The sequence below is a fragment of the Pempheris klunzingeri genome, chromosome 2 (assembly GCF_042242105.1).
Source record: "Pempheris klunzingeri isolate RE-2024b chromosome 2, fPemKlu1.hap1, whole genome shotgun sequence".
In the NCBI taxonomy this organism is placed as follows: Eukaryota; Metazoa; Chordata; class Actinopteri; order Acropomatiformes; family Pempheridae; genus Pempheris; species Pempheris klunzingeri.
The window spans coordinates 29142568-29214656 of NC_092013.1; the positions used below are offsets into that span (position 1 = coordinate 29142568).

General features: G+C 42.0%; 1 protein-coding gene across 1 annotated transcript; it reads right to left on the minus strand.

Moving 5' to 3' along the window:
• Window positions 1–1627: 1627 nt before the first annotated feature.
• On the minus strand, window positions 1628–37710 carry cdk18 (cyclin dependent kinase 18). The gene is made up of 16 exons (XM_070842168.1): window positions 37478–37710; window positions 20536–20671; window positions 13572–13708; window positions 11352–11483; window positions 10525–10581; window positions 9431–9545; window positions 8652–8746; window positions 7904–7966; window positions 7046–7169; window positions 6457–6577; window positions 5239–5336; window positions 5031–5136; window positions 3633–3675; window positions 3429–3519; window positions 2538–2615; window positions 1628–1817 (listed from the first exon to the last, which is right to left on the minus strand). Exons 2-16 carry the CDS (start codon window positions 20651–20653, stop codon window positions 1783–1785), a joined length of 1413 nt encoding a protein of 470 aa, XP_070698269.1. The 5' UTR covers window positions 20654–20671; window positions 37478–37710; the 3' UTR covers window positions 1628–1782.
• Between the last annotated feature and the right edge of the window lie 34379 nt (window positions 37711–72089).

The window sequence follows — 72089 nt, forward strand, 5'->3', positions numbered from 1 at the left end:
CCCCCACACTGAGTCCAAACACGGGGGCGCTTCAGCAAGGCAAGTCTGTCAACATGAATCCGTTTCACAATGGTGCTTCACTGTATATTCATGATGCAGTCAGATTTTATGGAGAGTTCAGTGTTTGTTTCCTGTGAGTGGAGGCACCATACACGAACAGCATGTTGCTACTTTTTAAACGTCCGGACTGCTTCTGTATGTACAACTTCCATAGCTGCCACATTGGTCTTCTGACGAGGATCGAATCATTTCATCAGGGGACGAATCTGATTTTGTTTTGTAATGACACCAGCTCGCTGACATATCCAGGTGGCTGACCAACATAACATTATGCATCAGCTAAAGTACATTAGGAGCTTACAGCTTCACTGTTTGTTTTAGAGGCCCCCAGTCTCATCGTGAGAATCTGCTGCTTAAAAAAAACTCATTTGTAACAGAGACAAAAATAGTTTAAATGCTCTAAGTCTTTGTAAAGATACACACCCTGACTTTGTTTTTCAGCTGGTAGTGGTGGCACTTCCCTCTGTTTTTAGTGACCTAGATCATTTGGCTCTTCCAGCACTCAAATGGCTCTTTATTTAGTACCACTCCTAGCTTTTAGAATTCAGCTACATTAGGCAATATAGTGACCCATGATTGGTGCCTGTGCCTATACACTTCAATGAGTAATCAGTGTAACTATACTGAACCTCATAATTTCCAGAACACCATAATCTACATTATGCTTGGCATGAAAACCTTACATAATGTGAAAACATCAGAACATATCACACATGGGCATTTTATTTGCATTGAACTGTTTTATATGTTGGTGACCAGCACAACAAAAGTCTCAAATTGCTTGGGTCTTAATGTTATTAGAAAGGTGAGACTCTTCTGGATCGTATTTAACTGGACCGATATAGGATCACTTAGAGGAGCTGGCTCGTACCGACACATCACTATTGGCAGAATTTTACTCTTTGCATTAAGGCTTTCATTCCAGGAAATAAAATCTACATAATGTTGACAAAATAAATTAGAAACCTCTTTGGTTTCTGGTAATAATCTTTTGAAGGTGGTGAAGGGTGTGTTCATGGACCTCAGTATTTCTAAAATTCTAGCCATGGCCCTGAAAGCACCAAATTACTGGATTGTCACGGTTGAGCTGGGGGAAATTTTACGAACTAACAAAATCAGAGTGTATCTCTAAACAACTTGGTGTAGTGACAAGCCTAAACATTTAACCAAATTTGGCAACAAATTGAACTAATTAGACTTTACTTAAAGCCGAACCGACCCCCACTCGCACCACAACCCTTAGTTCTTTACACCTGCAAACAGTTTGTCTGTTCCAGATGTGGTAGCTGTACGTGTATATAGTATACATATATACTGTATGTGTACAGGATATCAGAGCAGAGCGGTTTGAGTTAGGGCCGTATTTTTTTCTTGGGTTGAAATGCATGTATGTCAGCAGGATACTTATAAATCTCTGGTGTGTGCAATTAAGTAATGGCAGCATGTTCAGCGTCGCCGATTGTGCAAATGTGTGCAAATATGTAACGTATGTGTGAGTGGAGGGAGAGTGTACCTCAGCTCAGCTCATTTCAAGTGCAGCACAAGTTTATTTTCCAGAAACGCTTTGTGTCTCCATGTTCAGCTGCCGTGGAAATAAGTGAGTGCACGTGAGTTTGTGTCTACATGCAGGTGTGTGCATGTAGGTGAAGCTGTGCTCAGCTGTGTTGGCCTTTGTGCTGCGGTCTGAAAAGACAGCTCCCCCTCTGTGTCTCTGTTCCTCCTCTAGAAGATGCTTTGTCTACGGTTCTTTCCTCGACCTGAAGAGAGGCAAATTTAGATTGAACACTTATTTCAAAACGATGGTTATTCAGTGTTAGAAAAGCACCAATTGAAACAAACAGTATATTTTGTGAGAAGCAATGCCTCATGCTTTTACATTACAAGACCTTTTGCCATGTAACCTCGTTAAGATAAATGTTATGAAGCCAGGTCTTAAGACTTTCCATGAGCCTAAGCAGGGGCAGCTAGAGGCATAGTGAGACTTATTAAGTATGCAAAGAGCTTATTAGAGTACATAAATAGCATATTATGAATTACTTTTTTGACAGTACTTTGTGCAGAAGTTGTAGACACCTCCTTGTTTACTTTCATTTTCTTTTCACTTCCCCTGAGTCTCTGTGGTATTTTTATTCGTGTCAGAATAAACAAAACAAAATTAGTAGTCTGGCATCTTGCAGAGCTTCACTAATTAGCAAAGTACATTTGAAGACACTTCAGCATTTCAGATGTTGTGGTCAGGAACATAAATATTCAGTTTCATTTGCTTTGGAACTTTTCATTTGTCAGTCTTATAACTATTGACTATAAGAATATAAGGAAAAACACTGTGCACTGTGCATCCATAACTTACAGAACAGTACTGCTGTATTACAGCCGTTCACTATGTGAGCACATGAGTGGCTCCTAACAACTGTGACCTGACCAAAGCTTGTGGTAAAGTCACAGCATATTGTGAGGCTGTGTGGCAGGAACCTTACCTAAAGGCTGAAACACTGAGCTGCGGTGGCCTGGGTCCTTCTGGAGCTGCACCTCTCTGAGGGAAAACACTGAAGCAGCTAAAACAACGAGGGGAGAGAGATTTAGGAGCACAGAAAGAAGAGTGCACTTCTGCACTGACTCAAGGCTTTGACAGAGGAATGAAAAACTGTCACATGTGCTGAAGCTCGAGGTCCTTGCTTCACATCAAAATAAGACAAACGTACAAATGTGATAACCAGTTTGTACAGTTTAAAACTAAACTCTGGCACCGTGCACCGTTCACAACCAGCAAACCAGGTTTTATTGTTGCACTGTAAGTATACATCTGTAAAGTGCACATTTGGAAATCCTGCTATTATATGTAGGCCTTCTTTCTTTTGGAACATTACATAGGGTTAAATATTTCTATGGCCTTGGCCTGGAGCACAGACTGCAGTCACTTTTAGGCTTGAGATCATTACATGTAAATTATGCAAGAAATGTAACTGAAGGTGTGTGAGACCATAGTGCTGCACATTCAGAGCTGGTTGCTCCTCGAATCACTGACTTCTGACTTGTAGTCGCTCTGTAATACAGATCTGCTGAACAAAATATATTTTGGCTTTATGGTTCATCTTAAGAGAGAATATTTGAAATTTTATGATAGGTTGTGTTGCAAAGTTACATATTAGGCACTTTCAGATTGAGCTCTGTCTTTTTTCAGTGCAAATCTTTTTTGCGGATTGACTAAAAAAAACACAGTTCAACTATGTTTTGACACTGAGATGGCAAAGGTGCACATTTACAGTAAGAGCTGAAAAGAGCTATGGACCTGAAATACCACCAGGACGCTGTAAATGTGTGTTCACAGTGTAGTTCTGTGTGTGTGTGTGTGTGTGAGCATGTCTTACTGTCTGCCAAATTGTGTATGTTGTCACCCAGACTCAGGAAGTAGGGGTGTCGTAGAGCAGCTTCAGAGGAGATTCTGCTCCTGGTGTCGTACTGTAACAGAACAGAGAAGCAGCTGATTAAACGGCTTCTGAAATCATTGAATCACCGCTCACTTCTGTCTCATATCCATGCGAGTGAAGGCCATTGTGTTTTTGTCTCATTACCAGCAGCAGCGCAGACAGCAGGTCCATACCCTCTGTGTCCAACCTGATGCAGACAAAGGAGGAAGCTCAGCGTGTACTATGACTGTTCAGGGAAGAATCACATGCTGATACTGACAAGGAAAGTAAATTCAAGGGGTTGAAGTTTCTTTTTCCAAATAATCCCAACATGCTCTGGATTTCTAGCTCAAAATATTTGATTTGAAAATATTGATTACACTTAAAAAACTAGTTTAAGTACAGCAACCTAAAGTACTTCTGGTTGCTGAAGGAACTTATAGAGCCTAAAGATCTCAGTCAGGGTGATCATTTATTCCACCTCTTGTTCTGACAGTGTACAAGTCATCTGAAGCTTCCAATAATTCCATAATTCCAGTAACCATGCTATCTGTTCTAGCCAGCTTCCTCCCGAGGGTCATCATCTCAAGTGTAATATTTGAAAAAACTCTGTCACAGATTTGTAAACTATTTTATATTTTATAGTATTCTAAGAAGATAAAACTGTTGTGTGCAGCTGGTATTTTTAAAGAAGCTTAGCTGGCACCCCAGGAGTGTACCAAGACATTTAAAACTTTCAGCAGTTGCAACAAGTTGTTATGAAATCCTGCTTGGTGCAAATGAGAATTCCTTTAGTCTTATCAATAATAAGCTCCAAACAACCACTTTTGCGCCCATTTTCTGAGCTTGTGTTCAGGCCAAATACTCGGCTTCTCTGCAGGTCTGTTTTATAAAGAAGGCTTTAGAGGAAATAAGTATGGCCATGCCATCAGTGCACCCTGAATTCATTTGTGTAGAAGGACAATAGTTCAGGGGAAAGAACACATCTGGGTTCTTTTAATTATCTGTAGGTTCAAAGAGAGCAACCGAGGAATCATTTTTGGCCATTTTATGATGTGAGTCTAGCATTTCTGACTGAAATACTAAATACAGCTATTGGACTCATTGCCATTCAATTTGCTACACACATTTGTGGTCTCCAGAGGATCAATCCTAATGACTTTGGTGATAGCTGACTTTTTCTCTATCGCTCCATGAGGTTCACATTTTTGATTTTGAGTGAGATATTGGAAGGACTACCATGAAACTTGGTTCACACATTCACGCCCCTCTCAGGGTGAATTGTATCAACGTATGAGATGCCACCATCAGGTCAGAATTGTTACCTGTCCAAAGGTTAATGACCTAACTGACATCCCCATCAATGTTAGCTGTACATTCCTGTTAACAAGCTCAACTAGGATGGTGAACAAAATAATATTACACCTGCCAAACATCAGTATGTTAGCATTGACATTGTTGGCATTGTTAACATGGTGACAGCCTCACAGAGCTGCTAGCATGGCGTGGGCTCTTTTTGCTGCTTCAGACTGCTGCACAGACAGAGCGGTTTGTTCGTGATACCTGGGCACGTGGTTGATGAGAGCTTGAGGTTTGTATTGAGGAAAGAGGTAGGACCTAAACTCCTCATTGCTGCTGATACCAGGCCAAGTCTCTTCTGTTGGAGTGCCTGGAAGACAAAGAAACAAGTACGTGTATGTTCACTGGACACAGAAGTGACGTGACTTTAGCCTGGCCTGTAAGATATTATCATAGTGTGCTGCTATCTTACCAATGAGCCTAAAAACTAAGTGTAGCTCCTCCTTCACTGTGGCACCAGGAAACATGGGACGACCTGTTGCCATCTCGTACAGGATGCAGCCCACACCCCTAGAGGAGGACGAAGGAGATGAAGATGTAGGGAAGAGGAACAAACAACAAAGAGTCCTCTAACGTTATAGAACTCTCGTTGAGGCCGTGTTCGACAAACACTTCAAAGAGCGCTGATCATAAGTGCAAACACGAATGCTGTGAGTGGGCACAGTGCAGCCTTTTGTTCCATCCGGGATGCAGTGTTGGAGAGGCGCCCTGTGGTCTGACGACAGGATATGTAGCTAGGTGAGCTCATAAAAGGCCGTCGTGTTGCTAGAGAGCCACAGTTACTCCTCAGTGATTTACCAGAGCTGTGCGGGCTTTCTCACGACGCCAAACTGCTAATGAGCAGCAACACATAAGGAACGTGAATGTGGATGAATTGCACACCATTGTGTGGCTAATGACTCATCTCTGCAAATAACCTGAGAGATTTTAATAGATACGCATGATTCATGGAAATCCTGGACGATCCTCAAGCCGTTGACATTCATCTAATTTACCAAGGAAGCAGCAGTGCTCGTTACCAGGCTGACATAGTGTTTTGGGGCCATACTGTATGTGCTTTGAGGTTCAGCTTGTCAGCTCTGTTCAGATCCAGACTGAGACTACAGTCGTTTTAGACCGTTTTCCTGACCTTCATATGGACTTTTACATCTTGGTTATCAACTTGCCAACACGATTGTTCATAAACATCAATATGACGCAGTATGTCTAACAATACAATTTGTTACTGTAAGAGTGATGAAAATAGAAACTAACAGGATAGTAGGCAATCCTCTGGCACCAGAGTATCAAGTGAATATAATATTAAGACTTATAAAAATGATACTCTGCCCAACCAAGAACACAATCTTCCATTTTAGTCACTTTGAACCTTGATAAATCAAAGATGGTGTATTTAGTGCATGTTAAACACACAATTCTTTTTTTGAAATACCTCACATTCAGCTCCCATAGAAAGGTTTACAAAGCAGAAAAATACTAAAAATGCTAAAATATGCACAACAGTACGTTATGTTTTGAGTCTGCACAAATAAACTAGCTACTATTTTCATTAAGATGTTGGCGACTATAGAACATAACAGCGTAAAGAAGAGTGTTTGCTCTAACACAGTTTGTGATATCAAGCACTCACCACATGTCGATGGGTGTGGAGTATTCTGTGGAGCCCAGCAGCACATCAGGGGGCCGATACCATAAAGTTACCACCTCATTGGAGTAGGTCTTAGTGGGGACGGACTTGGCCCTTGCCAGACCTGGTCGACACAACACATGACAGCATGTAACAGCAGAGTGGCTTTGGTGAGGCTATTTCAGGATGTCTGCTGTTTGTGCAAAGGCGCTCTGCATCACTTTGGCACTACCTTTGTTCCACAGGTGTTTTTATGAAACAGTGGAATAGTCCATCTATCAGCTCACATGTTGTGTTTAGTCAAAACTGGTGGAAAATAGTCAGGAAAAAACTGGTGGGCTCATCTACCCACTTCCAGAACAAAAACGAGAAAACGTAGAGAGAGGGGCACAGTTGCTAGGATACCGGAAGCAAGGGTGCTAAAGTAATCAGGGCAGAAGATCTCCAAGTGGCAGTAAAATATAATTGGAAGGCGATTGTGGCAAGAAGCATGCTATCCTATTCCCAAGTGTCAGTGCCTTTACAAACACATTTGCATTTGTTGTTGTCAGTGTATGCTGCGTGTGCGATGTGAGTGCTCCATTTTGCCTACCGAAGTCAGCCAGTTTGAGCTCGCCCCTGTCGTTGATGAGCAGGTTCTGAGGCTTTAGGTCTCTGTGGAGGATTTTCCTCTTGTGACAGTAGGACAGACCGCGCAGCAGCTGGAACATGAAGATCTGTGGGAGGAAAATGAAAGTGATGAAGCTCAAACATTAGACCTCTGTCTGTGTGATTATAATGGAATATGGATATTAAAACTACTGTTGTTGGGAAAGAACCTCTCACCTATGACCTTTATCAGCCAAATCAATGGTAACTTCCCCCTCCTAATCTCATCTCCCCTAACCCCTCTAACTCCTCCTGTCCCCTGAGGGCCTGGAACTGACCCAATGAATTATATCACAGATGAGTTACTTAGGGAACGGGACAGGTAATATATCACTTCATTTAGCTAAGAAATGTTGATGCTTTGAATAGAATTTGAAAACACTTACTTACTGAAAGTACTTCCACAATCTTATCTACAGTATTTAGTCAGAATAGAAATATTCTGCTACACAATAAAAAGTTACTTCATATCCTAATTTAAACAAAAGCAGTACCTGGAAACGAAAAAGTAAGTGCATTAGTATATACTGATTCTATTTCCAGTATTTTACATTTTATTCCAATGTAAATGTTTTACAAAAACAGGAAACATCTAACCTGGGACCAAGAGATAAATTACTGTTTCACTCTGATTCTGTTGGATTTGTGCTGATTCTCCATCCTGACAATGTGAATTTGCAGTGAATTTCCATGAATCAAAATATGGATTTTGTGGATTAATTCTATATATTTGTACAGATGTAAACCCATATAGTCCCTCTCTCTGGTCAATGCTTTTTGACATCTGATGCGTGTGGCTCACCTTGACGTTATGCATGCTCATGAGATTCCCACAGTTGTCCAAATACTGTTTGAGGTCACTGTCCTGGAAGACACAACAGCCACTGTGTTTACTCTAATTAATACCCATAATCCTCTCATGTAATTGAGGTCAACACCTTTTGAACACCTATATGCTGAATTGCTGATGCACTCAACTCAACTTTATTTATGCAGCAAACCTGCAGCTCTGTTATGCTTCACATAACAAAACTATAACCATAAAACAATAATAAAGTAGAATCAAATAAATACCAGGGATAAAAATACTGTATGCATAGAGGTCTCTCTGTCGTGTGAATGATGAATGACATTTTGGGTGTATACGTGCAGCAACATGTATTCCTCAACTGAAGAATAAAGTGAAGCTGCTTTGCGTCTGTGTTCAACTTCTCATCTCGGCTCCACTAAAAACTTTACTTAATAGTTTTCCTTTTGCTTTTTAGAATACCATCAGAGTTTGCTGTTCTCGTAGTGAGTGAGGTCCACAGTTTAGACGCTCTCACTGGTATTTAAGGAACAACACATAAGGAACATTTCAAAGAAAAACGGTGGAGGACCTTGATGATCTGTCTGGAACATAAAGTGAAAGAAAATCTCTGATGAAGGGAGGAACAAGGTCATTTAAAGCTTAACAAACAAGTAAAAGAACCTTAAAATCAATCCTAACAGACGCAGGTAGTCATTGCAGAGACTTAAGTAGTGGGGGAACGATCCATTTTCTTACTCACAAGATACTCGAACACCAGAGTGAGGCAGCGGTCAGTGTGGATGATGTCATGCAGCGTGACGATGTTGGCGTGTTTCAGGTTCTTCAGTAAAGACACTGGGTGGACAGAGGGGGGGAGGAGAGGTGAGCTGGCTGATTTAAGACTGGTTTGAATTTGTGTTGTCTGTCAGTAGGATTTAGGACACAGCTTAGGTCTGCCCAAGGTTTATGATAATAAAGGTCAGAATAAATTAGAGTAGGTAGATTTCTACAACTCAAATGACTTCATTTGTGAAACCTTTTCCTAGTCTGTACAGTGTGATCTTATATAGGCAATACTATCATACAGCAAGTGTCATAATGATAGTCTGACAAACATTAACACTGTTAATGCAGCAGCACATGCCCAGTACATGAGCTCTGTGTGCAGCTAATGTCAGTCTTAATGGAAGCTAATATGACAGATTTGTGATTGTGCGGGGTAAAGAGGCAGAGCAGCTTGTTATCTGTAGAACACATACTTTGTATTGTTCTGGTGGTTTTCCTGGATGATTTTCTCAGCAGTTAGTAAAATCATAAACTAAGGACTTCTAGGGCATTATAATGCTGTGTTCCTATGAATTAACCACACGCCAAGCTCAGATGCAAAGTGACAAAGCGACAGGACCCATGCCTAAACGTGCTTTAAGGTATGTTTAAGTGAAAGTGGCAGATCAAAAAGTCACTTCCTTCTTCCCTAAAGTAGAGTTATTATCCCCCTGAAGGCAGCAGGTATGTGTGTGTTTGTTGATGTGTGTGTACCCTCTCTGATAGCCGTGCACGGTGCTCCCTCCTCATGCTCCAGCCGAATCTCCTTCAACGCCACCAAGTTCTCTGTTAGTTTGCTTCTCCCTTTGAACACTGTGGCATATGTCCCCTGTGAACACACACACACACACACACACACACACACACACACCTAACTGTAGGTGACACTCTGATACTACTATATACTAGATGGGGCTTTCTTTAATAGCAATAGGATAATTCAGTTAATTTGACTGGCATCTGTTTACTGTTCTCATAATCTTCGATAAGCAACATCAAAATATTACATCAACATAACGGAAGTGTCTGAGACAGATGTTGATTTAATTCATTAATAAAATGTGTATTTATTTCTTTGGTATCTGACTGATGGGGTTTCTGATTCCAGCTCATCTGCCTCATCTTTATTATCCTTCACATATTGTGGCTTTGCAATCCTTCTACAGTTCTTCTACTGTTATGTAGTTCAGTTTGATGTTCCCATAAATGTAGATCATCTGCTGCAAATCTTCACAGATGTTAAGAAATGGAACAGAAATAATTTCATCATGTGTTGCACTGCATATAAACCAAACCGACCCTTGATGAACCACAGATTACGATAATTAACAACAAAAGCAGCTCTGCTCGTTCCCACATGCCATGTAATGTGCCGCTGAGCCTTGTGACTGAGATTAAAGCAGATATCTTCTATCTTCAATCATTCCTTTCTCCTTGCAGCAGTAACTGCTGTCAGATACATGGTGAGGCGTTAAAGTGCAGTGGCAGCATTGAGCACTCTGAAAGCATCTGCAGCATGACCACACATTGTGATCCTACAGGGTGCAACAAGTCTGCGCCAGAAAAGCACAACTACTACAAGAACATGAACACATGGGTTTAGTGTAGTTCATCTTCCTTAAGCAGGAGAACAAAGCTGTGTGTGTTGTTCCTCCTTTGACTCTTGTCACAAGAGATACGTCAAGAGATAACTTATCTGTAAGATCCCTTTAGCTTCAAGCGCTCATCTCTCACTGTGCTGCACATCAGCCATTTCCAGCCCACCCGACCACTGCTGGTGAGTGTGTGTGTGATTGGTAGAGACGTACCTCTCCCAGTTTGCCCAGCTTCACGTATGTCTCCAGTTTCCCAAAGCCTATGTCAGACTACAGGCAAAAAGAAAAACATTGTTTTTGTGTTCGCTGTCATGATTCTCCCCTCTGATTAGACCTTAGAACAGTCAAAGGATCACATTTGCATACATTATAATTGCTTACGTTAATTAAGCACCATCCTTGTTTACTCTGTCAACCTGACAGGAAACAAATGCACTAATGGATAACTGGGGGGGGTCTCACAGAAAATCACGGACTCATTACAAAATTAACATAACAGAAACAACATGGTAATATTAACAGGCCGGCAAGATAAGACGATTAGTAATTTACAGAGAGGAAACATGCTCTGTAATTTGAAGCAGGATATTCACTGATTCATCACATAGACTGGAAATAAACAAGAGGCCAACGGTTAAAACATATGTAAGTTACTACTACATGATAGATAGATAGATAGATAGACAGATAGATAGACAGACAGATAGACAGATAGATAGATAGATAGATAGATAGATAGACAGACAGACAGACAGACAGACAGACAGACAGACAGACAGACAGACAGACAGACAGATAGATAGATAGATAGATAGATAGATAGACAGACAGACAGACAGACAGACAGACAGACAGACAGACAGACAGACAGACAGACAGACAGATAGATAGATAGATAGATAGATAGATAGACAGATAGACAGATAGATAGATAGATAGATAGATAGATAGATAGATAGATAGATAGATAGATAGATAGATAGACAGATAGACAGACAGACAGATAGACAGACAGACAGATAGACAGATAGAACACTAACCAGTGAAGCACGTCGAGACATGCGGCTCAGAGGTTTACACAGCGGTGAGTTTTCACTCTCCAGCTGCAGTTTCTTCAGAAACTCTGGAGGCAGGCGGATGTCCATGGGCAGAGACATGCGTTTACTGACATCCTGCACAAAATCCACAGACACCAGCATTTACATCATATCTGTTTGTCTGTCTGGATGTAGAGTTTGGTCACAATTTTAGACTATAAATCTTTAGTACAAACATTAACTTCATTCATAATTGAACCTTTAATTGAATCATTTAAACTGACAACTGAACCTCATACCATATGGCCACCGTAGAACGACGCTCCAACAGCTTCCAGTCTGCTCATTTAAACTGCTAAATAATATTATGCTGCTTAGTTTATGTCAGTTACCAATACCTACCATTATTATCATTACTGCAAATATACTGTGGTATTCATGTATGTACATGTACCACACTGTAATCAGGCATACTTTTAAACATTTATTTTATGAATACAGCTGGATACAGAGACCTGAAGTGCATTTTTGTACTTTATAAGTCTATTTGCTTTTGGTTTACATGTGCAGCTACAGTGACTTTGTATTTAGTTTTGAATATTTGTCAGTACACAGATTTAAATTGAAATTGAACAAAGCATTAATGAATAATTCATTAATCAAAACTTCCATTTGGCTGGTGCGGATCCCCTTGCATACACTTGTTTTTGTCTTTTTAGTTAGCAGCTGCAGGAGCCTGACCAAAAACACTTTATTCACACATTTTAGAAAGTAAGCTTGCTGTCTTACCAGGAGCTGACATAGTGAAATGTGAAATTGAGGCAGCTTGGCATAAAGACTGGAGGAAGGAGGAAACAGCTATCCAGAGAAAAATAGGATTTCCAGTAAATCTTTGCTTGTTTGTAATTATTTGTCATTTTTACATGTTGTAACTTCTTAGCTTAGTAGTAAACTACATCCAGCAACTGAATAGATCTTAGGTAGCTACAGGTACATTGAAGACAGTGAGGACAGTGAGGACAGTGAGGACAGTGAGGACAGTGAGGACAGGGCTGTGGGCTGTCACTGGGCTCAGACATTGATGATCATTCATTTGGTCCAATGTGCAACATTAAGCTCACTGTTTGTCAAAACACATTGTCTCATTTTCTATTTCTGGACCGTTAGGTATGAAAAACGACTACTCCCAGTGATGATTGATATGTTTTTTTACTCTTTAAAAATGATTGATTCCATTCTCTGAGTAATTTGCTTACTATAAGTGTAAAACTGATGGCTTGTTAGAGAGTGAGAAGATCCATAAAGTGTCATGCCATGGCACTTAATAAGCCTTTGACGAGACCTTTGCTGAGGTTGAAGGTGGGGGAGCTATGCTGACACCTCACGATCTGTTTACACCAGCGCAGTCCTCAGATGAGGCTGCGTTAAATGTTAAGAAGTCAGTAATCAATGAAGCTCGGCTACAATAATAAGTCAGGTCAGGGCTTATGTAAATGTGAATGAGTTAATAAATAGATGTGGGTGTGGATGCACTGTAACTCTTTTCCAGAAGATAAGTGGTTGAACTGATCAACTAGCCAAAAAGGAAGCTGAGCAGACGGTGTCACACACCACCCATTACTGAACCACACAGTCATTAGATACAGCTTGTAAGCCCCTTTAATAGAAAGAGGGACGTGCATTTCTAATGGTTGTTCAATGAAGCTATCCACATTGTCTAAGCTCCCAGCCTTCTCACTGTACTACCATTATTTCTGTTTGGACAGCACCAAGTCCTTGCTGAGCACTAACCCACTTCCCCCTGGCACTGCTGCTCCAGACTGTCTGGTACAAATCGTGCGGAGTATGAGAAAGACTCCGAGTGAATCACACTTGCCCCATGGGATGCTTTTCTGAAAAGGTGGAACTGTGAACTCTCTCACATCTCCAATAAAAAGTCTGGTGCTCTTGGGAGGGATCGTAGCTTCTGAGGTGACTCATCTCATTGAGCTGGCAGAAATAGAAATGGTGAACTGACTCCTGGGAAAAGTTTAAACAGGCGATCTGACTACTTGTGCCACTTGATGCTTTTTTTCCCCTCTCAGTGCTTAATCAGCAACACGGAAACTGTTATAGAGAAAAAGCTAAGCAGCAACAGCAAACAGTATGCCTATTAATTAACCCTTCATCTGTCATATTAACTTATATCCTCCCACAGCTGCTCTTTGGCACTCCTCTACTCACCTCCATGGAGAAGCGTCTGTGCTGGGCCTTGCTGTGATAGTGGAGGTGGGACGGAGACTGAGCTCCTGGTGTTGTTGGCTCAGGGCTCACCGGGCTCACATCTTGAGATGGAGGACCCAGCCTGTCTGGAGTAAGGCCTGACAGTGGAGAAACACAGTTACTCAACATGTGAAGATGCACAGACGTGTAAATGACCAATAATGGTGTGCTGGGCCAGCGCACACTTTCAGAACAGCTTCAGGCATCATTAATAGCTGTGGTTACATGTTTACCACTGAAGAGTCTTGTCTGCAGCAAACATAACAGCGAGGACACATTTTATTCCCATTTGGCTTCATGTCCATAACTTTACTGCTTTGATTTTCACTGTTCACATCAACCTCAGCAGGTAGCTATTTTTGGCTAAAACGCACTAAAAACCCACCACCTGCCCATCATCAAACAGCAGACAGCGTTAGGGAATACCTGATGAATGAAGTCCATCATTTGATACTTCTCTCAGGAGTTGGTGGGGACCAAAACATAGCTAAAAGGAGGTTGTACTGTTTATGGACATGTCTCCAGTCAAATATGTAACTACACTTCAGGGCTACAGCAGCCACAGTGACGTCACATGGAGACTACACGGACCGAGACTGATCACGTTTGGCTGTATGCATTTTCTCCAAGAAATTTCAGAACCCTGCACAGTTGTACGGACACAAACACAAAAGGTTTGAGACGGGGCTCAATAACAGCACAGAGCAGATGGTCGTTTAGGCAGCAGAAATGAACGTGTTAATTCTACTTTGAGCACTGCAGTGCTGGGAAGAATGGACTTTGATCCTCATCATACCACACTGCATGTGATGTGTGTTTGATGCCTGGTCGGTATCTTTTGAATGCTACCTGCTGTGAGGTTTCAGCTGCAGTTTGATCTCTCATTTCAATGGCGAGCGTTGTGCCACCTCACTGGTATGGCAAGTAAGTGTGGAATGGATGTGTCTCCATTTTACCAGCAGTCTCTCAGCAAGTTTCTGTGTGTGTTGCAATCGTTCCCTCCTGGAGTGAAGCACAAATGCTTTAACTCCTTGTTTCCACGAGGAAAGTGGCTGACAATGGTGAGAGGACTCAGGAAGTTTGGTATATGTCTTTAAAGCCTCCCCGTCGACACACACATTTACACTATACACTGAAACATTAATATTAACTATGTCGCCTATGGTTACAGGAAATTCAACCATGTTGTATCAATTAAACACATGTACACACAGCGACAACTCATAAAAGCAGCTGCTTGTATGTCAATGGCAATAAAATTATTAAGAAGGCAGGTCGACGAGGGCTAAAGCGCAGAGTTCAAAATGGCTGGATGAGTTTAAAAGGCCAACAGAGAGATTCTAATAGGCCACTTTGTGTCAGATTGATTGACAGTCTAAATGAGCTGGGGGGGGGGGGTGACAACCTGTTTGCTAGTCATTTGAATATCACAGTTACAGCGCTCCTTTGATCTCATGCTGCTAATTAGGGTCAGTAAAAGCGACAGTAAAACACACACACACACACACATGGTGCTTTACTGCTGTGAAATATGGATGGATGGATGCCTCCTAGGCTTCTTGTTAGGAAAAGGACAATCCAATATGGCACACCACACGGTGCTTTTGTAACATTTCGATTAGAAACTGGTTACAGTGGAAGGCAAAGAGGAGTCAGGAGAGAAAGAAGCGTTGGAGGTCCATCCATCCATTGTCTATACCACTTATCCTTAAGGGTCATGGAGGCCTGGAGCCAATCCCAGCTTCCATTGGGTGAGAGGCGGGGTACACCCTGGACTGGTTGCCAGAATAACAGTGCGAACTCCACACAGAAAGGTTCAAAGCTCAAGCCGCAAACCTGCCGGCCAGCAGGTTTGTTCCCAGAACCTTCTTGCTGTGTGATGCACTAATGTGATGCCCAGTATTGAAAGTATGATGGGGAATAAGTTTCACAATTAATGGCAGAGGATTATGTTTTGAGAGCATCACACACATCTAAACCTACAAGCTGGCAGCGGTTAGCGGTTCTGTGTATCTGTACATAGGCACAGTGTAGCTTTGAGCTAAATGCATGCAGCCGTGCTCACAATGACAATCTTTGCTAATATATAGCTGGTATGTTTACCGTGTTCATCATCTTAGTTAAGTCTGTGAACATGCTAACATTTTCTGATCAAGTGCAAAGTACATCTGAGGGAAATGGGAATAGAATTAGTTTTTTGCAGGTATTTGGTCTTAAATCAAAGTGTCACATAGTGGCCTGCAGGTATTGAAGTGAAATGCAGTTTAGCATCTAAACAGAAATACAAAAAGCAGTAAAGTGTAGAGTAATGTGCACAGGCCTCAAGATGTCAAGGTCATTTATCTATCATCTTACAGCACAGTGTTGCACATTTTACTGTAAGTCGGAGAGTAATGCACATATGTATAGTGATAACATATGGAGGAAACGGTAAGGGGTTACAGTTCCTTCGGAGGGAAACAAGAATCTCTGGATTCAATCTCATGGCAATCTGTCCCATAGTTTGCAAGATATTTCTCTCAAAACCACAAGCATGCCAAGCTCATGGTGGCTAAACGAAAACTCAAGAGGATCACCAAAATCAGAAGGATTCACCTCTGGTGACCGGGAATGTCTGCACAGCATTTAATTTCCACCCATCTGGTAGTTGTAAATGTATTCAGCTCATTTGTTAAGAATCAACAATGTGCATTTGTGTGTTTTGGTGAATCAACATAAAGCCGAACTAATCAAGTTAATAAATGAGCAATGAGTAAAATGGATATGTGGAATGTACGAGGCGATGCTCCTAGTGTGAACGTACACTTTCTCAGCGTTGTTTCCAGCAGCAGCAGGCAGCTCGATTAACCCACTGTACGCTGCTTACCGAGCACCAAACAGCAGACAGACGGACAAGTTAGTGAACAGAATTGAGTTTTTAGCAGCTAAAGAAATACATTTTTTCCTCAGTAGGTGGTGGAGACACAAAGACAGCCAGAAGGAGAGTAGGGGCAGTGCATATATGAACCAGGAAACATTACATTACATCAGACAGAAACATGTGTAATGAGGCGTCTGTGTGCAAACACTTAAACCATCAAACCTTGGCAAGGTGAGAAAGTGTCAGTTTTGTTTTGGGGGCATGTTGCACTGCCCCCAGCCGGCAAAAAAAGAATTACAGCAGCTTTAACTTTGTTTATTTATGAGAACACTCTGCTGGGTACTTTTAACTATGTGGTCCAGCAGGTTAGATGAGATAGATTGATTGGAATAGTGGTGCTTTTCCTGTAAAAGCTAATGGCTGTGTGATTTGGACATCAGCCAGTCCACATAACCAAGATAAGCCTATCTCACCTGCTTGGTAATAAGCAGGCTTTGTGACTTTGTGCATGTGCAGCCAGAGGGTGTGATCATTTGAAGACTCCAGTAACCCACATAGAACTGACTTAAATCATTTGTTTGTTAATCCTTTCATCAGGATTCGCTGCTTGTGGCGCGTTCTCTGCAGAGACTGTTGGTTTTCAGCTGTGATCTACAGGAGGATCCCATCAGAGCTGTGATGTGTCGCGGTGGCTTATGTGATTACTCTCAACATCACACAAGCACGTTCATGTGGGAGCTCAACAAAACTGCTTTGAATGGACTTATACATGGAAAGTGAACAAGGGGATTCTGCCTAATGTAAAATATTAGTTGTTAGTCAGGTAGTAAATCCTGGCTACCCCTAAGGACACACGCGCTCACAAACACGTGCACACATGAGCACACCTGTGTTTGCATGAATCTAAAATGATCAGTAACATCTGACGAGACTAGCAGTAATGACATTGCAAATGTGCGTCTGTGTTCATGTGTAACTGTATCCAGTTGTGTGTATTTGTGTGTACATGCAGCCTTGGGGGGATGCTAATGAGTTCATTGTGCTCAGTGATCTGAGACTGATTGACTTTCTTTGTGTTTGTTAGTTTGATCCAGCTGCTCTTGTTTTTAAAAGCGAGAGGCGACATGAGGGAATTCATGTATCTGACAACGTTAAATTAGTTGTATATTCCATAAGATTTGTATGCACGCTTCTGCATCTGTAGGAATGTCTGTTAATGGTTAATCCAGAGAATTAGATACCTGACATTTCAAGGTGTTTTGCCATAAGGCAGACATACTCATTGATTTGCAACACTGACCACTGACCAACAGCCTGATACGCTCATGCAGAGATATCATAGGACAGATAATGTAAAATAAAATATATAATATATAGCAAAATCAATATTGTCACATCTTAGCGTCATATGCCCCAATTTTAATAACCTTGTCTTAATCTTAATCTAATTAATTATCTTGGACAACTTTGATCAGGACCATGGAGTGACATACTAATAATAAGATTAATAAAGTATGAATACATTTCTGGCATACTGTTAGGTGATGTGGCTAAAAGAATGACTTGAAGTTGTGGATTTCTTTTAAGTTTAATTAATTTAATTGTAATGTGGTCAAAATCTTTATATACATTTCACAATTACAAGACAGCTCTGCTTTTCTTTCTTGCCAAGAGTGAGATAAGAAGCTTGACAGCACGCTCATATCATACCTAACTAGAGGCTGGAGACGATTGCTTTAGTTCCACTTATATCCACTTACCAGCACATCCAAAGCTGGCTAATCATCTCATATCTGGTCTGTTAAGTCTGTAGTCTGTAAACAAACAAATATTTTGCAATATTTTAAGGAATAGCTACAGCATGGAACTTTCCCTGAAGCCACAAACTGTTGTTTTGTAGGTTTCTGTTTGAGGACAGATTAAACAAACCAAGTCTAACTTACATTTAGGGAGCTTTAGAGATACTGATAGGTACGTTTTCTCCCTGCTTCCTCTCTGCAATCAAGCTGATTAGCACATTTCCAAAAATGTCAAATCATTCCTTAAAAATACACACCATTACCTTTAATATATTCACTGGATCCAACCATAAAAAATACATGGACCATTTGTGAAATACCTTCTTGCCACAGAGGGGCTCTGGGTATGTGATGATTATATACTTGCATAAATAGCAGATGATGTTTTCCATCTGATCAGCAACAAATGCTGTGGATAAGGTCGTGGGAGCACGATACAATCGCTGACAATGGAGAGAAGGGAGCAAAAAAGAAAAGAGAGAAACAGGAGTGTAACAGCAGATTTCTCCCTGTGTGTCCCATTTCGTCTTCATTTAGTTGTTTATCTCCATATCTTTGTCCCCCTCTTCCTCTCTTCCTCTCTTCCTCTCTCTCTCTCTCTCTCTCTCTCTCTCTCTGGTTACCTCACTCATGACCTTCAGGAGCAGACAGGGATGCAGACACGTGTACTCTAGGGGGGTTAAACTACATATCCAGCTGCCTTTCTCCATCAGGCAGCTGAAAAACAGCCTCACTTAACTGAGCTCTGTGTCCACGCAGGAGGCAGAAGCTTTAGTCGCACGATTTTGATCAGTTGACTTAAATGTTTTAGCAGGTCTGACGAAACCATTTAATTACAGCCCATCATACGTACGTTGTAATGCACTCGGCTCACAGTCAATTGCACAAGCATTACAGTTGCAGTACACCTAGCGTGACCCTGCATCCCACACGATCCACCTCTCTCTCCTCGTATTGATTTTGCACGTTTTAGTGGCTTATTTGCGTTTAATCTAAATCTAAACCATCAAGCTTTCTAGCCATGAACAACAATGCACAGTGATGACATCCTGTAGAATGAAAGTATTAACCTTCCTGGTGGCTAAAGGTACAAACTACAGTGTGTATCCACCCAGTTCATTGTTGCTCCATCTCTTTGTACTATCTTCAAAGTCAAACTCTACATAATAAAGCAGAGACACTCAAAAACCTTATTTTCGAATGCATTCAGTTCCTTTGCATTATCAACCCCTACTTATCCACGCATAACCCTCATTTCCCTTTGAAGCCTGCTGATCCTCAGTGGCTCAGCGGCGGTGGTGGTACCAGCCGTAGCCGGAACAACCCCAGTTAAGCTGTGAGGGTCTGCTACAGACACGGAAGGAAGGAAGGCTTTTGTATTTGGTATTAAAACCCAGAGCGGGATTGCAGTTTGTGCTCTATTATTAGTTGTGAGCTGTTCATTCATGCAGGGACGAAAAGACACAAGGAAATAGAGCTCAGGGCTCAGGACTTTGAACATGCTTAACTAACCTGCTGTTTATTGGTTATAAAACGGTTTTGTCAGCCACCGTGGCCACCTAGTCAAAAGCTGAAATCCCTCACACAGGAGCGAAGTTATAAGAAAAATGTCTCAATCTAATAATTTCCTAATTCCAATGCTACTGTATAGCCAGTATCCCTCTCTCCCTTACATTTGGATGATATCGCACTGCACATTTTAACTTACATTGCATTGTAAGTGTGCTTTGCAGGAATTTGAACACATTAAGCAGACTGTGTGGTCAGTCCAGTCTTCCCTCTCTCTTAGCTCTGTTTGTGGTCGAGCTCAGTGCAGCATAAACGCTCCATTATGTTCACTAGATAGTTGTTAACTGTGTCCGTCAGCGATTGGATGCTGAAGAGGAAGCACACAGTGGGTGTACAGTTACCATCAAGTCAAAACAATGAGCTAATAGATGTGACAGCACTCAGGTGAGCTGTGGAGTCGGGGTGATAATTCTCTGTGGGTTTGTCACTGTGACTCCTTCATATTCCACATTTTAACTTCATTCATTTTTAAAATAGAAATATTCATTAGTGCAGCTTGAACTCAAACTCCATTGTACTAGCCATGTTAATAGTTTGTAAATATATTAGAAACACTTTCATTGTATGTTTAAAAAAGTTGCCAACTGTCCTGTATCAATAATCTGCCTGGTGATAGTGTTGGTTCTGAAACTCAGCACGGTTTAAAACCCCCAAAAATACATTTGGGACCCAAACAACAAACACAATACATTCATACCCTGAGTGTGCCGTATATTGAGCTGGTTGATCTGCTCAGTGAATTCATTCTCCTCAATGGTCTCGGTGCGAGGAACAGAAAGAGAGAAACGCCTTTTGAAGTTCTTCATCTTGTTCATGGTGCTGAGGGGCAGACCCTGGGAGAAGAAAGACACAGAGATGGAGCGAGTGAGAGAGACAGTCACCCAGAGGTCCATCTGGTCCATCACTGCGTGCAGCACATGCATCAACACCTCACTTATTCTTTACGCTTTACTTGGATCCACACATAAACACGTAAGACAAAACATATAACACGTAGAAAAAGTCTTAAAGGTGCACCATTTGTTCCGTGTGTGTGCAAGTGATAAAAACAACAGGCGGAAATGAAGCATTTAGGAAAACAGGTTTGAACTGTCGAGTATAATGTCTAAAACATACAGTACATCGCCCTGATTCACTGCCTCCATGATACAAGCTGCACAGCGTGTTGTGCAGCTGTCATGGATCTTTATGTGCAGCTTGACCAAAGACAGCCTTGTGTGTCATCTGATAATGAGGCAGAAAGCAGCAGGAAAGCATCTGATCAATATAGTCTTTCCCTCAGTACACAACCACAGCCAGCCCTACTAGTTAGTTATCATTCATAGCACTTCTTTCTATATATCTTTTTGTTCTCTTCTGTTTCTCTAGTCTGTGTGCAGCAGCGACTGGTGTCATAGGGTCTCCATGATTCCTGACATGGATTTGTGTATATGTGTGTGTGGGTGTCTGCTCATTATTGTAAAAGGCTACGATATGTGTATGGTGGGTTCAATTACAGCCTCCATGTTCCCTACTGGTATTTTTAGTTCTCAATAACCCATCAGGATATTACAGTCACTGAGCGATTCCCACATACTGTCAGATCACTCTGACTGCTGCAATGTCTGCACACTGCAGGTCAGAAGGCTGTTCAATCAGGAACATGCCATACACACATACCATCCACAATACATGCTCAGAAACATTCTGTGAAGGCACAAAAGGTGTCTGGGTGGATCCAGATCCAGACCAGTTCATTTCTGATGGTTTAAAATAGTACAAGGCTTTTTGAGCGATGTTGTCACGAGATAATGGGATGTACAACCCTGAGTGCACGAGTGAAGAACAAATCCGAATGAAGGAGAGCTTATTGGGGGATCAACACGAGTTATTTTGTGAAAAAGCAATTGATGGAAGTGTTCGATTCCCCAGGATGGACACCTCCCTGTTATTCCAAATAATGTCTAAATGCATCTGTTGCTCAAAGCATCTATTCAATTCAATTCAATTCAATTTTATTTGTATAGCCCAATATCACAACAGAGTGTCTCACAGTGCTTTACAAAGTTCACTGAAATAAACAAGTGTAAGCGAACAAACAATCTAATAAAGAGTCCAGCAGTCGATGAGGCCAATGGATCAGTCCGGTGGATCAGTCCGAGGCATCACCTGCCCTTTATGACCCTCCTTCTTCGGGAAGGAAAAGAAAAGAGTGAAGAGTGGGAAAAGAGAAACCTCCAGGAGCACCACAGTGAAGGAGAGATCCAGCTCCCAAGGACGGACAGGCTATCTAGTTCTTCTCTATTTCAAGGGGGACTCATTTGCAATGAATTGTGGGGGAAATTCTTAGCATTTTTTCAAACTAAAAAACATGGCTGACTGGGTAACCACGGCAAACCACTCAGAGGATGTTTGCCTCCTGGGAGAATTCTACAGCTACAAGGATTTCACTGCATTAACGCCATAGTCCTCAGGAGCATGGCAGGTAGGCTCAGGACAGACAGTGACGGTCAGTGTCCTCACCGCTGTGAGTGGTTACTGTGGTCTCTGAAAACTCTTTTCTCTGTCATCGCTCGCTCCACAACATTATTATCAAACAACATGCTATGAGCCATATTTTCCTCTTCTTTTTTTTTGTCCTTTGGTGCCACTGGTCAGCAGGTGTCTGTTGCCATGGAAACGTGACACTTGGTTCAGAATTAGCCTGGGGTTAGGGTGAATATGTGGCTTAAAATAAAGCAACCTTTATTTTTGTGAAACTGTCTGACATGCATCAGACTATTATGAGAAGAAAATAAAAACTGGCCTAATACTACAGACGGGTCTAAAATACCTCTGTGAAACTGGCCCCAGGTCAGAGCCCAGAAATGTTTATTAGGGGTGGATAGTTTTGCAAAGAATTCGGTGTAATCGATCAATACTTAGGAAGGATTGATGGGCATTTTGAGTTTCACTGTGAGACATGGTGCCAGCTGATAGAGGAGCCGACTGATGGAATTAGGTGGAAAATGCATCAAATTGCATTGTAATAGTTCAGAGAAAGATCATTAAAAACAGGTGTGCAGAGTCTCTTTTCATCAGTGCTTAGTTCAGTTTGGTATTTGCTAGGTGGTAGTTATTTATTCATAAATAATATATAAAAATCCCTTTGGTTTATATCGTTTCGTTATTAATTTTTTACAAACCACATAAAATAAACCCCTGAGCAGTGTCTGCATCTAGTCTTGAAAAGTGTAACCACACATGCCAACCCAGTCTCACAGAACTATGTGAAATTGAATCCATGAATTCAGTCCTGTTTTTTGTCAGCTATTAAAAACTGACAAAATATGTGATTTCCCTGGATCCAAGGGTCGTATTCATTATTATTACTTATCAAGCACACGTTTTTTGACTGGCGACTGATATGGACTTATAAAATAAAGAGGAAAACAAGGATAAATCTTGTGGTTAAATGTCAAGTAATGTAGTGATTACAGTTAAAAAAACAAATAAGAAATGTGTGCTCCCAGGTCCTACAGAAGTCCTACTGACAGAGAAAAAGACGTGATATGGACATGAAAACATAATCCCATAGAAACATATTAGTTTGAAATTCATGCTCAGGGAATATGTGTCCATGGACATGAATTTCATGACTGTTTCACAAACTTCTGTGAGACTGGGTTGCACATGTACTGCCATCGGCTTGCCATCATCCTAACTGTGCTGGACTTGCACAAGCTGCGGGGGTGAAATGGTCTCACTCTCTTTCTCTCCGAGGTGTACTCTAACCAGTTCTCTCACCTAAATGTGATCTCAGATACCAAAAATTTGGGATTGGGATTTAATTTAAATCAAAAGACAACAGTACCAATGTCACTGGGTCGGTACCCTTAAAAGTACAGTTTGGTAACTCAGCCCTGGTGAACGTGGATGTAAACCATGCTGTGGTTACAATACTCTAAGTAGCAAATGTTTTATGAGGCAGGAAATATGCTTGATTCATTTTGGTGGGAAACACTGACTGTAAACATAATGTTTGTTTGTTTTCAACAAAACTTTCATCCACCTTTAATCAAACACAAGTTGTTGTCACAAACACAAGCCGTCTAAGTGGAAGGGTTCAATGACTGTGAAATCTGATTAAGACGCCAAATAATAATTGTGGACTCTCACTTCTAGAGGGATAAGGAATATACAGTATATGTAAAGGTGTGACATATGCACAAAGGCCTGCCGGTTAAGAGAAAATCACAGAGGCTTTGTCGGAACCAGAGATGCGTGGGTGGCAGCCAGTGGAGAAGAGAAAGCAGCCCAAAAGGCGACAGTGGAAGCAAATTATCCCCAGATCAGAGCAAATGCAGATTTCTAATTCCCACAATGAGAGGCATTTAGAAATCAATCAAACTCAGCTCACATTACTATTCGATGAGGAGGGTAGCACTTTTTTAGTAGCACTAATTAGCAATGTAACTGCAACAGCGCTGCTAAAAGAGATTGCCAACCTTTTTTTTTTACGAGGTTCACAACACATCATGTTCAGTGAGCAGCTAAAGCAGTAACACAGACCTCAGCTTTATATTTCCAGAGCTGGAAAATGCTTTTGGCTCTGTGGTGCACAATTCCACTCATCATGGCAGTAAAGGTGCACTTAATAATATCTATTTCAAACACACACAGATATCTGAGCAGCAATAGTTCACTGCAGCATGGCCCGAATTTTCTGTCAGCTCAGTGTGGATATTCTGACAGCGATACCATGTGAAAACCTGACAATCAATAGGAATTAATTTTGAACCGTCATACACAATATGAGAGAAGCCTGTAAGTTTAGGAGCTTGGTATAATAAAAAGCAATGAGATATCAATCAGATGAGGGGTTAACAGTGGAGGAGGAAAGAAGCTTACGCTGCAGAGAGAAATCAATACCACTAAAGTCCTGGTGAGTTTGTGGTTGTGGATGTTTTTCACCTTTGACAATTTGTGAGGCAGCCTTTGTAAGGGCTGATTTCCCCAGCGTCTCAGCAGCGTACAGCTATGTCGTAAGGGAGTGCCTTTAGTGTGCGTCACACAGGAGTTCAAATAAAGAAAAGTACACTGTAGTTTACACTGTGCTCCAAAACAGATGAGTAAAACGCTAAGAAACAGCAGGACAAAGAGCTCTTTGTGTCACAGGCTGTGTAGCGGTGCTGGGTCCTTTTACTAGTCTGGTTGGTTGTGATCTCTCCGAGGAGGAGGAGCAACAGTGCTTACTGTTATGATGTGGATGAATAGTGACCTTTGCTCTTCTGTACCAGCATCTTTCCACTGTTGCTATGCTGCAATTTCTATTAAGTGCTCTCAGTCAAATAAGTGTTATTGTATCAAGGTTTATGCCTTTATAGACACTTGTAGCTGTTTCAATTGCCATACCATGCTGACTTGATCATCTCCAGCCAAGAGAACAGTTTACAACAGAACATAAATACATCTGTCATTTAACTTAGGGCCTTCGCTGTCTCCACTAGCTCACAGTCTATCTGAGAGTTCTGCTTCTGTTTCTTCTGTGGATGAAGTTTGTAGAACCCTCGATGAACGTGGAGTCTGGACCTCTGTTGTGAATCATTTAGACCAGATTTTGCAGAGTTTTGGACAAGAGTTAGAGGTTAGCCACCTCACACCTAAACGGAATATCAAGCATTAGACATATGTTAAAGGTGGAGCTTGTGTTGTGGATGTTTTTCTAACATGTAACTATAATTATGCTCATGCATCAGTATCACTTTGTAAGTTTGTTGACAGTCTCTGGCTAGTTATACTAAGTAACTTTGTCCACTATTTCGTTATTCACTGCTGGGGGTCTGTTTGACATCTCTAATATTACAGACACTGGCTATGATTGTCATCTGAATCTGAGTTTGCGAAACCAGCAACTGAAAAGATAAGAGCCCTAATGAAGATGCATGAGAGGGAGAGAGCAGCTGAGAAAGACCAACAAGAGATCAAAGAGGAACAGGGAGGGTAGGGAGGGTAGGGAAGGTAGGGAGGGTAGGGAGGGTAGGGAGGGTAGGGAAGGTAGGGAGGGTAGGGAGGGTAGGGAAGGTAGGGAGTGTGCCTCAGTAACATGATGAGCTTCCAGGGAGGAATCACAGGCAAACTGAGAACTGTTGGCACCTCACTTGCACCTTGTTGGCACCTCGCAATGCACATGTGACATCGAGTTTGTGTGTGTACAAGTTATTCTTATTCAACAGGTGGACTATAGTCATTAATTAAACAATTACTTAAGATAAAAAAGATAGATGAAGTAGTGTGCATTCAACTACTGTACTATAACTTTTGATTGTTGTTCACATGTTCTTAAGAAATACAGTACACTACAGTACATTTACATAATTGTCATTTGTGTCTAAAACATGTAATGATATATCAAGACTGTAGACAAAGGAAACATCACAACCAAAATAACTTAATTAACAACAAATACACCCCTGCACAGCACTGACTGTAGTTGAAGTCACCTGGAGCTGAACCAACAGCTAAACAAGGGTCATGCTCATTTCCAAGCTTACTTGCACTGCACTTATAAACTTGCAGTTTCTCTGAAGACATGAGGTCTTCAGTAGTGTTTCAAATGTAAACAATACAACGGGAGATTAACCAGTAAAGCTTTCCCTGCAGCCTTGGATTAGCGCAGTAAAAACACAGGGCAGATCTAAAATAACTTCATTCCCAAATATTTGTTGGGTATTACTGCGAAGTAACTGAAATTGTTGTGACTTTCAGTGCACAGACATCCCTTCCTGTTTACAGCTCAGAGACAAACCAGACCAGAACCAGTAGACCAGAGCCTTTAAAAACCTGTTCCTTTTGGCTAAAAACTCCTGTCTGTTGTTTCTTTTTCATTACAGATCAGTCCATCAGTACTCACTGACCTGTAAATCATGCCTGACAATCACCAACACGCCCTTCGCCCCCAAAAGAGCAGAATGTTTGGTTGCGATGCCACAAGTAGGGATGAAAGGTGTGTGCTCTTTGCAGTGTCTCACCCACTGCACTGCAAATCTCTTTAAACACCAAGCTGTTTCTCTTGTCCTCACTTGCCTTCCTTCTCTGGTGTTTGAAAGAGAATTCAAAGTGTCTCTTTTCTAACCAGGACACAGTGTGGAGGACTCTGTTTATTGACTCTGCTGTCTGATTTGCCCTCTTAACCAACTTAATAGTGCAGGTCATGAGCGAGCAAATTCCTGATTGAAATGGGTGTGTGTGTGTGTGTGTGTATGTGTGTGTGTGTGTGTGTGTGTGTGTGTGTGTGTGTGTGTGTATGTGTGTGTGTGCTTTATTCTCATGCACAACACACTCCTCTGTTTGGAGAAAGGTACAATTAGGGTCTGGATGCTTGAAGCCAATCAGGCCAATGTGGCATCACCCTCAGAGCTGCTCTATCAAAGGATGTTGGTCTCAGGTTGTGTGACGCTGTCTGACTATACACACACATACACACACACACACACACTCACTCAATGTCACATGTTCATCTGCTCCAAGGCGAGGTATCAGCAAATCTCAGTTTTCCTGAAGCTGTGATCCTCCCTGGAAACTGAGTTACTGAGGCGCTCCCTACCCTCCCTACCCTCCCTACCCTCCCTGTTCCTCTTTGATCTCTTGTTGGCCTCCCTCAGATGCTCTCCCCCTCTCATGCATCTTCATTAGGGCTCTTATCTTTTCTGATACTGGTTTCACAATATTTGCATTCAGACGACAATCATGAGCCATTGTGACATTACAGGTCTCAGACATACTACAAGCCCTGAATAATGGAATTACGGGCAAGGTTTCTGCATTTAACAGGGCTGTAGCTAAGATTATCAGATTACAAATGAATAATCTAAAATAAAGAAATATACCATAATGCCTGGAAATGGCTGACACAAGCCCAAACACAACCTGTGTGCAGGCAGTACTGTAGCTGCAGTCCAACCCAGGACACTAAGGTCATGTCCTTTGTGTAAGTGGATGATTGTGGGGCATTAAGCGAGACTGTCCCACCAAAAAAAGCAGCAGCATTGGCTGTTTGCTTGTTCAAAGGCTTGAATTAACATGTGCCCAAATTACCCAAGTAGGACCTGTATTGTCCAAGGAATAAAGAAGTATGTAGCATGATGCTAATATTAACACAGCAACACCTTGCAACCCGTGTTCTACTGACAGTCAACGCTGTTTCCTTTAACCATGACCACCATTGTTTCCTGACGTAAACCAGGTAGTTTTGTGTCTAACGCTAACCAAGCCTTAACTTAAGCAATGGTACATCAGCAAAAGCTCTAATTAATCCTTATTGTGAAGCTTATTTGTTTTGGAGGGCACTGACAGACAGGGTTAGTTAGCTCGGGGATAAAAGGTTGTCACAGTTAATTCCATATTCAGACATATCTGTCTTAAACCGTTTTTCAGAAACAATTTCTATTCTAGTACTGGTTATTATATTATTCATTATGTTGGCAGCATTATTTTCCTGCTTGAAGTCTTTGTCATGTGCATGTGTATGTGTAAAAAGTTGATTAGAAACCTGGTTAACGTGGCCGAGAAATCCACTTTCTCCAAGAGAAACCTAGCTGTGAAAATCAGACATCTCTAACCCCCGGCTCTGATGATGGGTCGACTTTTTTTCCAGTGATTAACTTGTAGAGCTGCTGCAGTGGGGAGAAAGAGCAAAAACATGAACTGCCCAGTGCAAACAAAATATTGTCCTTTTGGCCATTGACCAAGTTCACTTGAGCAGTTCAGTGGTTGCTGCCTCTTGGGGATGAGGAGGAGTGTGTTTCATTCAGCAAAAAGCCATATGTCAGCGGTCCAGTGACTCATGTCAGCTCCGGTTAAATGAATATAAAAGTCCCCTCATGTGTACTCATTTAGAATGGGGCCAGCTAATATGGGGCTTGTCTAGATGGGCTCTGTGGTTTTAAACAGGTCAGTGGGCACAGTCATCAGCAAATATGACTCATATTCAATAATCCATCTACATATAAGGCATACAGCATAGGCATGGAGACAGTCGACTGTGGCTCATGCACACGCACAGATTCAAACCTTAAGGCAAATATTTCTTTTTCGCTCTCATTTTTTACTCCTTCCAGTTTGGTGAAACTGAACAAACGAATAACCCTGAGAGGCCGGCGAAAAAGAAGCTTTGGCACAGAGTCAGGGCAAACCATTAGCCCGCTAACAGCGAGACTACTGCTTCATCTGACCGCTGTGTTTGTCCAGTGAAACCTGGCACTGCAGCTTCCTGTCTCTGACAGCCGGACAGGCTGCCAACACAAGCTGTGATCGCCGGGAGGGTCACGATAGAGGGGGCAACGGCAGAGACGGAGGAAGCAACTGAATGAACACAAATATGGAAAGAAAGGCGATTTGTAGAGTGCATGTGGTCTGCTGTTTCAACATTCAAGAGGAGATACTGGCAGGAGATGCTGCACCCATGCAAGGACACTAAGTGACAGAGTAATGTGCCTAAATGGTTTACGGAATAATCCTGCTACTGTGTTATGTGCATATTGGCTTGGAGACAGCTTTTCAGCCTCCATTTAAAAAAGCAAGAGGAGCTTCCATAACAGATGAAACACAGTGCTCCAAAGAAATTAAGAGGAAATTATCATCACATTGCCCTTATAACTTTATTCTTTCTTTTTCCACATTTCTTACTTATTTTTCCATGATGTGAAACATATATATATATACATATATATATATATCTGTGTGTGTGTGTGTGTGTCTGTGTGAGGGTTAGAAAGAGAGAGAGATGCACACATCTGTCTGTGTCATCTGTGTGTGATGGGTCACATGTGCTAAAACTGACCTTGGGCCTGAGGTTACATTACTGTGTGCTCCAGTAGTTCATATGGGCTGAAAATACAGCTTTGCTTGGACAACTACACACACACACACACACTTTTTCCCTTTTTCTGCACAGAAACCAGAGTGGTAAGAGAGAATCACGTTAAACAGCTGGTGTGTTTGGTCTATAATGCAGCTAATCCAATTTTAGCTGACCTTATCCTACAGCAATGCACAAAGAATGGAGATAATACAAGACTCTGTACCAGTTTGGTGAAATCCATTGCAAAGTGGGATTACTTTAAATTCTGAAAAACAGTTTTTAAATGTTTAAACGTTTTGCATTTGAATATTCAGAAAAAACAATGCAGTCACCTCTTCTTTTTTTTTTTTTTTACTACTCAGGCAGGTCAGTCATCCAATTATTTCATTCAATCTGATAGAAAAATGAATGAATGGGTTTATTGTTACAGGCCTGTGACAGCCACAGATACCCTCTCTTTTTTGGTTCAAACCATTTTATTTAGTGACTGCTGTCAGGCTGTTATGGGAATTTCAACAAATATAACAAAAATGCATAAGAAATAAGTTACCTACCCTGCCTTTAAATGTTGAAACTAAAACAATTGCTTAAAAGATGTTAAAGTGGTCTGTATGTCTGAGGGAAACTGAAGGGCTGTCATGCACCTTAGTGAGAGTTTGTCACTACGAGTAACATCTGTCACATCACACATAGCCATCTGTGACAGATCCACCCCAGTCACGTGGAAGCATTCATATTCTAGAAAACATATTCTGTGCACTTGCTGAGTTTGTGGACGATAACATCTGTGTTTAGTCCATAATACAGCTTTATGTCGCCCAGTCAGATCACCCTCAGATTATTTTCTCGTGAACTCCAAACAAAGCTTAAAGAGAGACTTTCCTCTCAGACTCAATATGAGCTTGGGGTAGACTAACGCCAGTTTTGAGCTCCCCCCTTCACTTCCTACAGGCTGCAGTGAACACCACTGTCACCCTGAACACTATTCTTATAGAGACACGGCTTAGGACTTATCTGCGACAAATCTAATGGGTTTAAGAGATAGAAGAATCCCAGAGGTTTTTCTCCCCCTTGTCCCACAGTGATAATCAGTTCTGCCAGACATCTCTCTGGTGGAGAAAAAAGTGTAGGTGAGACAGACAGTCACCAACTCTGAGCTTGTGCTTAAGCCCACGTCCTTCTCATCAGCTATGAAAAACCTAGCATACTCTTGTTTGACATCTTTATGACATGTTACATAAAGCATGTATGCCACATTCTGCTCTTCTCTTTGTGTCCGAGCTGAAGCAATAATAAAGATGACCTTTTGTTTCCTCCCATCCCATTCTTTCTTGGAATCAGGCCTCACGAGACAACAATCAGTGCCTCATTTGCTCCATTATATGGCTATACATCACACGTTCCACGGCCTGACATAACCATTTCTCTTCACTTGTTTTTCTCTCTATCTCTCTTTACAAATCGCTTCTCCTAACAATTTTGCTCAGCATAGTTTAAGAGAGGTGCTAATGATGAAACCGTCACTAACAGCAAAACAGTGTTGACAGCAACAATAAATCTCTGTGTCTTTCCCTCATGCTCTGTCTACATGTCACCCCCTGCCCCCATGTGAACAGTGCTCCTACTGTGCCCAATAGCTTTTAGTGAATAACAACACTGCTGGGGGGTCAGCATCAGCCTACTGTATCACCGGCTACCATGGTTTGAGCGACAGGCCACACATGTTGCACTGGTTGTTTTGTTTGGAAATTAATGCATATTCATGCATAGTTTTTGCTAAAAACTGTCCCATTTACTAAAATACCAGGAATGTGCACTTGCACAGTCATGACACACAGTACGATGTTGGGTGGTGTTTCATTGCATTCCAGCAAAAGTTGAGCAACCCAGATAACAAAACTCTTTTTGGCAACTTGTGCTGGCAATCTCATTCTTTTGGTCACCACTCAAAGCTCATGACTGCAGGTCAGGGGTTGGATGGAAACAAACTGGAAAATTGAGATCTCTGTCTTGTTCCCTGTTCACCGTGACCATGACAGTCCATTACAGCGTCTGCATGACCGCTGAAGAGTACCAGTGCACTCGTTGACCTTGTGTCCCATCACACCCTCAATCTTGAACCTCAAGACCTCAAGATAGAAGGTTAAGAACTACTTCACTTGCAGCAATGACTCAATGAATGAGCGTCCTACTGACCACCACTGGACCTTGATGGGACTCACAATGTGAAATCACAATATGATTATATAATAATGGCTTGTAGTAATGACTCCAACAAGACCCCTCACAAGTTGTCCTCGGTACATAAACCTGCATGTCCAAAAAGCATGTGCAGACTGCCATTCTGACCAAAGGTGTGAAACTCAACGCAGAGTTACAGGTACGAAATCTAGATGGTGTCCTGAGCCCTGTAACATGTCTGTTTAGGAAGGTATAAGTAGAGGTGGATAAGACAGAAGTACAAGTGGCTAGTTAGTGGCTAGAGTCAGCAGTAGTCATTATAGCTGAGGCAAAAAGAAGGACGTCAGAAAATCAGAAAGCTTGACATCTCTGTCAATGAAAACAATACCATACCCATAAGATTTTAGCACCAACAAGACCCTATGGATTGATACTTTAATAGTGTCGGCACACATATATTCCACACATCAAATCAAATCAGATCAAATCAACTTTATTGGCCAAGTCTGAATAGGCAAACAAGGAATCTGACTCGGTGAAGCTTGACTCTCTGTACAGTGAGGAAGTAAAGTAGAAATAAACTACAACAGTAGGGAAAGAATACAGGACAGTATAAACAACATATAACTCTTTATTGCAGAAGTGTCATGTGAGGGAATGTGTGTACTATATTTGCACTACGTGTGCGTTTCAAGGGCAAAAACAGCTGAGCAGATTAGAGTGAAACTTTGAACTTTGTGTCTTCATGTCTTAGCCTCAGGCTTTCTGGTGACCTTTGAGGCCGTCTGCAGACTATTGGCAGAAGAGCACCTACACAGTTTAAAGCTCCGGGATGAATATTGAAAGTGGGCAGACTACTACATGCTAAGGCGGTCACATGCTAATGGGATAAGCAGTCTTACAAATGCAGTGTTTGACTGTTTGCTGAGGCTTTGGTTTACTCACACTGACAATGTCTGTGCTCTCTCTTTAGGCTCCTGAACCCAGCCCCCCTAAACATGCACATGCACACTGACTGATCGCTGATGTCAGTGTGACATCAGAGGCACTCATGATGTAAAAAAAAAAAGACAAAAAAAGAAAAGAAAATTGTGCTTGTAAGGACGGGGAGAGAGAGGGAGAGAGGGAAATGGCTCAAGGGTAAAAGAAGAGAAGAGAACGATAGAGAAAGAGGAAGAGTCAGGATATAAAAAGAGAGAGGGAGGGATTTTTTTGGAGGGGATAACAAAGACAGTTATCATCTTCAGATTGGCTCAGTCTCATGGATGTCTGTTTGTTGTGACCAAAAGCATGAAAATTACTCAAGTGAGGCTAAGAGGACACGTTGCGAAATGAGACTGGGGAACGCTGGAAGCATCTGTGTTTGTGGATTTAACTTGGCATTTTCAACAATTCTACATAGTCACATGTCCTTGTAAATCAAAAGGGCTCAAGGCTTCAGTTCAGTTCAGTTAATGCCAACAAATACACATAGTAGGATGGGCCATTTCTGTCAGCATGGGAAATGCCTCAGTAAGTTGGCGGCTTGAACGAGGTGTGTGATTGGGGAATGTATGTGATGCACATTGATGCAGACCATAGATTATATATGAAGATGAATGACATGACAGCTTCTCAAAAGCGAAACCGAAACATCTGGATCGACAGCAACCATATCCAGGATATTTTGGCTTCATGTTTGAAGCCATCTTTACTTATCTATGATGTACCTATTGTAGATGTGTTGGTTCTTCTTGACCCTTGATGTGATCAAGGTCTCAAACATGAAGAACATTAGTGATCATAAGGTTTATCTTACATGGTTAATATTGACTTATTGATTATTAAGCAGACAAAGCAAAGCATGACCATTATAACAGTTATGCACGACTAACAAGTGCAGATAAAAATCTTTTTCAGTTTAATGTCAGTACCGTGCGTCAGTGGTTTAGACCTTTACATCTGTATCTGTAAGACTGCTTTACGTTACATTACGTGTGTGTGATTATTCTGATGTGTTGGCTGCCTGATGCTGGACCAAAGGCATGTGGTCCAGCGTCTGACAGGAGCAGCTCTGTGACTCACAGCTTACCTCACACCACTCGCACAACACATAATACATTCCCCAAGGTGCCTTCTGCCTGTGTCAGTGTGCCAGCCTCTAATAAGTCGTCACAGCTGCAGCACTAGACTAGCAACTTTGGAGAAAGAGACCTGCAATTATGTAAAGCACCTGAACACACCAGTGAACGTGGCAATTCAAAGTGAACACAGTGGCTACCTTGCTGCCCAGAGGAGCGAAACCTGGACCTCAGTATGCCCAACCCATCATCAAACAGCTTCCCTCCTCCAAATAGCGCCTGTCACATCAGTTATGTTTGTCAAGTGTTCGTTGAAAACAGCATCGTTCTATATAGAGCACTGGCAACCTCAGCCAGGCAGGGTGATTTTAAATGAGCTGGATGGCTCGGCTCTGAATGCACAGCCGCCCACCTGTGAGGAGCTTTTGAAGCGGATTGGGCGTGAATGAGGAAAGCATGCCGAACAACACTTAAAGTCCTTCAGGTCTTTCTTTTAGTACGGTTATGCAGCCTTGGCAGCAGCACTGCCACAGGACTGAGCATGTGGCTGCTGCTCGAGCACACGATGAGAGAATCTGACCATGTTCCTGTGTAGCACCAGTGATTCCTTATGATAAGTTCAAAGCGTCGGGGAAGAAGACTACAATCTGGTAAAATGCATGTTAACAATGCACCAGAGTTGAGAATTAATCTGCACTCCTTTGAAATCTTTGTGCGGCATCATGTAAGACAGAGGCCAGTGTGCCAGTGTGTTGTGTGCATGTTCACTACTTTATCAGTGTGTGTTACACTAGCTCTCACTTTACCGTGGGTTTATTCCAGTTTATGCACACTGAGCTATGGTGTTGACAAGTACCGTCCAATGGAGAGCAAGAATGTGATGGTGTAGCCATTGTGCGTTTTTTCCAGTTTAACAGTACATAGAGGAAAGTAACAAGAGCACACAGGGAACACATTAGCACTAGGTACAACTATCAATGTTTAGAGGCAACAGTAAGAGAAACACTGCTTTACCAAGAAAGACTGTAACATTTGTAACCTGCAAATAGCACACTCACATCTGCCCACACAGCCCGTCTATAATGTCTTCACACAACAGCAGTGACAACATGTAATGTAGGTGATATATATGCTGTGTGAGAAACAAGCACCGTGGTACTATTTAGACACATAGTAAGGAGTGAGCTTATGGAGATTAATTCTCACAAAAGATGCTTGCTCTCTGAAGCGTTTAACCTCTCAAGTGTTACATCACAGTAGCCAATGGGCTCTGTGCTCTGCGAAAAACAAACTGCCCTCCATTTGGTGTGTTTGACCAAACGTTTGCATGTGTTTGTTCATCTGTGAGCTGTGTTTAGTGGTGGTGCCGGGGCTTTTGTGTAATGCAGTAGGGTCTATCTTCACATTATCATGGCTGAGCGGGCTTGGGGGCCGTGTGATGAATCAGGGGCTCAGTAATAAACTGCTTGTATAAACATTACTATTGTGCCTCAGCTGCCGCATGTGAAGGCAAACAATTGCTGCTCTGGACTCAGAAGTAAAATGCTAGCTGTTCAAAAATGTAACTGTTCTACTATCATGTGAGGAAGGTATACATGGGTTCTGCTGGTGTCATGATGGTACCAGGAATTAAGTCATTATGACCACTGTGAAAACCAAAATAAAGATACAAAGCTGGCAAAAACTAAAATGTCTATGTTTGGCATATTGCAGTAGTATCATATTAACCCTAAAGTCATGCTCATTGCCCTGTTATACTATACCGTTTACAATAATAGCAGTGGCAGATTTGCCATAGTGGGTTCTTGATTTCAGACTTGATTTTATCTTCTTCTCTGGGACTTACTGGGGTCTTAAAGGGTCTGATGGCTACATACATGATATCATGCTGAAAGACCAAAGGTTAAAGCTGCATGTTCCAGGCTAAACGTCAGCATGCTCCGCATCCATGTGCAACACATGGAAACAGGAAGAACAACATCGTTCTTGTATCGCAGAGCAAGATTTGTAGTCCTAGACAAGGAAAAATGTAAGATCAGATGTTTGATACAGAAAAACTTACTTCACACAGGCAATGAATTTATGCTTTTTTGTTCATTTTCAAACAATATATTTTATTGAGGATGCTATCTCAGGTAAACAGTTTGGCTATTCATGTCAAAATGTAAAAGTATTTTTAGCTTAAATCCTGTAGCTGTAGCCAGGACCGACTCCCACACTGTAAATATGTTGGTCTTGACTGGCAAGGCGTGCTTATGTTAGCAGTAAAACACACTGTGGAATCCTTCCTTTCTACCTTTGCTCTTGTGTTTTCACTACAGAACGGTGAGAAAAAATTGCACAACCCTGTGAACACTTTGGATATTGAATGTTACTGAACGTGATACAAAGCTCCATGTATACTGCTTCAACATGTTGAGGGAGCTGAAGCTTGACAGACATGTCTTTCCTTATTTTTGGTTGCTATGCCATGATTGCAATATTGATGTTCAGAGGACGGGTTTATCAAATGGTCAGTTGAAGTTATCGAATGTCATAGCTGCATTAAAATGCAGCTTAATTAATTAAACAGCATACTGTAGCGCAATATCTAGAAGAGCATATTGATGCCTTTGAAGATCCTAAAATCCATTACCTATATCATAATCCAATGTCTATATCTATATCCCTAGAAGTCGGAGGGGTGCTCAAGCCAATCCCAGCTGACATTGGGCGAAAGGTGGAGTACACCTTGGACAGGTTGCCAGTTAACCTGCATGTCTTCGAACTGTGGGAGGAAGCTGAAGATAACTGATGTGAGCCCTGACAGAACATGGAAACTCTAACAGAAACAGGAAGGGCCCGGTCGGCAGGTTCAAAACATTATTTCAGAATTTGTGGTGTGTTCAAGATGTAACACTTCCAGCGTGTAACCTCTCACTTTAGATCCGATTATTTTTGTAACAGCACTGCGCCAAAACTGTGGCCTAAATCACATGATTCGACAAAGCATGACAGAGAAGTGGAAAAGGGAACTGCTTTTGTCCCCTGCACACACACACACACACACACACAATTACACCGGCAGGCCCTTACGCTGTAGGTAAACGTTGCAGTATGTACATTGGTAATAGATAGACTTCAGTGAATTTGAGTGGCCCTTCCTGCATTACTACTGTTCCAGTGTCAATTTACGTGAGTACTAATGCATGAGCCTCATCAGAGAGAGAAGGGTGAGTGAGTGAGTGAGTGATGCTTTAGATGTCCTAGATGTCCTTATTGCAGTGTTGGACCCGAAACAGAAGCAGCAGACATTTCAAACTTTTCACTTGAAATAAAAAAGATCCTGATACCGCATAACTACTAATGAGGCCACGTAGAGGACCACAGGAACACCCCCATAGTTGTCCAGTGATCTAATTAGCAACTCACATGAAAAATAATGACCAAATTTCATCCTCATAACCTTAGTTGGGCAGCAAATCAGCAACATGTACCTCTCTCTGTCCCTGCCTCCCCTGACCCTTGACCCCGTGCTGTAAGGTCTGTAAGTCTTAACAAACATTGTGAGTGGATGTGGCTGCAGCAGAGCTACTTACAGAGGAGGGCAGGTCATCCACACACACTGGAGGGGCAGAGCAGAGTGTGGGGGGGCAGCAGACTCCTGCCTCTCTGCTCAGGTTTCCCTCGCCTTCCCAGGTGTCACTCACACAGATATAAATCCACAAGATGAGGGCAGCTCTTTCACACTGATGGACAGGCGGCTCGGCAGGAAGACGGGCTAAATGAACCAGCCTTTCCACGGGTCCCTCTGACAGCTCAACCTTTCCACCCCCCGTCTGTCCTCCACGCAGAGCACTGCAGCGCTGCCTCTCTGGCCAGAGAGCAGGAGAGACTACACAGACAGACAGAGACACAATGAAGACAGCTCAGGAGAGGAGAAAGTGCTGCTCAGAACGCCTTTATTATCAGCCTGCGGCTCCTCCCCCACCAATCTCTACCTTTGGTCCTCCCTCGTTGTTATGGCAACGGCCAATCACTACTCAGCATAGCACAAGCCTCCTCCTTTCCCTCCTTCTCCTCCTCCTCCTCCTCCTCTTCAGCCAGCCCCTGGTGTTGACAGAATTGTCACACACCAGTGAGAGCTATGAAAGCATGTGTGTGTGTGTGTTTGTAAGACTGTATGTAAAAGTGTTTGTGACTGTGCGTGTACACATATGTACTGTGTGTGTGTGTGTGTGTGTGTGTGTGTGTGTGTGTGCAGCATTTGTGCATTTTAGCAGATGTGCCAGTGTGTCTTACTGATGTGTGTGAGCGTGTGCATATGTTTGTATGTATGCACAGAATATGTGTTTTTGTGCATGCATGTTTTAAAAGGAAGTTCTAAGTGTTGGTTTTTTACATTATTTTTATCCCTGGTCTTTATCGTATTATACTGATCTTTATCTATTGTTTTTTACAAGTTAATTGTAATGTTCTGTTGTTGTAAATGTGATATACGAAGCACCTTGGGCTGCATGTTCTATCAAAACAACTGTGAGGAGTTGTGCATGAATATGTAAAGCCCGTGTGTGTGTGTGTGTGTGTGTGTGTGTGTGTGTAACTGCCGGTGGACGCATGCACATATTTGTGTGTGTGTGTTTGAGTGCCCTTTATTAGCAGCACAGCTTTTCTTCAGCAGCTGTATATTTATACCTGATGTGATATGAGTGTTCCTGTTAGTCATTCCATTAGCACAAATTCAGTGCAACAGTGTGACAGTTGAAAAACAAACAGAGAGACAGCTGATAGCATGAAATCCATATAGATAAGTCAGAGGTAGAGTCAGACGTGCAGCTGATTCATGTCCCACAGGACATTGTGTTGTGCAAAAGAGGCTGGAATTTAAATGCTCTGAGGGGTGTTTTAGATGTGGGTATAGCACACAGTACCTGCCTTGGTAACACTTCTGGTGTACAACACTTGAGAGGTCGGCCTTATCATCTCTCAGACCTCTGCTGACAGCTGAATACAGCTGAAGTGGGGATGCAATTTGTTCTCTAACTTTTGTTGGCAATATGAGCGGTTTTCATTTCGTTTGATGATATGTGGTGACAGCAAAGGCGCTTTGAGTGAGTCATAGCTGAAACATGACATTCCACCAGTCACGTATGGGTAATTAGCATAAACACAGGACTGTATTTCATAAAGCAAGGTTATCAGTCATGCTAGGCCTCAACAAATCATGGTTGTTCTCGGGAGGTTCTGTTTCATACAACAGGTTTGATTTTTCAGGTCATAAAACAGCAATGATACCAAATGATACCACTTTGTAGTAAGGCATGCTGTATAAAGGCTTTATAAGTTAAATAATGGCTTTATTAATGGTATTGCTATTGTGTATTTACTAATTCTTTATGGGTCAGTTATAAGCCATTATTTAGAAAAAATGTTTGGGTTGCCAGGTTGTGAAAAATCTCATTAGTCAGACATCTCTAACTGACTGTTTGTCTTTTGATGAACATGGACAACGGACCTATTTGTGAATTATCATTTAAAAAAAACTCTTACCAATGACTAATGATGAGCAAGAAACACATGAACCTTTACCTTTACTAACCCATGACTTAGAACTGCATACATGAATGTTTGCTCTGGCACTAGTGCATACACTCATAATTTCCAGAGGATGAACTGTAATGTCTTTAATCCCTTTAACTGGGCTCAGGGGGAATCTAACTCTCAACCCCAGTTTCTCAGCTCTCTTTTTCAGGCCTCACTTTCATCCTGACAGGAGTGAGTCAACACCTCTCACAGTCCATTTGCAGATATCTTAAACAGCCATAAAGAGCAGTGGTGGCAGGTCACTGTGTGTGCTTGGTAAAGTCATGATAAATGGCAGCAGTAACATGAGAGCATAAAACCATTGTGCAGGAGCAGTGATTCAGGCCCCCTTGTGGTTTTATACAGCACACACACACACACACACACATAAATGTGAAACTGTGTTAATTTGTGTGGTCACATTTTTGTTGTTGTTGTTGTTGTTGTGTTATAAAACAGCTGTGTAGCTCATAGTGAAAGATGAGAAGAGGTGAAAGGTCAGATGTGCTTTTCCTGGAATAAGAGCAGGAAGGAGAAAGTAAAGACACAAAGAGCCACTGAACTCTCCTCAGCACATTAATTGATTGGCCACAGAATGAAGAGAAATCCATTTGGAGCTTTTTGCTGCAGCCTACTCTCAACATTTCCTCTGTTTCATCTCTCTTCTCTTCATCTCTGTCACCACGAAATTATGGTAATCCAGATTTCATGGTCACCCAGATTGCCTGGAGATGTATTTCTCTTTGAGGTAAATTCACATGTGCTTTGCACATGTTCCCTATCACTGTTACATAAGGCAAACAAGAACAAACAAGAAAAAAATATCCCATGAAAAAGAAGAGTCAAGAAATCATCCTGATCACATCTCATTTCAGATTATGGGTTGATTTGTATGTCAGATACATACAACTTCATAAAGTACATTTATGTAACAGAAAATACTCTGAAACTTTCTGGGTCGATAGTAAATGGGAGTGAAATGAAGAATCCATTGAAGGTCCACTGAAGTAGCATGTTTACCTGATATGGTGGAGATACAACATTAGACGACAAGGTCTTATTAACTCATGAACAATGTTAGTTGATGTCACAAGAACAAAGCTCCTGTTGGCAAATCATCATACCTGTCAGTCACAAATTGTTCTCAAGATGGAGGTAATTAAACTCATATTGAAGCATTATGTTCTACTACACTTGGTGCCCGTTTTATTAGGCACACTTAGCTAAAACAATTGTAGATTGTATAGATTGTGAATAGATCCTCTCTTCATGGAGGTTATAATGTTTAGTTTTTGTTCATGTATAATGTATAATGTTTTTGTTCTCAAGCAAAAGCAAAGAGGGAAATGTTGTCTAGGGTGACAGTCAAGGGCGGAGGGGTGAAAAGGGGCCAAACAACAAACTTATGCCCTCAGGCGTCCTAACAGGTTAATCAGGCCAGTGTTTACACTGATTTATTACAAGCGAGTCATGAGTGGTAAATAAGAAGTCACATGGACCATGTTGGTGACCTGTCAGCCTGCGTTATCCTGCTCACACCCACAAGGCAAGAGAATCAAAACCCCCTTTTTAATCTGATGACTAACATGACCAACAACATAGTCATGCTGCACATCTCTGCACATGAAGAGTTCTTTTTTCTCGCTGGTAGTCATGACGAGCTCACAAAGCTCACAGAAATGGTCACATGAGAAGACTAATTGAAGAATCAAATACTTAATGACAACTCACAGTAAAGTGTGATGTCATGATGACGCTGGTTTAAGTCTGCTCTGTGCTACATTGTCTCACAGCTCCACAGTTTTCGGACCTTTTCAGGTGGTCTTGGTGGAGTGATATCACCGCCTGATAGAGTCAGACATCGGGCTGCACAGGTAGAGCAGCAACAAGTGTAGGAACTACGGCAGTGTAAAACGTTTTGATTCAACTTATCTACACTCTCATAAAGACACATGCACGTACAGTACAGATGTAAACACACACACACACACACACACACACACACACACACACCACTTGATACACAACAATGAACAGGGTACAGCCCGTAGTGCAGCCTGGAACATTCTTCAGTGTGATTAGATTGCCCTTGTCCTTCAGTACAGGGCAACCTCCCTCCCACCTCTCTCTCACTCCCTCTCTCTCTCTCATACACACACACACACACACACACACACACACACACACACACACACACACACAGGGACACAGTGTACAAGCACACAGTATTACAGAAAATTAAAATCTATCCTGGGAAGCTGCTGGCACCAAGGAGGCTGTTTCATATTTGATGAGCAAACATGAAAATCTCTCTCTCTCTCTCTCTCTCTCTCTCTCTCTCTCTCTCTCTCTTTACCTTTTTAATTCCTTAGAGAGTTCATGGCTGCTTGAACCCTAATAAGTTGCAGGCATTGATGTAAACATCACATTATCTATTTTGTTTCAGCAGAGACACACTTTTCTAACTGCTGACTGCACAGCTACAGTCCATTATTGTGTTGTGTTGAAAAATGTTCTTCTCTGCAGCAGATCCAACTGCTGTAATTAGTGTTCATTGTAAATGAGAAATGCGAGCCAAGGACATTTGTACAGAGATGTAGCAGGTAACCGATATCCTAATATTGGAGAATTGTATGCCTCAGCTATACTCCTTATTTACATGATACACAAATAAGAGCGAGGTTTACACATGTATATAATGATTTGTAAATACTGTGACTTTCTCGTGTTCTTCTCTGCTGGATGCGTGAATCAAGATAATAACGCCAACTTACCCCTCAGCTGTTGGTGGTGGACGGAGACCACTTTGGCATCAGCATCATGGTCAGTGACTCTGACAAATACTCAGCTGGGATGTCAGCTGGTCGTGATAGATAGAGTTTCGCTGTGGAAGTTCACTCCACCAAGCCCTTCAGTCTACATGGAAATAAACTCTGGGAATTCATCTTCAGCGCTGTTTGGAGGTATCTTTTCCAAATGAAACGTGTTTGACTTACCTTTGTCGCATTCTTCCACTTGCACTAATATATAGTTTTACTAAATCAAATGAATAAAATGACCTTGGAGGCACTTGAATAAACATGAATAAAAAAGGTTGTTGTAGACTCGACTCAAGAGGGACATGTTATCTGTGGCTGTTTTTAGTGGTTTCAATATTAAGTATTCTTTACTGTTTTATACATTGTTATTATTACTTTTACTATTTTTTATTCTGTGTATGTCTTATTATTGTGCTCATATCTTGATATTTCCTCGTACTTGTATTTAATTACTTTTTTTTAACATTGCCAGTTCTTGTTGGTATTCTGCCCGTTGTGCTATTAATGCTATTTTACTTGCTATTGTTGAGCTGCTCGTCCAGGGTCAGGCGGAGGGCAGGTAACATCTCTGCAGACCCCTCACACCCTGCACAGAAACTCCGTCTGGTAGGCGCTACAGATCACTGTACGCCAAAACCAGCAGACACAGAGACAGTTTCTTCCCCCAGGCCGTCACCCTGATGAACTCCCACTAGCCTCAGAGTCTCAGGATCCACTGTAGATAGTTCCACCCCCTCTGCACATTTGCTAATTTTTGCACCACTTTCTTTGCACTGCAATTTGCACTACACCTACCTCCATTGTATATATTGTTGTCAATAGAGTTCTATATTGTTTATATTGTCCTGTTCTTTCCTTCACTGTACATAGAGAATCAAGTTTACCAAGTTTGCCTGCTCAAACTTGGTCAATAAAGTTGATTTGATTCGATTTATTTGTTCAGCAATTTGGTTCTTTAACATGCTTTACAAATGAACTTGATTTGATTTGATTCATAATAGAATCATTTCACTGTTGGTTTTGGTCTTTTGATTGGATTTGTTTGAAACAATAACATAGATTATCATTAAAGAGTGGCCACTGCTAACAACACTACAAACACACACACACACACACACACACACACACACACACACAGTAATGCATATACAGAGGTGAGAGCTGATGTCAGGGGGTCTTTCAATAATTAACAGTGTAGAACAAGGTATTTCCATCACTTTGCTACTGTACAAGCACAGCATGTGCCTTCTGTGTACATTTTGTCGTTTTGAGTGCAACCCATTACACAACCGTCTCCATGGGACTACAGAGAGAGCACACACACAGGCGGACATGCACATGCTACCTACCATCACATGAAGCTCAGGATCACTGAGGTCGTCTCATTCAGCCAAATGAGATTTCCCCTGCAGGGAAACGGATGGGGGAGTTTCCCTTTTGGACTGAACAGCGCAGTGAGAGATGGAGCGCTGCAGAACAGCTCTGCTCTCAGCCGGAGCATAAATACACCTCCTCCTGCCTCTCAGCCCTGCTGAGACCTTTATTCTCTCTCAACAGCTGCACCACCTCCAACACAGACAGCAGGGATATTCTCAGTAACAGTGGCTCTCCTCTGTATCTCTGGCATTTGCTTTGGCTCAGACTGCAGCGTAGGTTACTCTTTGAACAGTTGTGTTTTCATCTCCTGTATTTACTACTGCCACTCAAAGACAGCCTGTCTGACTGTCATAGAATCATCACCATGATGGACTTCTGAGCTCCGGCTGATGACTTGTGATGACAACAAAGAGCTGATGCACACGTCCCTGGTAGATCATCAGGGCTGGGGCTTTACACTAACACTGACCGCTCACATATTGCAGGCACCAGCAGAATTATTTTTATGCCTGACATAAAGAACGCTTGAGTAAGAGTAAGAAGAGCCTACTGCATTGCCATGAACCACAATATGAAGCTTCAGGGTAAATGATCAGTGGCACGACGTCACACAGCAAAGGTCACATATTTCACAAATGACGACGAATCATGACAATCTAAGATAGAAGATACAGCAGGATCTGTCTAATTCAGAGGGTGAAAAATACTGACCGAAACTTTTAGCAGTAGAAGGTGAAAGTCCTCAGATATTAGCCAGAGGGCAAATATTTTGCAAAGTCAATAATGCTGCATGTGGTTGACAACCAGTAGATATAATTTCAGAGTATGTGTAATAAGAAGACTAGCTAGCTAATCAGCCATGTCACTGTTCCCAAATCAGCATCAAGATTTCCATGAGCACATGAATGAACCATGTGTGACGGTACTGTCGGCTGCAGCCTGAAGCAGCGAGTTGACTGTGAGACTTGAGATGATCACTTGAGCCAACATGTTGCCCCGATTCTCCACACGCCGACAGTCGCCGACAAAAGCTCCAGATCACAGGCTCGCTCTCATGAGTGGTGATCGTTAAAATGTGCGAACAAGGATGCGATCAGAGAGCGATGACGTGATCCAGTCTCTGTGAGGTCAGAGGGGCTGTCTACTTCCTGCAGCTTGTATGCTACAGTCTCCATCCTGTGGGGCTCAGAGGATGAGAAACTGAAGGACTAGCGTTACACTCACTGTTGGAAATAAGTTAAGCTTAGGTGTTGCAACAAAATGTAAACAGAGGCCATCCACATCCCTGTTGCTATGGTTACTCATTAAACATAGCCGAGGCATTAATTTAGAACAAAGAGCAGACAGTTTCTGCTGTTGTGAAGTGAGGAACATTGACCAGCCCTATTATAGACGTTGTGGCTAACATCATGAAATACTTTTGCTGTGAGTTAACTACAGAAGAAGAAGAAGAAGCCAGCATTATAGTATGCTTTATAATGAACACATAAAGTACAACAATATAATACACAATCATTTATGAACAACAGGTCAATAATGTGTGTTCAAGTGAGTGCAGTAGGCTATAGCACAATAGTTTAGATTAAAAATACACATAATAAAGCCAACAGGTCTTCAAAAGTGATTTAAAAGAAGACACTGAGGCTGCATGCCGTAGTTCCTCAGGCAGCTCGTTCCACTGCCAAGGAGCCGTGGCAGCAAACACTCACCCCCCTTTATTCTCTAAGTGTGAGGTAGCAACAGTCAGCAGGTTCCAGCTTCAGGATCTCGCTGGTAAGGCTGGTAAGAGGACAGTAGTTCAGATATATAGTCTGGGCCCAGGCCATGAAAACAAATTGGACAGCCAGTGTAAGGTCATTAAAATCAGAGTAATGTGTTCTTTTTTTCTTCATTGTTGCCTCCAAAAGCCTCCTCGGGGTCCTGAAAAGCGTTTCGTCTGACCTTACGCTTTAGAAACAAATGACCCTCCAGATGACTGCTTCAGCATGAGGGGTTGTTATGACTGGACCATTAATGTTCTATAGATGTTCAAGGACGGATTAAGCAAGTAGTCAGTTACCAAACAGCCGAACCCACTAATGACTGCCTCTCTCCAAGATGGTGGCATGGCAAATGTTGCCGACATAAGCACTATTGTCAGTTCATCATCTCCAATTTTGCTTTTGTTCTTACAGCTAAAATGGAAATTGTAATCACTATGTATTTGGGCACATATGTGTGTTTATGTGTGTGTGTGTGTGTGTGTGTGTGTGAACACCCACATCATTAATACTAAGTCAATTTTCATAATGAATAATGAAATCCTGGCTTTGGAGAGGTGGATGAAAGACGGATGAGTGCTGAGTGTCGGGGCTCAGACAGATGGCTGCAAAGGGAGCAAGAACAAAGAGCAGTTAATAAATAGCCAAAAGACGGCCAGTGGCTTGGATCCACTGTCGTACGCAGTGAATGATATGTTAACAGTTCCACTACATTGCGTTTGTGAGCAGATGATACTGAACAAGCAGTTTGATTGCAGCACCGTGTGCCCCAGCGAATTCCAGACAGACTGACAGATAAGCAGAAAGACAAAGACAGATGGACAGATAGAGGCAAGAATGCTACACAGCCAGCCAAGCAACCAACAGCCAACACAAAAAGGAGTTTTTCTCACAGACTATCATGTACTCTTGTCCTGACCTCACTAGGTTCTGCCATAGTTTAATGACTTATTGAAGCGTGGTCTCCACACCAGACAACATGAGGCTGAAAAGCTGCTGCACAAAAAAAATAAAACGCAATAGAAAATCAGTTTTGAGGTTTTTAATCTGACAGCAGCGATGTCGTCACTCAGCTCCACGAAGTGGAAAAAACAGACAGACATCTTGGTGGGAAGCCATCCAGAAAGTCTAACAGGCAGACAGGCAGACAGGCGGGTCCTGGTACAGTAGTCAACCAGAGAGACAGTGGTGAGGTGAGACGGGGTGAAGCCAGGCAGCAGCAGCACAGGAGCTTTCTCTCACAGTACCACTTCTTTAATTACAGTTGTGAGTTTATTATACAACTTTTCGTTTCCCACTGTCAGACAGCACAAGTACAGATAATTATCTCTTTCCTACTTGCAGACGCACACACACGCACACACACACACACACACACACACACGCACACACACACACACACACACACACACACTGAAACTGTACTGCATATATCGTTATGTCAGCAACACAAAACAAGTAAACACAGTTTTGGTATCCTTGGATGGTAACTGATGTTACAGTTTGTCTTGGGTAAATCATAGGGAGTCTCAAATAGACAGTGTTGGACAACTATGTCTGTGACATGCTACTTCACATAGTAGAACCAACTTGTGTGTTGTTCTCTGGTTCCTGTGGATCCTGGACCCGGTCCCGCTGATGTGGTTCCCTGGTTCCTATGGATCCTGGTCCTGGCCCCGCTGATGTGGTTCTCCACCAGCCAATGGATGTGCGTCTGTCCAAGGCTACAGCCTGTCCGTCCTTGGGAGCTGGATCTCTCCTTCACTGTGGTGCTCCTGGAGGTTTCTCTTTTCCCACTGGGTTTTTTGAGTTTTTCCTTCCCGAAGAAGGAGGGTCATAAAGGGCAGGTGATGCCTCGGACTGATCCACCGGACTGATCCATTGGCCTCATCGACTGCTGGACTCTTTATTAGATTGTTTGTTCGCTTACACTTGTTTATTTCAGTGAACTTTGTAAAGCACTGTGAGACACTCTGTTGTGATATTGGGCTATACAAATAAAATTGAATTGAATTGAATTGAATTGTTGTAAATATTAGTTTGAGCATACAAAGGGGGGGGGGGCCTAACTAACTGCTTATATCATTTAGTAGGTAGGCCCTGCAGTGGATTCTGCTGAGGAGTTTTATTGAGTAGAAGAAGTGAAGAGCAGCACTTGGAAGGTCTGGTTAGACATCCTCAGAGACGATACCATGTCACAGCTAAAAAGGCATCAAAAAGCCCAAATAAAGTTCTTAAACCATGCCTGGAGAACAAAGCTCCTCTCCTTAGTTAGAACGCAGTTAACTACTCACCAATAAATCTCAATATGCTCTGTCCACAGAGGAAGCTCAGTCGTGTTGTGGTGAAACTATGCATGAGTGTTTCAGTAAAAACAGACAAACCCACTGGGGGCTGAGTGTTTGAGGCTTAAAAGGCAGATTCTCCTTTAAAGTTTACCACTCACCGCAAACATAAGCCAGCTATGTCACTGTTCTGTAACTATTTTTGACAAGTTAAATTCACAAGAAGGATATTGATGATAACTTGATCCCTCCTTTATAGTTTCTTGTGCCACAGAATAATATTTAAGTGCAGTTTCCCACAGAAGGCTCAAAGTGTTTGTGTGCTGGCCGATCCAGCAGAAACAGCGAGTGGTTTCCTCAGGGCTCTACCTCATCAAAGAGATCTGACATTAATTAGGCAAGCTGACACTAATTACCACCGTCTTCTGTCAGGGAAATGGAGTTTGCTGGATGTCTGGCAGACTGCTTTGGACTCGGGCCTCTCAAGGAGAGGTTCTTTTTGTAATTGTAGGTGGGAGGGAGCACTGACGGACCCCGGGGAGAAGACAGGTTTGCATGTGGGTGAGGCAGTTGCAAAGAGGGATGGAGGATGGATGTTCGCGAGGGAGACAGTGAAGACAGTGAGTTGGCTGGACAGAAATGAAGAGAGAGTTGTTGTCGTGACAAGAGTGCACACACACACACACACACACACACACACACACACACACACACACACACACACACACACACACACACACACACACACATACACACACACACACACATGTACAGAGGTAAGAGCCGATGTCAGGGGGTCTTTCAGTAATTAACAGTGTAAACAAGGTATTTCAATCGCCTTGCTACTGTATATGCACAGCATGTGCCTTTTATGTACATTTTGCTGTACACGGTTGGTAGGCCTGAGAAAACAGGAGGGTTCCCAGTTTAGTTTGGATTTGTTTTTATTGATCACAGCTCATCAGGCAGCCCATTCCACGGGACAGGTCCACAGTAACTTAAAGCACCTTTACCAGCTCCTGATCTAATGTTGGGACCAAGCAGAAACTAGAAATGGAGAGAATAGGCCAACACAAATAGACAGAGCCGTGACAAATATCAGCTATTAAAAAAAAGCTCGACCCATCACACACGACAAGGACAACATGTAGCACTGTATCAATATTTAATCAATATATAAATAATGAATACATCTAACTGCCATTTATAGCTTATTGAGCAGTGCTGAGCAACTTAAACTGTGTTCTGCAGGACTGACTCTGAGTCAGTTGTACAGTGATATAACAGGGTGGCTGTGGCTCAGAGGGAGTGGGTCGCCCCCAAATCCTGAAGGTCGGTGGTTCGATCCCCTGTGTTCTTGGGCAGGACACTGAACGTGTGAATGAGGATGGGATGTAAAAGCGCTTTGAGTAGTTTACAGACCATTTACCATTTATGTGGTAGTACTGCAATGCACTCACAAACAAATGCACTTGTGTGTATGTGTTTTCTTTCTGTCTGATCTCACCTCTTTTAGATAGTAAACAGTGCTTGGAAAAGATATAATACCTCACTAGGGATGTTTTCAGGGAATCTTAAATTATGCAGAAACTCTTTCACCAAGACAAATACAAAGCAACTGTGGATGAACTTAAACCCTTCTACCATCATAGAGACTTTTAGTGGTGGTTTTGTGTTGTGGTGATTACTGCTGGGTTAGGGTTAGACTGACTGAGTTCATTCCTCTTATATGAAGCTGCGTACGAGACACATCACATCAATTGGTGATCATAAGACATGATGGAAACCAATTTTCCGCCCTCTATTTCTTTACCTGGTTAGCTGTTTTCAGTCTACATGCTAAGCTTAGCTAATTGCCTCTAATTGCCTCTCAGGTCCAGTGACCTCCTCAAAACATAAACATCAGAGAGGTATTGATTTTCTATCCAACCTCCAGCGACTAGGTCAATAAGAGCATTTCCCAAAAACTATTCCTTCAGCATATGTCAAAATGATCAAAGAAATATGAGTCGACATGGAAAGATGAAGTACCCATTCTGGAGCCAGCATACAGAGCTCACATTGATTCCGACTGGTAATGAGGTTACATGTTTATTAAAATGTTACAGCAAAAATCTTAAATCATAAACCTCCATTCACTGAGTCTGGACTATACCTAATGAATGTTTCCTCACCTGTATTGATCCCCTAGTTCATATCTCTGCTAGATTCATCATTATACTGATGTACCACCTGTTTGACAGCAATATGCACAAGAGGTTTAATGTACAGAGAATGAAGACAAATGTCGTCATCTCTGAACAAATTATAGGTTTGTTCCACTAAAATATAAAATCATCAGGATGGTCTTAGGTCTCTGTCCACAGGAAGAACCAGCTCAGGCTCCCTGTGGAGTCCAGACTGACACAGTTAAAACTCTGTCAGGGTCACAAAGTTGTAAATGGTATTGCCCCAAATTACTTATTAAACTTCACAGGCATGATGCCTTGAAATATTTGGCTGCAGCAGAAGGCAGTTTGTTTGCTGAAGGGCTGGAGAGCAGATCAATAATGAGTGTCTGCAGACAACAGTGAAGTTGGTGGAGGTTCTCTGCAAGCTTGGGGCTGCATTTCTGCAAATTTAGTTGGAGATTTGGTCGCATCAGTGCTGAGAAATACAGGCAGATACTTATCCATCATGCAACACCATCAGAGAGGCGTCTGATTGGCCCCAGATTTATTCTGCAGCAGGACAACGACCCCAAACATACAGCCAATGTCATTAGGAGCTATCTTTGGAGATGGTGTGGCCCCCACAGAGCCCTGAGTACACCAATAATAGTCAGGGAAACTACTTTCAGATCCAAAACAGTAACTCCCCTCCAACACTTACAGCACAAAACACAAACACATCACTGGATCAGCTTCACATGCATGTATTCCAGTACCGGCTAACAAAAGCAACTATGGTCAAAGCTCATGTTTTCACACACTGAAATCTGGAACTAGATCCCATACAACATGTTAATGCACAGTTTGAATATTTCATGTGCACTGGTGTTTTTTCTATGCTTTACTATGGAGCTAATGCTGTACTCTAATATCTCCACACGTGTGCACCTCTATAACATCTAACTGCAACAACCATGCTGCAAAGAAGTCCTGAGACCTTTTTGTGCTGCGCTTGACATTCTTTCAATTTGCATGTGTTTCAGTGTTGCAACCATGTAATTTAACTGTCAAATAAACTAAACTAAATGATCTAATTCCATTTCCCATTGCATATTTCACCGTGGGTATGTACTCACTGGAGTAGTGATTGATGTTTGTGCTCATTCTAGCGTGGGTTTAAAGCTCCCGAATCCTTCCGTCTACAGTGCAGTTAACCTCCACCCACCTACACCTATTTTAGGTCGTTCTTTTCACTCCCAGCTCCTGCCAGCTCTCCACTCACCTGCACTTGTCTGCACTTGTCCTCTGGCTGGTGAGAGCAGTGGAGGAGAGTAATCACAAACACGCAGACAAAACTAGAGCGATGCAAATCAGTGCACCAAAAAACAAAAGTTTGTGTCTCAAGAATGTTCATTAGTTGGTTTTCTCACCCTTGTGGCAATCAGTCCACTTGCGTTACATAATATTCATTTTGATCATCAAAGAACGCTGAGCTTTAACACAGGAGACTGCTGTTTGCTTTCTGTTTCAAACTTTCCCAACAAAATGATTATTATTATTATTATTATTAGCATTATTGAAACCATCCTTCTGTACTGAACCACCGTTCACCATGAATCACCATTGCTCAGCCTCACCAGAAAGAAACAAGCTCCTGAAAAACACTAATACATCTTCTAAAATAATTGCTCTTGACACTGCCACCACTCACAGAGCACTGACCATAACATGACACCTGCCACCTGCCACAGCTATAAGGACTTTAAACAGCCTGATTTGACCGTAGTAGACTGATCTGATCTGTCTTATACCTTGTTTTGAATGTTATTTGTGTGTACAGACAAATGTCCTCCATAGAGGACATAAAAAATGGACCTGGATCTGAATCTGACTGATTAGATTGGGAGCTGACGCAGTCATTTATATCCATTGTAAATGAAAAGGGGGAAGTGATGCATCCTTGTTAACCCCTGTAGTGCTCACTGCTACATCTCCGTACCGACTCTCACCTGATGTGTCTGATTTGACAAAGAGAGTAATTCCATCTGATCAAAAATGGATTCATCTTCAGGTGGACAGGTGTTCAACCAAGATGTGTGGATGGATGTTACAAGAGGAGCTAAAATCAATAAAAGGCAATCTAGTATAGGCAGCAGAACTTTCTTAGCACTTCAAAGTAAGGTGCAATAGAGAGGAAATGATCATGTCATGATCCTTTCTAAGGATTAATGACACTGTAGAGCCACTGGCCTGTCATCATTGTTTTCCTGAGGGCAGAACTTGAAACAAGTGGTCCCAACTAACTGAGGTCAACAGAGTGACACTTCAAATTACCATGTGCAAACCTAATATTATTACCATTAATATTCAGTAGCGGTGGCAGAGGATGGTGTTTCAGGGATGGTGTTTTTTTTTTTTTTTTTTAATTACCAGAAGCTTTCTGTAAAATACCAGCTCAGGGTGTTGTCCGCCTCTCACCCACTGTCAGCTGGGATTGGCTCCAACGCCCCGCGACCCTTAAGGATTAGCAGTGTAGACAATAGATGGATAGATGGATGGATTCTGTAAAAAAAAAAAAAAAAATCCCCATGAAATGAGAATACTGGCTGTCGTCGGTCTGCAGGCTCAGACCTCACACCTTATTGCTGTGAGTGCACCACTCAGAAGTCAACACGATTCAGTTTAGGGTTCTCTCCTAACATGTGTGTGCTCCTGGTGTCCAGCAGAGGTCAGTGTGCACCACAGCTCTTCAGTCCAGCAGCAGTGGATTGAGTTTCATTGTAAATGTCTCTGGACACGTGTTCATATAGATGAAGCCCTCCGATGTTGAGAACATGATGCTTTTATACATTTCTGCTGTTTTGGATCATTTGTATAAAGATGTTTCTGATGCACTTATATTTTTTGAGGAAAGAAGTTCAGCTGTATGTGATTCTGTATGAAACCTCTTACAACGTGCCGTCATCTACTACATGCGCTGCAAAGCACTTCTGTGTCTGTTTGCATTGGTTTTGTGCTATAAATTGTCATGTTGCTTTGCTGATATATTAAACTAATCAATATCTTTATGTTAACAAAGGACTGCATGACCAATAAATGCAAGAGGAAAGACTTCAAGGATGAAGACGGGCTTGTTCATTTTGGTTAACTTCCCCAGCTCTGTCGAAGAGCAGCACACAGACGCTTCCCTGAGCTTTACTGTGGGACCCTCAGGGACTGTCCCAAAGGGGGCCTTGGAGCCTTGGACAAGTATCAGATTATCTGTTCTGTACACCTTAATAATAAGGATGATCCTCTTTGGTCAAGTACCAAACTCTGTGTTTATAACAGCGGCCTCTGCTGCCAATAATGGTAATTACAGCACATTTAATTGTGACAAAGGGCACCACACTGTTCTAATGAGGGCAAACAAGTTGGAAAGGAAGCAAACGAAGATATAAGCCAGACCCAAGAACAAAGGAAAACTAAAAACATCTGCACCCACAGCACTTAGACCCACAGATTCATAGTTGGAGGTGTGTGACATACACACACACACACACACACACACACACTTCTACCTGTATATCTTACCCAGGAGCTACAAAGTGGAAGAACATAGTGCATCATGGTGTCATCCTCCTTATTACAAGTCACACAAACAGTAATTTGCCACTTTCTCACAAGGAACACAATTCAAATACAAAGACGCAGCATTTGTATTGCCTATTACTGAAGGACAGGTATGACGTGGCTGAAACATAGAAGCAGTGTTCTGGCATCAAAATCTGTGCAGGAATTCTAACTTTGCATTGACTGGGAGAAAAACTTCAGATGTTAGCAATTAATATTCGCAGTTCAGTTCTGCGTGGATCACTGAGTTGGCCTTTTAATATGAAACTGTGATAATTGACATGCAGCATAGACACTATCCAGCTACAATACACTCATGAGAAATGCAAAGAGCAGCAATAACATCTTCAAGGTGCTATAACTTATTGAAATTGCTCTGCCTCTATTGTGGAGTTGTTTGATTTGTTTTGCTTTTATTGACCATAAGATGTCACACAATATATTATTTCATGTTATGATACATTGCTCTAGGTTAGTGATCCACAGTGTTGATAATGGGAGCAAAGTGTTGAGTGAAAAATGCTAAATGCTCTGTACTTGTATGGCACCTTTCTAGTCATTTCAACTACTCAAAGCCTTTTTCCATCACACCCTCATTCACCCATTCACACATCATTCCTATAGGAGGAATCTAAGCTGGAGACTTTCACACACATTCACACGCTGAAGCTGCTTCGACATGCTGACTTAGAGGAGCCGGGGATCAAACTGCCAACTTCCCAACTGATGGACAACCCACTCTACCTCTGAGCCACAGCCAGAGTTTGGGAAAGTGTCGCACCGTTGCCAGATAAAACAGTCCCAGCAGTTTTTCCCCAGAGAGCAGCACCTGCAGAGACAATGTTTTTGCAAGAACAAGATGATAGTGGGACTAAACTCTTACGTGAGACTTCAGAACAGTTGACAGAAAAGGTCTGTTTTGTGTGCAGAACTATTACTACCTAAGCGGTTGCTGTCACTGTCGTGTTAGAGTGTTAAAATGCTTTACAGCAACAGACTCTTGACACTTTGTGCTGTCTAACTTATAATTTTGTTCTGATTCTTTTTTGGCCTTTATTGTTAGATAGTGATAGAGAGACTGTAGTGATGGTAGACATGCAGCAAAGGGCAACGTGCTGCAACTGAACCCAGGAGCCCCCCCCCCGTTAGGCCTGAGCTTTAGTGGTATGCGCTCCAATGTGACATCAGAGACACCAGGCGGAGGAGGATCTCTGCTTGGACACTGGCCCCCCGTCGCTCAGAAAGCAGTTTGACAAACTAATTTAAGATAAAAATACAAAAAGAACTGAAAAGATCAACAAAGTTTGAGATTGATCTGATTTAATAAGCTAATCAAACTTTACAGGCACGTTTACATTGCGATCGTTATTGTACCTATTAGTTGTACATGAATTTGCACGTTGAAACCTTCAGTGGACACAAAGATGTGACTTGTAGACTTAATGACTCATTTAATCTTTGCTTTTGTTAAAGCTTTGGTTTGAAGGTCTGGCCATGAGTCGAGGCTGCCGCTAAATGGGAAAATAATCGAAACAACTTGTCATGATCCTGCTGTCTCTCTCCCTCTTGTGTTTTTTGTCTCCCCCTGTCTGTCACCGGAGTGGAATCAGGAGGTCTTCTTTCCACACACCTGCAGTAATCACTCACCTGGTCCTCATCAGCAATCTAGCCTCTACTCCTCCCCAGTCTTTTTAAGCCCAGTTCACTCTCTCCCTCACTGCCAGAATCTCCGTTTCCCTCGTGGTTACATACGGCTCCTTGTATCACTATTACCTAGTGTTTGCCTTTTTGCTTCCTTCCCTCGTCCCGGCCCTGTCTTATTGTTTCCCCAGGTCTCCAGCCTGCTCCCTCCTGGACTCCTCTCCTGCCCTGTCTCCCTCGTCTCCAGCCTGCTCCCTCCTGTCCTCCTCTCCGGCCCTGTCTCCCCCATCTCTAGCCTGCTCCCTCCTCGTCTCCTCTATGGTCTAGTTCCTTCGTCTCCACCACCGGTTCAGTCCCTCACTCCACCAGCCTGCACCTCCCGGCTTTCTCCTTGTGCTCTGTTCAATAAACTTTCCATTCTCCAACCCTAGCCTGTGTCAGTCTGCATTGTGGGTCCAGCCAGCTCGGTTCCCCTCAACACAACTTGGATAAATCCTGGTGAAGGCAACTCGATCTCCCCTTTGCTGCCAGACTCAGTGTTGTCTTACTGCTTTTTCCTTTATGTTATTTTTTTTTATCTGTTATTGTTTTCAATGACACCCTTCATCAGCTCTGTCTGAGAATCCAGCACAGATGGACACTACTGGGTCAGTGGCACCCAATAGGCCAACTTTGCACTAAACCTAATTAAGCTCCAGCTGGCACAGCTGGCCAGAGACTGTGAGGACATGCTCCAGAGAGGCCTGGTCACCTCCTGGAGCTGCAGAACAAACTTCCAGGCATTTCTTCCCAGATGAGATATATCCAGATTAGACATAAATCTAGATGACGTGGTGATGATGCTCTTTAGGATGGTTTATGCTGCAGAACCTAAAGTAAATGAGCCTGTTCAGAATATTCACATACAGGCCATATTTGCATTAGAACAACAGGCTGGTTAGAAATGCAAAAAAAGAGGTCTCTTGTAAATAAAATGAACAATGGCCTCCTAAAGCCTGCAGTGACAGAAGTCCTGTAGGTCTGTCTGAGTACAATCTAAAATATTGACTGGTCTATGTTACAGTAGATAGGTTAATAGTCCAAACACTTTCAATTTTCCATAATATTTACTTTTCTGTGCTTGTTAACTATTTATTGATTGCAATTTTATGGACTGCAAAATAAGGCAGCGGTTCCCGACCTGCAGTCAGGAATCTCTTCAAGTAATATCAAGGTAAATTGCAGGGGTAATGAGATTATTTAAAAGGATAGCAAACGGAAGAAAAATCTAAATTAAATCATCTCCAAAAAAAGCCCCAAACTTGCAGAGAACCTCCACCAGCTTCACTGATGCCTGCAGACCCTCATTATTGTACCGCTCCAGCCCTTCGGCAGGAGAGCTGCAGCCAAACATTTTTCATTTTCACTCAGTCCAGAGCACCTGCTGCCATTTCTCTGCACCCCAGTTCCCATGTTTTTGTGCATAGTTGAGTCTCTTGGCCATGTTTCCATGTCGGAGGTTTGGCTTTTTGCCTGCAGTTCTTCCATGAAGACCACTTCTGGCCAGACTTCTCTGGACAGTAGATGGTGTACCTGGGTGCTCGTGGTTTCTGCTGGTTCTGAGCTGATGGCTGCTGGACATCTTCTGATTTCAAAGGGAAGGAAACATAATGTGTCTTTCATCTGCTGCACGAAGTTTCCTTGGCCGACTGCTGCGTCTACGGTGCTCAATGTTGCCCGTTTCTTTGTGCTTCTTCAAAAGAGCTTGAAGAGCACGTCTTGAAACCCCAGTCTGCTCTGAGATCTGTGCCTGGGAGAGACCTTGCTGATGCAGTCGAACCACCTTGTGTCTTGTTGCTGTGCTCAGTCTGAACACGATGACCTGTGACATGAAACTGTCTTTTCTAGAGTTTGGCTGCTCCTCCCCCAGACTGTGTTTCAACCTACATATGAAACTGATGATCATCAGCACCTGTTTGGTATAATTGGTTAATCACACACCTGACTGTGATCCTACAAAGTCCCTGACTTTGTGCAAGTGGCGACTTGCTGCCGCTGCTCGCCGGTAACTTTTAACTGTGTGTAACTGTGTGTTGTACGGTGTCCTTGAGTGCCTTGAAAGGCGCCTATAAATAAAATGTATTATTATTATTATTAAGTGTAACTCGAAGAATTGATGCTGTTTTGAAGGTAAAGGGAGGTCACACCGAATGTTGATGTGATTTCGATTTTTCTTCTGTTCGCTCACTTTGCATTTTGTAAATCAATAGAAATAAACAGTTTAATGATATATTTTTAAAGCATTCTTACTTTACTGCTTGTGTTCACACCTGCCTAAGACCTTTGCACAGTACTTTATATGAATATAGGTTTAGATACAATGTCCATACGTACAGTATACAGTATATTGTAGTTATTTAACCAGTGGTTGCCTATTGTATGAATTATTACAAGATACATTATAACCGTAAAACTGAGCAAAAATCAGGGAGTTTCAGGGACAACTAGTGTGATATAATGTGATTTGAACTCAAAATGACCTTATTACCAACAAAAACAGGCAAAGTAGGGAAGCCCAGGGGCAACATCTCAAATGCTCCAAAACAGAAATGAGATAGACAGCTGCGTCCAGCCTAGGAAAAAAAAAAGATAATGGAATGATATTTTTATTATGATTAAAGAAATGTGTTCAGTTTAAATGTCTCTGTATACAGAAGAACGAGCAGTGCTTTGATCACAGCCGGTGTACCCTGTTGTTACCCTGAAACTGAATGTCGCAAGGGGAGAACTAACACAGCAGGTACATCTAACTTACTCTGTAACTACAGAGAACAATATGAGAACCGTTTGTTTTGATTTTACATGGAAGAACAAGCTAAATTAACTGCAGGCTGCTGACAGAAGAGTATTTTACCCATATGTACGCATTGTTATTCATACCTTGTGTTTTATCCTGCTATATTTGTGTTTATTTCAGGGATGAAGGGAGGCCGTGCACAGAGCTGAAAAAAGGTACGTGTGCTCCTCGAGGAGCTGTGATGCTGCTCAAACACACTTGCCAGGAAGAGGACGTTCAACATTTTCACAACTTCAAAATGACTCCAAAGCACAAGTGAGTGACGCTGAGACAGTCTTCAGACAGTCTACTGTCATGGAGACCTTTGTTCCTGGTAGTCATTTTGAGAAGACCATCATCTTAAAAGGACCACTGCAGTTTGTTGTCGGTAACATTTACCTACACGGCTGGACATGTATGACTGCAACTAGCTGTGACTGTAACTGCTGTGTTTTGGAGGGATCTGAGATATCTACTGTCACTTCAACATGATGCTACATTCAACAACACTTCATTGCCAAGTGATTGTTTTTATCCAGGTCATGTAATTAGGAGTGAAACGGTGTTGCTTCCTCCGATGCACTAAACAGCACAGTGATGGAGATGTGTGGAGTCTGTTGATTTTACATGTATTTGTTAATTTAACTAAGATAGTTCTAGTGAGAAAATGAACAACAGTCCTATTTTCTCCTGTGTCAGTACAGTGCTGACTAGGTTTTTAAAGATTAACCACCAAGGCGGAGCCCAGACGCCCATTAAGAAGTGAGAAATGTATCCACATGAAGGTGGTGGGTAAAATTTACTCACAAGTTGTAGCAAGAATCAAGAAACCTCACTCGAGCTTGACTGCTCATTTCATAAACCCAACTGGAGGATGGTGGTACAGTATGGAATACCGAACAGGTGGAACAGAGGAGGGCAGCTTATTAGAGAGACAGATAAAGACCGTTAAAGACAGTCAGAATGGTTCAAGCTGATAGGAAGGCGACAGTAACACAAACAGCCGCACGTTACGGCAGTGCTGGAAGACCTTTACTACTGTTCCATCCCGACAGCTAACAGCTTAACAGAGTAGAAGACAGAAAAAGATTGTTGCTGATTGTTGCCCAGTGGAAATCTTCCCACTCTTCTACGAGTGCTGTATGAAGTTCAGCAACTGTAGTTGGCAGTGGACCATGACGACGTACACGACAATCAGGATTGTCCCAGAGGTGTTAAATCAGGCAGACCCAGAACCCGCTGGGGGGATTACACCTCTCGGCTGGCCTGGGAACGCCTCGGGATCCCCCCAGGGGGGGCTGGAAGCCGTTGCTCAGGAGAAGGGCGTCCGGAGTGCCCTGCTTGACCTGTTGCCACCGCGACCCTCGGATAAGCAGAAGATAATGGATGGATGTTCTGAAAAGTATTCCTCCACTGGTTCAATATGCACGGCTGATTGTAAACAGAACATTATAAATGTACAAAGTAGTCTGGCATTCGATTCTGTCGCCTTTTTAAGGCCTCTTAGTGTATTTTTACACTGTTACAGTGAAAAGCTGCATCTTGTCCAGAACCCACCCAGGTGAATGCTTGTTGGCTATTAAGGATGATGCTTCTGTTGTCCACCTACGTTACGTTTGAAGTTGGCTACTCTGACACCTCTAACACTGAGCTTAATGAGCTCAAACCTTCCTCCAAAAATACTGCCTTGTCTGAATAGTACACAGAAACAAGATTGTTGCTTCACAAGCAATTTGAAATTGACCTTTAACAGCCTTGGGATGCATTCAAAAACTCATTAATATGTAGCTTCCAGCTACGTCCAGAGAGCAATTTGAGAAACATGTTTAATCGGAGTAGAGATCTAAATCTAAACAAAGCCAGGAATGGTTGGCAGAGTTCTGACAAGTGGTGCCACAGGGCCACGTTAATGGACCGCGACTGTTTATCTGTGGACGCAGGGTCGGCAGTGATGTGCTCCACCGCTCCAGTGTTGGTCGGCCTGTGATGGAGGTCAACTGAGAGGCAGTGAGTCTTTTAGCAGCACAATTTCCACACGTCATGCTTTCTTAGAAACAGGAGGGGGCAGAGCTAATCCACGCTGGGACTGGGAGTAACTGAGGTGATCTGTGGATTTCGTGTGGGCTGCTGAACATGTTGGTCTTGTTTGCTGTGAATTTCCCACCTTGTTGCTTGTTATTTTTTTCTGTGTTGTGTTCACTTCCAAGATGTTGAGTGGGAGTAAAATCTGATCTAAAAATGGTACCTTTCTGAACAAGATCAATTGGGTGGTTTTGCATGCACGACACAGCTTTTCTATTGAAATAACAGTTCAACACTTTGGGAAAAACATGCTACTGTTTTCTCATGTCTGCTCATTTTCCAAACTATTCCTGAAAGTCCAGAACCCTGGGAACCGCTGTAGTTAAACCAGTACGCAGTTGGAGAGTGAAATAATTTTTCATGTCAGAAAATAAAAGAAAGGACTTTTTCAAGGACATAACAGAGTAAGACTGTCAACTTGTTGTGAAGTCCTCACAGCTTTCGGAGGCGATGGCTGAAATAAATGCAGTGCTGTGGTTAAAACACTGGGTGGCAGCCAGGATCCACCCATCCCAGTGTTTGGGCAGACCACACCAACCACAGCGTGTCCATTACAGGGTCTTGATGGTGCTACAGTCATCTCCTGCGAAACAGTTTGAACACAGAAGTGTGAGAAGAAAACATATTGTGAGAACCTCATGTTAGCGCCTCACTGTCTGTCTGCTGAGAACGGGAGAATTTCTTGGCGTTGTTTATCTCTCGAAGGCCAGTCAGTCTTTTGGAAGCAGGAGTAAGAGCCAGAATAAGCTGTTCAGGGGCAGCAGCAGAGGACTGTGGGCACACTGGACAACTCTACTGTACATGTAGGAATGTAAGATATGACACAGTTAGATTTTAATTCATTTGGAATTAGCAGTGTGGTTAAAAACACAGTCCCATCATTCATTACACTGACCAGCAGTAACACAAAGACGTCTGTCTGGCTCAACTTTCTGTACGCAGTCTAGCAAGGTGCTCTATTGGTGGAGTACTTGTAATGTGAACAATGTTTCCATTGTTTATCCTCCAGTTGTCTCAACAAAATGATCGTCCATGACTGTTTGTAGATGTATTAAATCTATACTCAGAGTAATATCAACCATCGTGCAGCATTTTGGCATCTGAAAAGTGGACTTCCTGGATCACACTTCACTGTTTCACCATTACCCAAAGTACAGTCAGGTATCCATATGTACATTCAAACAGCTTTTGCATGCTGTAATCATTGCTCTTGTTGACATTGGCCATTAAGAGATCTCTTTTCTAATTTCTTTGTGTGTGTGTGTGTGTGTGTGTGTGTGTGTGTGTGTGTTGGGGGACAAAATCCACAGTCTGTGTTCTCTGTAAGAATATATTCCAAAATAATAATCTGCTTCAACAGGCTAAATTAATGCAAATTAAGGACGTATTCAACAAAGTTCAAATATTTTTACTGAAAAGCTCCAAAATAGTTTTTCTGTGCTACAGAAGATGTGAACCGATCCTTTAATGTTTTCATTCACAGCACCTTTCGAACCGGTTTTTAAAATTCTCATCTTCCATGATATCTGCATGTGGCAGCTGTGGCATGGTTAAGGTAGGAAAAGATGGTGGTTATGGGAAATAAACTATAGATTGAAACTTTTACAAAACACAAGTGTCTTGCATCTGGCTTGATGGCAAATTCACATTTAAATACCACATCGGGAACCTTTGTGGCAAATTATACCAAAAGATGGGATATATATACAGAAATAAAAGCAGCTTTCCTTTGAGTTGTAGTGAGAAGATTGCAGAATCACCTTTCCAATCAGTTCCAGACCATGGGGATGTCATGTACAGACACGCTGCTGCCCTCTGTTCACCACTCTGCCCTGAGGCTTATTACCACCGAATCCTCGGTGGGTTGGTGTTGCCTGATTGAGACACACAGTAATCATTGGTGTGTCTATATCTATGAAGCTTGCAATGGAACCTCGTCCACTTGTAAGTCGCTCCCACGGCTGACTGGTTGTTCATGTACCTCATGCCAGGAGTGACCTTGGAAGCTCAGCTGTTAGTGTTTGTGCAGCAGCTTTATGTAATCTCTCACAGTGTGGCCCAAAACTGAATACTCTCGAATGCCTCTTGAATGCTTTAGTCATGTACGTAATAACCATCCATTACGTGCCTCTAACAGTTTGAACTCACTATGTTGTTGGTTTGTATGATTCTGTTCTCCATTAACATGATGCGCCAAATGATTTGCTACACAGAACCATCAACAGCAGGCATGTTAAAAAAAATACTTCCCAGGTGATTGGATGAACCATCTGTCTATCACCATACGACACAGGCTAATATCAATGCATCACATCAACTAACCACATAACATAATTAAAGCCAAAGGCAATGAAGAAATACTCTGCTGTTCAGTTGTATCTGATGCTTTTGCAGCATCTGCACAAACCTGTTTGGGAGCGTTTTGCTGTTTTCACACCTAAACCCCACCCAGCACTGCAGTTTAGCCTCAAACACATAACCTGTGGGATTCCCCATGGTAGCTGATTAACTGATTTTGTTTGTCAGTTTTGTATGTTTGAATTCTCACAGTGTAATCTCGGCATCATTGTAAATGAGGATCACCCTCAGTGATTTCTGAGAATCTAAAATAAAGGCTGAAGATACGTCCACCCCCCACCCTGACCACCACACCTTTACCGTCCGCCTCACTACCACATCCTGCATTGACCCCGAACATCTGCAAGTTACGTTTGGTGTGGAATTGTCCAATATGAATGTAATCCCAATGGATACTAGGCTGCAAAAACACTTGACATGTTTAATTTGGAGGCTACAAAGCAGCGGCGCTGAGACAGAGAGGATCAGAGAGATCATGGGACGGAGGGAAGTCAAATGTCAGCAGCTTTTTTGATTCAATCTTACATTCCAGTGAGTTTGTATCTTGTATGTTTTCTTTGAAGGACAGTATTAAATGTTATTATGATGTGATAAGAAACAAAATCTGAATTTCTCATTTTGAATCAAATTTCAAAGGAATCCTTGGGCACAAAAGCGTTTGGCACACAAACAGGTAAAGCTTCTGAATGAACTATGTTTTTGTCTTCTTACAAAAAGTATAGTGTAACATGGTGTCAGTAAACTCCACCCGACACAGGTTTGTTAAGGTTTGTTCAGCTTAATCTGTGCCTGATTTCTAAGTGAGCAGATGGAGAGTAAAAGAGCTCATGTTGTTGTCTCAGTTGCGTAGAGATCAGGCGTTCTTTTCAGCCCTGCTCCCTCATTCAGCCTGACACCTCCAGTCTGTGGTTTTCTGAAGAATAAAGCAACTGTTGAGCAGCTAAATGCCTTATGAAATATTTCATGAAGAACATCAAATACTGACTCTATTATACAGCGCCCATGAGGGAATGCATTTCTTCAGAATTCCCCACATCCTCCTCTAACCCCTGACATCTTCCTCCTCAGCTTTATCTAAGATAAACAACAAAGAAGAGTCTTGAACCTCATTCTTGCTTCTGCTCTCTGTTTCTGTTGTAGCCTCTACATCATCCATAATCATCCCAGGAGCTAAAGAATACCTTGTAATTTCAGGTCTAATGTTGAAACAGACAATGTCTGGTTCTGGGATTTGTGATCTTTTCCACCATCTGTGTTTGACCTTAACACATCTGTCAAAAACAACATTTCCAGTTCTCAAAAATTCCATGTTACACGAGAACAAATACAATCTAGTAGACTCTACAACACAAATCTGTAAAGTCATTTAACCTTCACAGGCACAAGTGCTTCATTCAGAAGTCCAGAAAGTCTCCTCTTCGGGAGCAACGCCCACATGTAGCATCTCAGTACCCTTAGGTTACACTGTATACCTGCTCTGTCTCAGACCATGTTCATAAACACAAGGTATACAGACAAATGTGTAGAAGAAGAGACTGAACATCCAACCTTTAACCCAGCCAAAAACATTTGGTGAATAAAGCAAGGTTATGTTTGTTGTTACGTTTAAGTGTCAAGGCAGTAGTACATCAGCAGCTCCCATGTTCTGAGAGGGAAAATGACCAAAACGATAAAATGTTTTTGTCAATGGAGTCTGGTGGCATTAAGGAGAGCGATATAACGTCTGTTAGTGATAAACAAGAAGGATCTTGCAGGATCTCTGTAGGGATCCTTTCCTTAATCGTGTCAAAACAGACGCTTTGATCAGGTGCAGTTGTCCCAAAGGATCACGTCGCAGCCATTGCAGCCCGTTTGGTGGCTGCTGGCTGAGGTGATCTACTGGACCAGTTCCAACACTTTTAGCACGTACCAGTCATTTAGACACAAACAGTTCTTAAAATAGGGCCCAGGTTTAAAAATACCAGCGCTCTCTTGGTCTGTGTGCACCGTTGCTGTCTTGAGGCTAGTTGAAGTCCTACATAACTACACAGGTGTTTCAGTTGTGCACCAAAGCCACTTAGTGATCAGAAGGTTGAGAAATGGTTTCTAGGACCAGCTGCTGGTTCACAATGCAGACTTTCTCATTGAGAGTTTCACTGGATTGAATGTGTATCCAGTGCATTGCATTGAATATATAATCCAACATGATAAGTGCCTAGATAACGATAATCTTATGATCTACACACCATTCCTCTGTTGGGGTCATAGCTAACCACTCGACTGACCTCAGGATGTCAAACTGGTGATCTTTAGCCCATGATGATCGGTGGGCCTTATTAAAAGATAATGTTAAAAACAAATGGCATTACATCGTTTTTTTGTTTTCAATTCACTTTGTTTGTTTTAAGATAAAGATTTTAAATGAAGTTTTCTCACTTTTGAAAGAGAACTTAGAGGACTCAGGTCATTACTGCTTGGTATTTATTTATTAGCTTTTAACTACTTTGTGTGAGTGTGATGAAAAATGTTGACTTTCCTTGTCCATAGTTAGACTTGGATGTTGACTTGATGATATTTACAACTTGGAAAATGGCATTATCCATCCATCCATTATCTATACCGCTTATCCGCCAGGGTCGCGGGGGAGCTGGAGCCAATCTGACTTCGGGCGAGAGGCGGGTACTGGTCAGGACTGGTCGCCAGCCAATCACAGGGGATTAATAAAGTATATTGATATATTGATAAACACCCACACCCACGGGCAATTTAGAGTTACCAATTAACCCAGCTTGCATGTCTTGTCTTGATTGTGGGAGGAAGCCGGAGTACCCGGAGAGAACCCACACTAGAGAAGAAGACATGGGGAGAACATGTAAACTCCACACATGTAAACTCCACTTGCTGTGAGGCAACAGTGCTAACCACAGCACCACCATGCTGCCCATCATGGATATGAAATATATAAAAATCCAGCAAAAGTAGAGGTTTAATCAAGCAATTGTGGACTACAGGTGTGTTGGGAGTTTGAGAGTACACAGTGCATCACCATCATCTTTCCAACATCAGCATGTCCAGTGGAGCTGGAAGTGACTGGAGCCCTCACGAGGAGAGGATCACTGCGAGACTGCAGGATGTCGGCTTTTTCTCAGGTACAGTATGTGCTGTTCCTGTTTGCTGTAGCTCCAAGGTTGCAGATTTGCAGTATATTGAAGGGCTAAAGAAAGATACACATTCTAATAACACCCCGTGGTATTCATTAAAGATATATTTGTCTTGCAGGCTTGCTTTTGAGGTACAGCATGCGTTTGAATAAAGCAGTAATGTTTAATAACAAATAGCAGCTTGGTGGCCATCGATTGAATCCCCATCGCACAGCCACAGAGAAAAAGAACATGTGCACTTGCTGGCATGCGAATGGAGCAGATTGTTACTTTTAGTTCTCTTCGCAGTTCTGAGGTCTTGGGAACTTAAAACTTTGATTTTATAACCCGCCCCCTCACCTCACAGCCTCTGACAAGCACACACACACACACACACATGCACAGAGCCCAGAGGGAAACAACAGGATGCTGGAGAACACAGCATTTGCAACTGGAGCAGACACAGTTCACCCGACAGGATTTTCTCCAAATCCTTCAATTGAATTTCTCTCTCCCGCGAGGGGAAGACGCTGCTCCCTTTCCAGCCCAATATCCCCGAGCAAACACTTGCGTCAGCTGTTTGTGTTTGCCAATACATTATGACTATGAATATTTTAAAGGGAAAATGGAGTTTGCTTTGTATAACACTCGTCACTGTGAGGAAAAGCTGGTGTTCACAATTAATTCAAACGCACTTCATTTAGCGTCCCGTAATTATATGGCTTGTTGTGATAAGGATATTTTACTTAGTTGTCAAATTATTCAGCGTAACACAAGCAGGAGAGTTATTGATGCAGAAATCTCTCTTTTTCTTTTCCTTTTTTTTTGTTACTCAAAGGGGTTTCAGAATATCAATATTAACCCGCCACAGATGGACAGAACAATAGTTTATTAACGGAATAATACATTAAGCCTCTCCACAAAAGTGGCTTATTGTAGATGTACAACTAATGCATAGATATTTATTTTCATCATCTCCCAGAGGCCTCATTAAAATTTGCCTTAAAGCGCGCTTTGGTTTGACAAGTGTTTTCAGTCAAGACTCTTATTCTCTGGGTATAAATTCACTGTAAGTCTGAATTCTCGATTGTGAGAGGCTTCTTTTTTTAGTCCTTACAGTGTATCACATGAAATTCCTCCTGGCCAGTGGGTTGAAACAATACCGTCACTGCAGTGGGGTTCACTTATGGGACAGTAGCTGCTGCAAGAGGAAGTGATAGTATACATAATGGTCTGATTTGAATTGGCTCAGCGCTGCTCAGGAGAGTGAAGCACACTGTTATCAGTGATTCAACGGTAATGTTTATTTTCTGTGCCCTTTCATTGTACTTGATGTCTATCAGCTGTGTTATTGATGAGTAGAGCGTTGCAGCTGTTTAGACCGGCGTGAGCCGCGCACGTCCCTCCATTTCCCTCAGCCGTGTTGACTGGGGCCGATATAAATTGAGTGAATGCAATTGATTTTGGGCATCTGCCTTTCACTGAAGGGGAAGTTGGTGAAAAGAGGAAGAGACAGCAGCACCTCTGTGCAGCGAAGAGGAGGAGAAAGAAATGTGTGTGAGAGCGATAGAGACAGACAGATGGTGTTGCTACACAGGAGCCTGCCCTAATGTAGTTTAGTTCAGCCCTTATCAACGCCGGCAGCATTTTGGCACAACTTAAACAGATAGAGGGAATAGTAAACACAGCTAAGCTTTAAAAGATTTATTGCAAATTTCACAACACATCAGCAGCATTAACTTTGCCATACAAATAGTGCCAAATTGCATATTTTCTTCAGATTTTATCAGTTTTTTAGCAATGGCAAATTATGGGTGTGACTGCAGTCAAATATTCTATTAGTTCTTTAGCCATTGCCGTGTAGCTTTAAGGATGCCAATGTCAGTCTGATGGTCGGTCACCACTTTGGTCTAGACTTAAATTGTAGTGTTGGATGGGTGTTGGATAATGGGACATTTATATTCCCTGCAGGATGAATTCTGAGCACCAGCAGCTGTTCCCCTCGCCCCATCACTAGGACAACATTTAAGTTCATCCAGTATACTTTGGTTTATGACCAAATTCTAACGTGCTAAAGTAAGAATGTTGACTATGGTTAACATTATCTTTACACATCAGCATTTTAGCATGGTCATCTGTTTGCATTCACCTCAGCATACTGCTGTACGTTACAAAGCCACCAGCGTGGTTGTAGGCATTAAGTGTAAGACACGTCAGTGAGGATACCCGTCATTTGATGCCTGCAGCATACAAGTCATTCAAAGTACATCACCGATCTGTGGTCTTCAAAACGACACATAGTGCTGTTTGATCTGCTTCCACTACAGGAAGGGCATCATTTGTCATTTGTCATCACTGTTACACATTTCTGTTTCAAAAATAAACTTTTTTAAGCTGAATTTTATGATGGTACCAGGTCAGTGAGCAGATGGCCCATTATTCCAAAACCCCAATAGTCCAAAAAATGCCCCATTTGACCGAAAGCCCATTTATCCGAGAGCCTGTCATCCTGAAAACAAACCCCTTTGCTCTGAAAACTCACACTCTCCCTGCAGTTGTTAGTGCAGTGACTGTCAGACCTGTCCATGGTGCTGAATCGGTGGAGTTTTGCCCTCGATAGGGAATCTCTCTGGTTTTACACCAAACTTCAAGTTATTTTAAATTGTGAAAATAAACATTTAACATACTGTTCATTTTTCCACCTGACAGTCAACTTTTTTAACCATGGCCAAATCTTAACTGTGTGTTTATTATTGTCATCGTGACAATAAAGTTCCCTGGCCATAACCCTAAACCTAACCAGGTCATTTTTGTGCCTACACCTAACAAAACATTAACCGGAATGTTGTCACATCATACAACAGATATTTGCAGCAGTTAGATGTCATTGTAGACGGTGTGGACAAGCTCTCCAACTCTACCCACGTTTAACAACTTGGGTAACAGGGGCACACATCAACAGTCACAGAACTAACACCTGCAGGGAGAGTGTAGTTTTTGGAACAATGGGACAAATGGGCTTTGAGTTCAATGGGACATTTGTCAGACTTTTGAGGTTTTGGAAAAATGGGCCATCAGATCAACGGCATGCCACCGTCATAAAATAGTGTATTTTTTAAATGGAAATGTGTAACCGTTTTGTAAGGCACTTGCTGGAGGCAACTGCACTACATGACGTTTATTGACAGCTGGAAATAGATGTATTATAATGAGACATGTGTCAAGATGTCATTGGTGTCACAAACACATCTGCATTGATGTAGGAGCCTGGTCGCCCCTTTGTCTAAGGCTGCTCTTACGTCAAATGTTGCTTTTTAAGTGAGCGACAGTAGAATTACACTGATTGCTCTCCGAATGGGCCCATCTCAGTAAACTGATTACACCTCTATCTGTCTGGTGCGTCCGATGTGTCAAAAGCTCTGTAAAAACAAGGGGAGCTGCAGATTCAGGTGCTTCTCTGAAACTTCATCACTACGGGTGACACATCACATTACACCCTGTTTTCACATTGTCGTTTGATACATTGATATTACAAAAATATATAATATAATATATATATTATAATATATATATATATATAAAAAGTCAGCAGCAGTCAGTGCAAGGGCAAAAAATACCATTAAAAACATGCTACTGATATGGTATCAGCTACTTGTACTACAGATGCTGTTTGAACTGACCTCTGAAGAGGAGAGAGATACTGTCAACATGATAACATGTCATTACCTTGTCTTCTTTCAGTTAACATTTGTTGGCTGTGTATTTCTCCTCAGTCTGATTTATACTAACTAAGCATGTCAATACAGTCTTCAATCCAAACTGTCAAAACATATTGAACAAAACTCTGATAAAGCGAGGTCGTGTTTTATCACCCACATTATAAGGGATCATTCCCTGCAGGATAAACGAGCACTGCTGTAACGTCTGTACAGATGGCTCCTCTATGTATCAACAGCAGATATTTATAGCTGTCCACCAACTCAATTTCCTTGCCTTTCGATTACAGTGGGCGATAATCCTCTAAAACTTATTGCTTCATCCTTAGTTTTTAAAATGTTCAGTAAAAAAGGAATTGATCACAGCACGACACAAAGTTATCAGTACGTTGGCTGCATTCATCCATCCTCTCCACGGCCATAAGAAGGATCCCTGCAGTCCACAAAATGACTTCCACAAATTAGCAGTTCATCATTTCTTTACACTAAACAGGCTTCGAGGCATCACATCTTCACTGTGAAAAGCTGCTGTTCTCCTCAATGGCAACACACTTTTCCAATCATTATACTTTATGGGCCTTATTGACGGTATATTGCTCCATGTGCCAGTGTTACCTTTAGGAGTAATGTCATCGGATTCAATTGCTAACACAGCATAGGAAAACAGTATAACCGCAGCACTAATTATCAGATCACAGCTTCATGATTTAGTCATAAGTTAGTTTAGGTTCTCACTTTCCATCCTGTTACACAATCTTGTGCATAAATGTTCCTGTGATATTAAAAGCTATTACATTAAGCTGTGTAAGATTATGTAAAAGAACAAAAACATCCTAAGGAAGGAAGGAAATCTACAGTCTATTACAAAACACTTCAGAAGAAAATACGAATATTCGGCTTAAAGACAGCAGATTGTGTATAGCAATTTACGATACAGACAAAACAGGAGTTTTACTTATTGAAATGTCATTTGAGCATTCGATGCGAATGGTTCTTGTTGATATAATCATGTCAGAGTACACAATCTTCCAATGAGAGCAAAGCAAAGGCACCAAGTGATTATAACTCAATATAGCTATGTTGTCATGTATTACGATCAGAAGCACACACAGGAGGATGGACACAAGGCAAAACAGACTGTAAAAGGTGCAGATTAATGTTGCACAAAAAAGCAACAAGAACAAGCATCAAAAAACAGACACTGGCAAAAAATAATAGGCAGGAAGTCCAGGGGCCTGAAATAAGAGGGAAAGGCACAATAAAACGGGAAGTTTAGGATAAACACAGGAACTAAACTTAACAAACTTGATGAGACGTAACAACATGTTAGCAAAAAGAGTACCATTAGCACCACTGGTGCGACTGGTGTTTCTGTTTCTGGTCAATATTCACTTGTCTTTTCTGTCTGAGTTTGGTCTCCACTATCTCCTGAGAAAAACATCTAGTTCCTCAGCTGCTAAATGCTCCACTGTGTTCACCAGCTAGTTGTAGACTCTACTCTGCTGGGCAGGTAGCGTACAGAGGGTTCTTCTTTAGAGTCTTTTGACTGAATACAGCTGTCTGCTGCGACTGGAACCAGACCAGCAGGTGTGTACCATAAAAACCAAACAGTGAGCTGAAAGATGCTAAAATGCTCCGTAGAGCTGACGGCAACTTCAGGGTTGGTTGATAATTAGCAATGAGTTCTTCCATTTTCCCATTACATGTCATCTGAGCCATTGTTCCAATCAAAACACTGAAGAGTGCAGCTTTAAAAGCTTCACTGATGCAGTTGGTTGTGTATATATACTGGATGACAAATGTGAGGAGACAATAGTCATTTATTCTTTCAACCAGATTTGTGACACTGGGTGCTGGTAGCATGATTATTTCTCCCATGATTATCTTCTGCCAGAGAAGAGGGCATGAATCGGTGGACCACTTTCCACACAGCTTTAATACTGAGGTAGTAAAGAAATATGTCAGTTTAGGTGCATGGTTGGAATCCATCGACAGCTCACAAGAAGAACAACAACAACATGTTTGTTTCTTTGCAGCTCATCTGACAGCTCGGCTGGCTCCCCAGCTCCTGCTGGTTCTCTGAGGGGAGGACGGGACAGAAATGATTATTTCCCATGGCACTGAGTAATTGGTTATATTCAGTGTATATTTATATGCTAGAAGTGTTAAATTTCATTTCTGACTATGCAGTGCTCTTTAATGATGTGTGTGACACCTGACAGTTTGATTGTTTATTAGATTTACATATCATGTGTGATGAGTTTGTGACAAAGTGTCAGTGCAACTAGACCGCGGAATTTGTTTGTAGAGGATAAATCTTGATGGTAAATATACACCATAAATAACGGTTCATACATTTTTAAAGAAAAAGAAAAAAAACACCATCAATTATTTCCCATTAATCGATTATTTCGCCAAAAGCCCATTAATGATATTTATGTTTGAGAGTAGGTGAGCATGTGAGAGAGCCCTCTTGTCTCTTGTTCATCATGATCAAAGAAAATATTCATTCATTGTCATAGAGCTACCAAGTGATTATATATTATATTATATATTAGATGTATCACAGCAGTACTTTTAAAACACTCATTTGACATTTTGGGACTTATTTGTTGTCTTGTCATATGATAGATGAGAACTTCAGCCACTCACATGACCTGCCCAGTAAATCCAAGGCTACTGCCACCATCTATTAGCTTCAAGTGTCAGTGCTACATTGGCTGAATATTCGTTTTCTAATTCTTCCACAAGAAGATGGAAAGTGTGCTGGATGGCTGAATGTGACTATGGTGTCCTGGCTTCAAGCTGGGTGTCCCAGCCATTATCAGGAAACCTCTAAAATGTCCCGGTTTTCAACATTAATTACCCAGTTGTCCCAGTTTTCACCACAATTA

What these genes read in the sequence shown, in the direction of transcription:
- cdk18 (XM_070842168.1), bottom strand. Translation starts at nt 20,653, where the DNA reads ATGAACAAGATGAAGAACTTCAAAAGGCGTTTCTCTCTTTCTGTTCCT. An exon ending in GTGCACGGCTATCAGAGAGG is followed by an intron (nt 8,747 to 9,430) that starts GTACACACACAT and finishes CTGTCCACCCAG; the next exon opens with TGTCTTTACTGAAGAACCTG. An exon ending in CTCATCAACCACGTGCCCAG is followed by an intron (nt 3,676 to 5,030) that starts GTATCACGAACA and finishes TGTCTGCATCAG; the next exon opens with GTTGGACACAGAGGGTATGG.